The sequence below is a fragment of the Ceratosolen solmsi genome, unplaced genomic scaffold, assembly GCF_000503995.2.
Source record: "Ceratosolen solmsi marchali unplaced genomic scaffold, CerSol_1.0 scaffold6, whole genome shotgun sequence".
In the NCBI taxonomy this organism is placed as follows: domain Eukaryota; kingdom Metazoa; phylum Arthropoda; class Insecta; order Hymenoptera; family Agaonidae; genus Ceratosolen; species Ceratosolen solmsi.
The window spans coordinates 11,008,131-11,080,219 of NW_011948414.1; the positions used below are offsets into that span (position 1 = coordinate 11,008,131).

The window sequence follows — 72,089 nt, forward strand, 5'->3', positions numbered from 1 at the left end:
TTTTTGTTTTTAAATTTCATTTCAATTTGAATTTCATTCTAAAAATATTTACTAAATGCTTACTATTTTTTGTCTAAAGACATGTGTATAATATAACATATAGCAATCTAAAATGAATATTCACTTTTTTTTTAAATAATAATATGGAGAAACTACAATTTTATAAATTTCGTAATAGTTTATAATATATATATATATATATACAATATCATTAATAATCATGACAATTTATACAATTTATACAATTTCAATAATTTTAAAGATCATTTGTTATATAAGCTTAGAATAGCTCATTTCTTACGTCACTCACAATCAAACAATATAGTGAATATATGTTTATTATATAATATATATATTATAGATGATAAACTTCAGAATTGGAAAATTATATCGCACATAAAACTATTACACTTCATTTTCATCGAGAGCTAAAGTAAATTACTATATTTTTGTTTGCAACCCCAAAAATATTTATTTGCATAAAACTTATAAATTTCAATGTAATTGGCTTGAGCATGAAAGAAAAGGCCGCTTAGGGCTGCCTTAAAAGTCCTTGATTTTTTTTTTCTTTCTTTTAAATAAAGGTCGTCCAAAGGGATACTTAATTAACGAAATAACACTCTCCATGAATTTTTCATATAATGGTGACACTCCTCTTTATAATATATTATGAAACAGACCTAAGGTAAATGTGATTAATATAGATCCAATTTCATAAATGAAGACAGCCGATTATAGAGATAAGCTTGAAATATTACTAAATTATACATGATTTTCATGTATGCTAATAATAATAAAATGTTGTAGGCTTGTAAATTTTTTGTAGTAAATAACATCGCCGAAAACTTTTGGCATGTGGACTGCATGAAATAAAATTTTCTAGTTTATATCTTTATATTGAGCACGTAAAAATGATAAAAGTAGTTTTAGTCATTTATATTAGTTTTGATCGATCTAGCATAATTAAAAAGTATTCTTTATTCAGTGTAAATATAAAAGAAATTACGATAATTACCAAAATGAATCACAGCAATAATATATTTACAATTAATAATTAACATTTCAACTAATACGTATACCACGTTTTTATCAATTTAATCTTCAATTTTAAAGCTCGAAATAATTTTTTTATGCATATAATAGAAATATATATTTCCGATATACAGATTTAAATTTGAATTTTTTTCATGTATGTTAAAAATTAATTTTGTTAATTGAGAATTTGAATTAGAATTATATAATGTACGATCTTGAATTGTACATCCTTTGAGGAAATCATTATATTTATAATTTGCTAACATTTATTAATATGTAATTGAAAATTGTATTCTAAAAATGAATTATAAATTATGTAAACAATAAAAACTATAACAACAAAACTAGCACTAATAACAATAAACTGTGATTATGAGCAAAATTAATATAGTGAAAAGTCGAGATTAAAGTAGGTTTACAGAAGGCTTAAATTGTATTCAACATTTAACACAATTCGGTAGTCTCAAACTGCAGATATTTTTATCTATACGTTTTATGATCTATAAACAAATCCTATAAATTAGATGGCCAAATACGTAATATACTCTGCGTTTAGGTTATGTCCACGCTTTAGCGGTTAATTCTCAAGTTAATGCGGTTAATGCGAATTGCGTCACATGACAGCTCGAGCAAAGGCCGGAGTGCAGGGGAGAGATAAGAGGTCGCGAAGCGCATATCGTGGGATCGGTGATCGACTTTAAGACGTGGCGTTCGTGAGTCATGTCGTGCATAGGCGTGAACATCTTTTATTGAGGAATTTAGATCTCGGGACCCTTGAATAGGTTGTTAAGGTTAAGTTTTTTGGATTATTATTGGTATTTGTAAGATCGATCTATGAAAAGTTCAAGTAAATTGTGAAATACAATGAGTGGGTGAGAGGTGGGATTGTTGGTCTGTATTTATAAATGCACCGATATAAGTTTTTTTTTTTTTTTTTTTTTTTTTTTTTTTTTTTTAATAGAAATTTAACCGCTTAATTACACATGTTATTAAATTGATTGAATTGGGTACTTTTATTATTACTTTTTCGTTGTTAAAAATACTATAAATTTGAATTGTAATGTTATTATTAGTTCAGTTGAAATTTATGGTATTTTGAGAAAATCGTTTATTCGTAAAGTAATACATTTTACGGAAATATCGATTTAAATCGAATTAATTTTGTTATGTACTTAAAAAGAATGAAAAAACTATAACTATAAAATATAAATTGCCATATGTTTATTTACTTCAATACTTCGATAAATAGCATATTAAATAATTAATATTATCTGTCATTTAATAAATAATTCTTTTGTATGAAATCCAACGTAGTCTTACATTATAGAAAAAAATGTTGATCGTAGAATATTTAATTTTTTTTTTTAATAATACACGTAGTATTATTAAATAGTAATTTTAACATTTGGGTGATTTAATACATTATTTTTTAAGAAAATAATACAAATAATACACATTGATTAGTGTTTGTAAATCGAGAAAATTTTTTATTTACTTCGATTCGTTAAATATGTATTAACTATAATATGGTTAATGAAGAATAAACAAAATACAAGAATAATAATTTTGCACCGAGTAACAATTAATTTTTGTAAGTGAAAAACCAAAAGTATTACAAGGAATGATAATATATAATAAAAAGAAATTGCATTGATAAATTTTCGAAAAGTTCTGTTTAAGAAACTATTTAAGAAATTCATATTTATTTTGTAAGGATGAATTACACAATCAATAAATAAATACATAAGGCAAATGAAAAATCTTACTAATGTGAAACTTTTCACTTACTCATAACAATATTTTTCAAATATTAACTTATTACTATGTGAATGTAACTATTACTAATGTGAAACTTTTCACTTACTCATAAAAATATTTTTCAAATATTAACGAATGTTTTAATAATACAATAAACAGTGGATTAGCACATTATGTAATACTTTCATGACATTTAATCATCTCTTGGTAACTGTTTTAGTAACAATTGCATTTACATTTCTTTTGATGATCGTAGTCTATAGGTACATACATAACGTTTCTTTTTTCTACGTAACGGTTACATTAATTTTATATGGTCAGTCAGTATGAATTAATTAGTAATAGTTGGTTAGGATAATAACAATAGTAAATAAAAATAATAAAATATTACTAAGCATATTAAAATGTGTATAGACTAGAAAATATTCGCATAAATATTTTCTAATGCCATCCACAAGTCAAATAAAATATGTTTCCTTAGTATTTAATATTTATAAATCAAAAATTGATTCGAAAACACATAGGTTTACGTAATTCACTACGCACAATTCAAACGTGCCCGATCGTGTTATGTTATTAAAAAATTCTCAAGGCATTTCATAAACTAGCAATGGATAAAATTAAAATGTTAATGGAAATACCATTCGAGTGAATTTTGCGCCGATGGAATTTCGTTCAAAAAATTACCGATCGATATTTCTCCCGTTCGTTTTGCCTGAGAAGAAATTTTAGTGCAACCGGAACGATGGCAAACGACTATGACAATGACTATTAGGACAATTAGCTCAAGAGGATGCCAAGAATGCTGTTGAATAGTTATGCTGCTTAATAAGAGTCTATTAATTGTCTTGTTAAAGTAGCCGACGTCGGTCAATCCAAATAAATAAAATAGATATGCCTGAAACTTGGGATTTTAAATGCCATTGTAAGCGTCATTACAGAATTCCTTCGGTACACACTCGTTCCACCGCATAAATGCCGAGTCTATGCTATAATAGACTGCTATAATAATAATAATAATAATAATAATAATAATAATAATAATAATAATAATAATAATAATAATAATAATAATAATAATAATAATAATACTTGGCTTTACAGGATAATGCATTTTTTGTCTATTGAAAGGAACAATATGAGAACAGCGTGAATAGTAAAGAAATTAAAAATTATACAAGCAATTATAATATAAGCTCTCGTGTGTAGTAGGAATTTTTATCTTGATCGTTAAGCATTTCGTTGAACAATTATCAAGTTACGAGTGGCAGAGTGATAGAGAGAGAGAGAGAGAGAGAGAGAGAGATAGAGAGAGTGAGAGAGAGTTCACATGTAGGCGGGGAAACAACCCGTTATACTTAGACGATCGATTTCCGGCGAGTGTATATTTAATTGAAAACGCGTTCCGAACGTGCGTCGAGGGGTCGAAAGTGCGAATAGTGACGGGGACAAGGATGTACTATGGAATAGGAGAACGTGCTTTTCGAAGATGATTTAGAAATTTGGGTATGCGTGCTTTCTTGGAGGCACGTTAATGTTCCTTCTTTGATTTTCCTTCGAATTTCTCTTCCCTAATGTGATTTTACATAGTTCGAATTGTTTAGATAAATAATCGTACGTAAGTAATAAATATTTTTGAAGCTTGTTATCAAATGGAAAGTTTTGGAATGAATCGGAGCGCCAATTGCTAGTTATTTGATCGGAAAGCATTCTCTCTTCTCTTTCGACTTTCGCAAAATCGTGACCAACAATTTAATTAACGAGTAATATTATTTTGTTGCAAGTATAATAAACTTATATGGGACTTTTTAATATCGAGCAAGTGATAATTTTTTTTACTCTTATACCACGAACGATAACACAATTTTTTAATACTGCATTTTTATAGACAAATTTTCGGATAATCACCACATGGGTAACTTATCAGTTTTCTTTCGCTTTCAAATAATATTCAACGTATTTCACTTACCCTTCTTGCTATAGAATTTCATTACTTACTACAGCTTATCGTCTTTTTCGTGTATATCAGTCAGTTTGATGCTGCGTGATCCATGCATGGACATTGATAACGTAAATTTTTATTTTTAGTTATGCACAAACTTTATAAAATGTATAGGGGATCGATGAAAGTATGAAATTTGTATCCTACGTATATGAAGCAATTCGTTAGAAAACTTTTATAAATTTTTATTTTTTTATTATTATTATTATTATTTTTTTTTTTTTTATACAAAATTTGTCGTAATAATGTACTCGGATAACGTATTTATATATAATAATTTAATTTTACATATATCGAGGCTCCTTAAAATACTCCTTAAAATGTTACAAGATATCGTTAAATTATCATCAAAATATCTTCATTGGATACAAAGATATGCGAGCTTCTTCGAATTTTGAGCATATTATTGATACATAACTAGGTATAAATGTTGTTTTAAGTATAGTAAAAAATCTACTTTAAGAAAGTTAGTATTTAATAATACCATAAATATGCCTTTGAAGTAGTAGAAACTGCAGTCATTTTTAGTGGACTGTTTCTCTTTGTGTATATTTAAGACTATTGAACTATCGAGTCATTCGAGGCCCAAACTTCGAGAGTAAAGCACTTTGTACTCTATATTGGTATATTTGGAAATATGTAATTTTATTAGATTGTTTCAATTTAAATTAAATAGACCAATTTTATATTTATTAAAAACAAAAAGTTTTCTTCATTAATAATTAAAAAGCAATCATTGTGAAGTAAACGTCTAAAGTATGTCAATCTTAAATACAATTCTAAGGAACTTAAAAAAATAAATACTAATTATAGTTTATTAAAAATTAAAGGTACAGAATTATTAAAAAAATATGTTTTTTTATGTATTGATAAAATATAAATATCTTTTACCCAGACACTCAGTGGTAACGTATAATGTGACACTAGAAAAATATCGTATTTTGCATGCAATAGGAAAAAAAAAATAAAAGATACGGATGATAATTCGTGTTTTCGATCGATTATATACTTACGCCGATACATCTATTTTACGTAAAGACAATATCAACGGTTGATAATATTAAATAAACAAAAACTGCCTTTATTTATTATTTTTAAATCGTCGATGATTATATGACAGCTTTTTCAGAGAATACATAAGCCATTGCAAAGTTTCACTTTTATATTTTAATAAATATTTTAAAATCTCAATTTACCGAAATAAATATTGAATTAATTTTATATATTTTCAATCAAAATTTAAGAAATTAAATCATAAGCAGTACTTATTTTATTTAATTAAAAAAATAATTAATATTAGATATTTAATGTCACATACATTGAAACAACATCATTGAACTGAAATACGTTATTGTATTTGTGTTGTTGTTGTTGTTTTTTTTTTTTTATTTTTTATTTTTTTTTATTATTATTATTTTGTAATATTTAAAATCTAAAAGTTGTAAATTTCATATTTTATAAATTTATGGTAAAAAACGTTAATTAAATCTACTTTACCAATTCAGAAGAATGTAATTATAATCAATCAAGACTTTTATACATGTGAGTTTAACGTTTAATATATAATAAATGCGAATTGAAATGGTCATTCAAAATAACTAAGGAAAAGTATTGTAAATAAAAATGTATTAAAATATTATACGAGTAGACCAATTATTTGCACTTTATAATTTCTGTTAGACATTTATTATTAATACAAACTAATTATATACGAATAATTATTTTAACACTAGGAAATAAAATAATTTTCGATAATAAATGTCGTTTTGAAGAAATCAATCGATGGAAGCTCAATCGAATAGCTTTATAATAAAACATAAGAGAGACTTAATAATAAAATTAATTATATACTTATAGACTGTGTATAATTAAATATATAATTTAAAAATCGCAATAATATTAAGCAGAGTTAATGAAAAATAATAAAATTGGAGTGTAGAAGATATAAGGATTATTTATAAATGATAAATAAATTAATACAGTATTTGGCTTCAGTATGTTTTTACTTAATGAAAAATTTCTCAAATCAAATAAATAAATAATTTATATATATATATATATATATATATATATATATATATATTTATATATTTATATTCGCTGTAAAGTACATTAAAATAAAAATAATAATCGAATTCCTGTGGCTTCGTTTCGAATTTATCATTGAAAAATGTTTCGGTTAAAATAGTTTAAAGAATCGATGACAGATGCAGTACAAATGTCAAGATTTAATGACAATAAATTTGGTAAAATTTCTTATCAACAAAACGTCGTATACGACAACGCATACATATTAATTATTATTAATTAACAAATCATCACCACATTATTATAAATATCTTTTTCATAAACTTTGACAAATTAATTTCGCAAATGTAATACTAATGAGAAAAAGCAAAGTCAATTTTTTTGTATTACTTATAAAAGCTTTATGTACTTTTTTTGTATTGTGAAAAATAACTAAATACGATCTAATATACCAGTGATTCCCCATAACTTGACAAATATTTCATATTATTTAATAATATTAAGAGTAATAATTTAATTGAAAATTTGCATCTTTCTATCCAATGAATAAAGCCATCTTCATACAACGTAATAAAGTAAAATAGTTTCTAGCTAAAATATAATTATGAAAATAATTTAATACACAAATTTTATTTATAATATATGAATGTGTATGTACGTTATATGACATTTAAAAACATTTAAATAGTTTAAAAAATCGAAATTAACTTTATCAAAGATCACTTAAAAAAAAAACCAATATAACTTCGTAATTTATTACTACAAGCGAATTAAAATTAATTTTTAATTCCATACTGGTCCTTATCGTCGAAGAAATACATAACATTATAAATCCTATTAACAAATTTCTAATGTTCAAAATAATACTGATAATTATTAGAAAATAAAATTATTTATTACTTAATAATATCAAGATTACAAATGTGACATTAAAAAATAGAATTATTCAAGTAATAACATAAGTAAAAAAATGTATAAGATGAGTAGAATTCGTAGTATCTTTGAGACGAGATACAACGTAATTAACTACATTGATGTTGCTAAGTAAACAAACACTAGTAATATTTTTTATCAGTAACATAGACTGAGTTTGTGTATTATTAGTGATTATATTATTGATAATCGATTCTTATAACAAGGACATGACAATTTACGGTTGCGATATTAGAACAGAATTTAAATTTCACCGTGTTCCGCCTATGCAAAATATTGTAACTGTTAAAATATTTTCGTTACATGATCATTTTATTAAGATCTGGCCTATATATATGTTACAGGCGAATCTTCCTACGGATTATGAAAAACGTCTATTTAACAAAGAATTGTGCAATTTTGATTTTCAACGAATTAATTTTTTTCATTAATAACAGTGACATAAGAAGTTATGGTAAATCATCGGAAGATGTATTGCATTAAAAGTGGAAAACTAAAGCCGCATCGAATTTATGACTCTAATTTTAAAATATTCTAATATTTAAAAGAAATTAATAATTAAAGATAAGTTTATTTTTATAATAATGAAACCTCATGAAAAATATAGTAAAACATATGGAGCACATTGTGTCGATATCGTATTTCCATGCATTCGAGATTTTCATATGATCACGAATTTATTGCACTCGACAGATATTAAAATAGTAAAGCCAATACATAACTTTTCATGTTTTGCTTATCACTGATCAGTTCGGTGAAAGCAAAAGGCAAGACAGTCAGTTTGGCATAAAATTATTGCGGTTTCTAACAACATTCATCTCATTCACATGTCATTATGAAATATCTGAACGAAATCATATTGTTTTTCTTCTTCTTCAACGCATTCATTAACTTCTTCCGAATATTTTCTCTATTACAATACGATAATTTTAATAATATGGAGAAATAACGATAGTCATGATTTAACAGCAAAATGTATCTCCTTCGATTAAAGATTAAATCTTAAAGATTAAATACAACGTTGTGAAATACGAATTGAAAGGGTCGATGATAACATTAGTTTGTTTAAAACCTTATATTCTGTAATCAATTAAATACTCTTCAAGTAATACTTAATATTCTGTTTTTATTAATAATACTGTATGTATAAGAAATAACAATTCATTTAAAAAATTGTTGTCAACAATTGTGAAAAAATGAATTTCTGTTTGACAAAATATCATTTTTATTTCTTCCGCTTCAATGAAAATGCGAGTTTTTTGACAAAATTTTTTTACAACAAATAAAACGGGAAAATAAATGAAACTTTATAATGTTCTTATTGTGCGATTTATGACAAAATGATCCGAACGGTTTTTTAGTCGTATGATACATTTTTTCGTATGTTGAAATAAAAAAAAAAAAAATTGTCCTTGCTTTTCTCCTATATTTTCGGTGATAAAAGTTATTAGATAACGACAAAGTAATAATTATAAACAATTATCGAACTTAATTAATTAAAAAAAGAAAGAAAAAATTTAAGTGTTGCGTGTGATATGTTCAACCACCGATAGAAAAACTACAAACACTCTGATTGCGCGATATTAAAGGAATAAGTAAGACACGACTAATATCGGACAATTATACATATTTAATAATTTTATGAATGTGTTTATAAATTTAAGAATACAGAACTAATTTTCCTTTATCTGCGCTTGCATTTCGATTAAACATGTTTTACATTAATTGTTCGAAAAATGTATCATTTTCCTTCATTATTTTCTTAACTCTTAACAGCCGCTAAACTACAGATTTTCTTCTAATAAATAAATTTTTTGTATAAACTATTTTGTATCGTTAATTTTGTTTTAGTATCGATAAAATAAATTTTTTGATACGTTTTTTTTATAAAAAAACATATACTTTAATTTATGTTTTTTTTTTTTTTTTAAACATATACAGTCGTAAAGGTTGAATTATATTTATATCGCTTGAATAAAAAAAAAAATTGTCACAGCGATTGTCGTATGTATATTATACTGTATTATTTATAAATATTAAAAAAGCTTGAGGTAATGAAAAAGCTTCAAATGCTTTTCATTTGTATATGTATAACAAATATATATATGTGTACATATCTATATATATATAAACACATATATATATATTTATTTTTATCATATGCATACATATATATATATAGAAAGAGAGAGAAAGAGAGAGAAGAGAAAGAGAGAGAAGAGAAAGAGAGAGAGAGAGAGAGAGAGTGAGAGATTATACATAAATATAAAATTATTTTTGCGATATAAACTATATAAGCATAATTGGCCATTTTAAATAAATTAATCATATAGTTAATTAAGTTTAAAATGAATATCATTTTATAAGAGTAAATATTCTTTTATTTATTAATTTCGTTTGTTTATTATAGTGTGCGTAGTTTTTAAGTCACTTATCACAATATTTGAAGACTTTTTGCATTCTGCTTAGAGGCAGTAATTTCATCATTTTAAAAGATTTGGAAAAATGGTATTCGTTATTATACTGATTACATTTTTTATTGAAAGTATAAAATTTTTCACTAAATTTATTTAAAGGTACATATTGGCTAGTAAACGAAAAACGAAAAATAATTTTTAATCTAATAATCGTCACAAACACTTTCTTCGTACTTTCGTTATACATAACAATACTGATACATTGTAAATCACCTCCTATTTAATAGAATATATCATTTTTTTTTTTTTTTTTTTTTATTTTGTATAATTTACGTTTTTCATTTTTATAAAATATATTAATTAGAAATAAAAATAAACAATGTGACAATTTTTTTTTCATTATATTTAATACAATTGACATTTTTTATTTCATATTGTAATTGCAGTATATATGTGTAATATCAAAATTAGCTTAAAAATTCTGATATTTTAGTGCGATATTTAGTTTACAATCGCCGGTAAGTATATTTTTAAATCATTAGAGTTGACTTAATTGTTAAGATTTCGAACAATTAAAAATTTCTCAATTAGAACGTATTATCGTAAAAATTATTGAAACATAATGGTTGTAAGTTTGTTATTCCCTATTTACAGTCTTTTATTGTGTAAATATTTAGAGTGACGTCTGCAGTCTTGATTAATATAATTGCAATATAGAATTTTAAATGTAAACAAATTTTTAACTATTACGCGTCAAAGCAGAGTACCACGATGAAAGTTCAATAGCTTTGATTTTAATAAGACTGCCTGAATTTTCTGCAGCCCCTTTAATTCACGATGACCTTTACATTGTTTATATTAGTAATTCGTATGATTCGGACCTGGTTTTAGCAAGTACCGCGAATCGTAATAATAATAATAATAATAATAATAATAATAATAATAATAATAATAATAAGCTAATCGACGCCCGTCTAGTTTATCTTTGCCAAGCGGCGGGGAATGGAGCGAAAGGGCGAAAGGGAGGCTGGAGGTAATAAAATACATTGGCTCGAGCACCGCAGCATCAATAATTAATATATTATCGGGGATGAATCGAAGCTTGCTTTTCTCGCACAGCGCGAGCTCTTTCACGCTAAATGCATCCAAGTATCAACGCGCGGCGTAGGACTCAGTGTCATGTCCACTTTATGCATTACCACCAGACTAAAGACACCCGTCCCTCTGCAGAACATCCCGTTGTAATGTTATTGTTTAGAGTATTTCTCGCCGTGGCTGAAGAAATTCTGGCCGATGCGTATATTTAAAATCGGAGCTAGAATAGAAATAATAAAATCTGCATTGGCATGCTTTATTTTAAAACCAAATTTTTAATATTTTGTTTCTCTGATCATAGCGCAGGAGATAAAACTAAATGTTATGATACACAGTAAATTAAAGCCTAAAAATACGGGTCGGATTTTAAGATAAATTTAATTTAATTCAATTCAGATAAATTAATTATAGATCGGATAAGTTTTCTCTGGCTAGGGCTTCGACGAGACGATTGAGCGACCGATGGAAAAGAAATTCCTTCAGATTTTTAGGTGAAAAGCGCTTAAATGGATTAATTTATCAAAATATATGCGAGAGATCGCGACGCTTCTTAAGAGAACATCGTTATTAATTTCTTTTCTTTCTAATCTTAAAACAAAATGCGTGTGCGCGCGCACCCGCGCGCCCGACTTCGATATGCAAAAGCATGGAATGAAGAAGTAAGAGTTATTTCTTGGCATTAAATACCGCGCCAAAGAATATTCCCTCTCTCTGGCAGAGTACGCAATCATTTGATAATACGATAAATTTGGAGCTGCCTATCGTGACGGTAAGCCAGCAACCTTCGTTGTCCCTCGTGATAAATGTAAAATTCAATTAACATAGTAATGCACGCGTGAAAAATTGCTTAGAGCATTTCGGCACATTTGTATCGCATTAATTGAATAGATGATCGCGCGAACAAGCACTTAAAATATTTAATAATAATTTTTATTAAGTATCCGTTAATATGGATTATCTCATTATTGTTATATCTTGATATTGAAAACATAAATTTTTTTTGTCTAACGAATATCGTGGAATCAATCACTGACGAATTTTCCTTTCTCCCATCGTAAAACTTGATTCTTGTGCACCGTTAAAAAAAAAAAAAAAAAAAAAAAAAAAAAAAAAAAAAAAAATTACAAAAAATACAAAAAATACAATAATAATAATAAAAAAAAATACCTTACATATCAACTAAATACAGTTCGCGCATTAATAATAATATATTATAATATAATTTTAAAAAATTAATCAACAAGAGTCTCTAATATTACAGTTTCCTTTATAGTCCTTTTACCGAGCGGCTCTTTCATCAAGATGAGAGAATTCTTTTTCAAATTGCTTCATTTTTAAAATCCGATAGGTGCAATTTTTCACTGAAAAGACTTAGTGGGCGTGTAGCTGCACTATTAAACGCTCATACTGCTTACTCGTATGAATAGATATGAATAGAATAAAAATAATCGTCGTGTGCATAAAGTTCACCGACGAATTTAAGAAAAGAGGAAGCTACTCAATCGTAATAAGCAGCATTATACATTTAGATTAATCGTCGACTTCTTATGGTATGTAGTTCGTTGAAAAATAAAATAACCGTTAAAGCAAATTTCTATTATGTGATCGCCCGCTCATGCAAAAAGAAAACTAAAAATCAATCAAAGATGCATTGCTCGTTTGTAAACAAGGCGGAGTCGCGAGTCGCATAATACTTGATCGACGCGTCCTTACGAGTCGACGAATGTTTGTCCTGCGTCGTGGTCTTGGAGACAGATCTTGAAGTCGTCTCTGTCGTCGAGTTCGCCATCCGTGTCCATACTAGAGCTACGCATAACCGGAGGTGACGTTCCTTTGCTCGTCCAGCGCTCCTTCCAGTTTTCCAGCCTCAACACCTGGTGACAGCAGTTCGGGACTTTAGAGGATTTTTTTCATGCAAGACGTAATGCTCGCATGCACTGCTAACATTAGTGAATCTCTCTTTGCCTTGATTTCGTCTGAGTTTTTCAAGTTTTATCAATAGGCATGTATTTTTTTTTTCTTTTATCGTTTCTTTTTCCCCATATCGTTTCATGTTATGGCGACAAATGACGTATAGTATAACCATGATTTGACAAGCTCTCGTACAAACGCATCGAATTCAATGAAATTAAGATTTATATGCATCAATGTAGCTATCGTTATTGCAATGATAATTTCGTCCAATATAATATTGGCTTAGACTTCGAGAAAATAATTATTACGTATTTTCATAGAATATTCAAAGTTCTTATTAAAAAAAATCGGCAATTATAAATCAAAATTATTTACATGTCTTTTCATGGACCTAATTTATATTATAATTACTTCAGTATTACTTTGTAAGGTATCAATAGAAATACCTTATAATTGAGAATTCATATTATTATTCGCGAATAGAGTATATCAGAATTACATTATTCTATAAGAACATAAATAGAAGTCGAACAATTTAACGTGAAAGCAAATATTTATAATAGCACTTAGTAGCGATTATATAATATTTTTAATAAATTGATAAATACATTTTTATTTTGTATTCATATTTTTATTGTGAAATATTACTTCAATATTTATGGCAGATAATATCATCTAATTCATCATTATCTTTACTTTTAGCCGAGTGAAATTATATCAATTAATAAATTTTATTATGCGATTAATTAAAACGCTGTGTTAGTAAAAAATAACTTATTAATTAAGTAATGTTAGGCTACAGCAAATTATTACATTCTCAAGTATATTGAACATTATTGCAAACATTACTTTATAGTAGCATTAGTATTTTTTTTTTTTTTTTTTTTTTTTAAATTAAATTGTTGATAAATTGTACAATTTGATTTGGTAAAATTATGATTCTAAAGAAAAAATTCACATATATTAAATAACTTCAGAATTAAGAAATAGCGCGCATAGTTTTATAATCTTAAATATTAATGATTAGATGCTTTGTATTTTTTTGTTTTTTTTTTTACGATATTATTAAGATCTCCTAATGACAATAAAATAAATTCTTTTCAGTGAAAGTTACGTTTTTCAAATAGTAACACTTCCAGAAATTAGCTTATTTATTTGTATAAAATATAAAAATGTAATTATTAGATACAAATATTCATTCAATTTTTAAGGATCGTTATTAACGTACGCTGACTTCGGCATAAACGATTGATTTAATTTTATCAATTAATATAAAAATTGAATACTTTCAAAGTAAAATAAATAGATTATATTAGTTTAATAGTTTATCGGGATAATTTAATTTAACGAACAGTGATAAATGTTAATTATATTATAAGTATTATTTTTTTCAAATTATTTACTTTTACTTCTGCTTTTTTGCCCATGAATATTAATGAAAATAGCAATTACTATGATACACAAATCATTCTTTGTAAATGAGTTGAATGAAAGTTCGATATTTATTAAATTTTTGGAATAAATCAAATCCAATTATCTTTACGATTCTTTATATTTACATAAAGTCATTGTTTAATTATATCAATATAAAAAAAAATATATATATATAAATATTTATATACATACATGTATTATTATTCAATAATAACATTCGTATAAAAAATATATTTTATTTAATAAATACAATTTCTTATGTATTTTTCCTATACTTCGAAAATAAATTATAATAATATTTATGACCAAATAAGTTATATATATATATATATATAATAAACATTATTTTTAAAATTATCTATTTATTATAGTCTACTGTATTATTACGTTTAGATATTCTAAATATTTATCGTAACATGCACTTCTAACTAATAAAATTCATAACATTTATTTATTATTAATACAATATATAAAATATTATCAAATGTGACGACTAAATACACTTTCCATGTAAAGATATCATAAATTGATTTTATCATTTTAATTAAATCGGACGAAGAAACTTTTTTTGGCATTTATAAATTTTCATATTAAATGAAAAATTTCCATACAAATGAATAGGTAAGTATAAAGTATTTTATGATTTTTTTTATTTATTTATTATTTTAATTATAGCGAATTAAACAAATCTATTCCAATATATTTTTCTTCTTTTCTTTTTAACTTTAATTTGAACAATTTTAATATTATCACGTAGCAAAGAATTATAATATAAGATCAAAGAATAATAAAATATATGACAATGCTTTTTAATTATAAAGTAATTTACATATAATTTAAAAAATATTTTAATCGACAATTAAATAAGTTATTAATATATTGTAGTAATGAATGATAATTACTTTTATAATATATATTATACACATTAAATGATTAAATATATAGTACTTGCAAACCTTAACGCAAAGCATTAGAAAGTGATAAGTTCAATATGCATGCAAAGGAAGTACATCGTAAAAACTTATATTGATACTTTATTAAAATAAAAACAAATATATTAATGTGCACATTCATCATATCAGTAAGTTAGTTTATTGATGATATAATTCTTATATTTTTATTACTTACTTTCAGCTATACCCAAATGTCTAAAAATAAGTACTTATTTTTCTTTTTACAAGATGTTATTGCTCATGCCTCGATTGAACGAATATTCATATGAAATACATACATACTATAAGAAATTGTAAATTTACAAAAATCTATAAAATTTCTCTATTAATTAAATGTTTAACTAACATAATAAATAATCATAAAAACGTACGTATATTTTATCTAAAAATTCTAACAGTAATTAAATGATTTAGCTAAAGGATAGGATATTTAGGAAAAATAGTACAAGAAAGCAGTGAGAGTAAGATTTTAATATAACTATCAATCGATAAAAGATATATACCGTATGTAAATGCCATAATTGAAATATTGGAAGATTAGAAAGGCTTAAAAATTTGAACTTTTCGAGCTAATGCTATTAAAAATTAAGCAATATTTACTATTATTCGTTGTAAATTGATGCACAATTATGTACTTTGAATACTAAACGTATTTTCATTTATAAGATAAACAATTGTTTATAATTCTCTGTAAACATGAAATCACCTATGTAAGTATTAATATTTACTTAATTGTAGCATTATAAAATTACATAAAACAATTTATAATAAATTGTATATTAATAAAATTAATATCTGTACACGATACTTTTAAAAAGAATTGTAAAAATTTTATATATATATTTTTTTTGAATGGGTGTTCATTATTAAATATATTTTAACTATTACGATTATATTAAAGAATTGCGTGAAGTAGGTATGGTATTAAGTAACTGCATATTTCTTTAAGCAATTCATAACCATATTAGATATATAAGGTCAAAATACTTTTCCAAAATTGTTAAATTACGTTTCAAAAACTAAGCAATACTAAACATTGGAGATTAAGGAAAATAATGCAAACAGGTGATTGAAAACTTACTCGAGCCAGGTCAACATTTCTATCTCCGGACTGGTGATTGGTGTAGGACACTAATGCGATAAAACACAACAGAAAGTGGGTTAGTCGTAGATTAAAGGCGTGTTTTAAGCATTATCTTAATAGAAATTATGACTTCTTTATTTATAAATCTTTCTGAAATATTAATTAATGAATAATTGAGACTTTTATAGAAATTAAATATTATTTCAATATAAAATAAGTGAAAATTATTTTATAATTAGTTATATTTTTATAATTAGTTATATATTTTATAATACGTTATAATTAGTAGATATAAATTCTCATTTGTATATAAAGTTTACGATTGACATTATAATGTCACATATTATATTAATTCTTATGTTGACAAGGATATTTAACAAAGAAAAGAAAAATAGTTTCCTTCTATATATAACTGATAAGTTATTATTTGAATTCCGTATATATGGTTTATACATACATACACACGCGCGCGCCCACGCACACACGCATTCACGCACGCACGCACGCACGCACGCACGCACGCACGCACGCACGCACGCACACACACACACACATATAAACTGTAAATTATTTATTATACGGCTTAATTATTATAAATAATTATGATTCTATTATATTGAATATGTAAAAATTAAAAACCCTTTACATTGTATTCACATATATGTTTTATTATAATATTTTTCTATCAATATTAGTTATTACAGTTAGATGACTTATTCGTTACCAAATGTAATGAAGGTTTGCTTTTCTCTGAATTTTATAATTTATTAATATTTATCTATTCTATTAATGACATATTATTTTTTATATAAATAAAATTATTATGATTTATTTACAAACTATAATTATATTCTTTAGATAATAAATAAATTTTGTCAAATATATTCACTTCGTATAAATAATTACTTTTTTGTTAACAATTTTGAAAAAATTAGAAATCCCAATAATATGAAAATTCAATAAAGGCAAGAGTAAGCCTATAATATACTACAATTGGAATTGCAGTATAAAATTATAGTATTGAATTGAATTATAATTTATCAAGTTAGAATGTAAATTTATAAATAGCAGAGGTATACAATGAATTATAAATGATTTTCCAAAAATTAGTAAGAAATGATTAACCAAAACAGTGTAATATGAATATTTTAATCATGAATTAATATTTCTAACACATCGAAGCAAAGAAGCATACTTGTATTTTCCCTTTATATGACAAAACCAATGTTTTATACATTTTCTTTAAATATTAGTTTGTTTCGTAAAGAGGATCCATACTTGATTATTTCTTTAAATTATTGATACAGATGAAGCTGTGGTAATTTACAGTGCAATGTTAAGCAATTAAAAAAGTAATAAGCATGATTTTCGTATTACATCGAAGTAAGAAGTATTAACAAATCAATATATTTTTTAGTGTTATATTCCCAATTGTTAGTACCATTATAATATATGTCTTATTTTAAAAAAATTTTCTACCTCTTACTGCAATGCAGAATCTGTATCGAATATTTTCACATCATGATTAGAATAAATCCTCTTATAAATACCTTTTCGATACTCACTTCAGCTTTCAGTTCTGCAACTTTATCTTGCAGTTCACGAACTCTTTCACTGTCATCCATATTGTTTCTTAATTCACCTTCCGCGTACATTTCTTCATTCTAAAATTAAATATTAATCAACAATAATATATATATATATATATATATATATATATATATATATATTTTTTTTTTGTTTCTATTCGATATTCTAGGTTGCTATTCGATACTATTGAGAAGTATCAGATGAAGCTTAAGAAAGGAAACAGTAGATTATATTAATTAATTTTAAATTCAGTCGCGAAATCCATATGAAAATTATATGAATATAAAAAGTTCTTTTATTTAAAGAATGAAATTATTAAGCGCTTAAACGTCACTTGTTGTTGTTTTTTTTTTTGCCAATTAGCTCACTGACGCAATGAATAGTTGTGAGAAAAAAATAATATTGAAAAAAAAGTCAGCACCTTTAGTTCGAGAATGGAAATCTTTTGGGTGAGCTCAGCGACTTGCTGGGCGTGTTCAGCATCCCTGATCTTCGCCATCATAGTGTCATCTTTTATTTTAGATTCAAGATCCGTATACCTGTTGTGCTGCTCTCTCAGCTTCATTTCAAGCTCTTTGCCCCATGCAAGTGCGGTCTCTAGCTCATCTTTAAGTACTTTGCCATTATCATCCTGACGGCGCAATTGATTTGTCGAAACCTGCACTTGTGTTTCCAATTCCATAACCTTTAGCCTAAGGCTCTTTACTTCGACTGTTGCATTTATTTCACGTATACGTGTAGTCATAAGATCCTCTTGGAGTTTCTGCACCTCGCAGCCACGGTCCTCCCAAAATAGAAGCTTTTTTGGGGTTGACTCAGCGGATGCAGCGGTGTGTGACGCCCGATGTTCTTGCAAGTGCTTTTGCCAAGAGTTGCTTAATTCTGTGACGCTTTGACGAAGATCCTGTAGTATTCAAATTATATTAATTTTTAGAAAACATTATTATTTCTTCTATTATACGTAGGGCATGCCTATCTTCATTTTATATTGTTAATACAATACTTTTAATTGCAAATTTTTGAGATAGGACATATTTGTCTATGTATTTGAATATTTTATTGTGAGCGAGTAAGCTAAATCTTTTGTATATTTATAAAAATTGAAAATTTCTCGTAAACCGAAGAATGCTTTCATATATTCCGCTTAATAGGTAGATAAATTTTAAATGATTCTAATTTATTAGACGTTCGTGTCACCAAATAATACATTCATTACAATGATTATAATAAAAACGAGTAGATAAAAAATTAGTCAATTTATATTTTATTAAATTATAGTTAAAAGTAGATGTGTAATTATAGTTACTATACTTACAAATAAATGACATTTTAATTTGCAATAATGATAAGTATTATCGATTAATAAGTAATATATATATATTATTATTCATTTTTAATTTTTTTTTTTTTTTTTTTTTTTTTTTTTTTTTGCTATATTCGCATGCTTTATTAACTATATGCATTGATTATATACAATATTATCCTACACAAGTTCTTAATAATCGTTGTTAATATTTAGAAAAATGAAAAATATCTAAAAATTCAACATATTGCAATCAATAAAAATTGCTCAATGAAGCTCTATGCGGTTAACAATGATTTTCATGACTTACAGTCGAGTAAAGTGAATAATAAAAACGAAGGTATTGTTTACCTTCAATGATAAATTAGCCTCGGCTTCCCTTAGCTTAACCGCGATTAGCTCTTCCTGCAAATGGGCCACAGAATTGTCTGGCTTACTCTCCCTCAGAGTCTTTTTGTCTTGCTCGAGTTCTTGAATCCTGGAGCTGAGATCTCTTATCGTTGCGTCGTTCTCCGCTTCATGGAGTCTCACTCTCACAAGCTCTTCCTGTAAACACTGTATCATTTCATCCTTCTGCGTCAAGGCCTCCTGTTTCGAAGTTATCTCGTCAAGAGAAGACTGCTTCGAGTTTAGGTTTTCCTCGAGGAGAGTAGAGAGCGAACGCAGCTCTTCGTGTGCCTGCTCCAGCTGATGAGATGTCTCTAGATGAGTGTGGCGTAGGGCCGTCAATTCACGCTGAATTACGAAAGCCGTTTCCTCTTCCTCAGCACGCGACACCTGACCTCTCACTAGTCTATCGGCTGATACAGTAAGATAAAAAATTGATAATTCGAGCTACACTTTATTAATTTATAAATGCGCGAGCGCTAGCGAACTGTTAATCCATAAATATTATATATTTATTTATACCTTTATTTTTAGTTTGGTATATGTTTGAAGTGATTAGATTTTTCGTTATTTTTTTACCACTAATTTTGACAGGATTTTGAAAAATTTTTGTCTATTTTTATAGACTTTCAAAATGGACAATGAATTTTATTTTGTTTCGACACTATTCTTAAAACATCGTATGATGTTGATGTAGCTAACATTGTACGGGCTTCTGTAATTAACGCGTTATAATACATTTTCTATACTATACAATAAGCACATTAAACTAAAATTAAATATAGCTAGTTGCAATGCAATGCTTAAGTATAAATTCTATAAGCAAATGATGCTCTCTACGGGTAAAAATCTATAATAAAATGATTATAAGCTACAATATTACAATAGATACAAGGACAGTCATTTTTAAACGAAAATTATTATTCATTCTTTTGTGTATTTCAGTAATTCATAAGGGAAAAATCCAAATAAAAATAAGTGTCAGGGACACGAGTAATTGAATTATCAACGTGTAAAACAATTATTCAATTTACTATTATTAGTGCATGCGGATGTTATATGTCGTAATTGTCGTAATTATGAAGACGGCATTAAAAAAAAATTATTTATACAAATTAATTAGATTTTACCATATGTATTAACAATTTCATTTTTATAAGCTTTTAGCCAATTCCTTCTCCCTATTATATAAAATAAAATGAAAATTATTTAAATTCTCTTGATTGATAAAAATGATAAAGAACGTTCAAGAGTGGCAATGCTTGTCCACAAATATCTAAAAAAAAACGTTTTATTTTTTTTCTTTTTTTTTACCTAATTCAGCAGATTCTGCTTCGAGGAGTTCAACTCGTTGTCTTAGGAGCCTATTATCTGCCCTAAGTCTTCGAAGTTCCACCATTTCCTCTTGTTCTTTCATTTTCTGTACGGTATAATCCTTTTCAAGTTTCTTCATTCGTTTAGAATTAATTTTCATATTATAAGCAATATTCATCAAGTGATCTGGATCGGCCTCAGCTCGTCCAGGTAATTCCTTTTGAAAAAACTAAAAATTCGAAAAATACAAACGTTTCTTTTTAAATCATGGATTTATTTATAATTCTATATTATTATTCTAAAGAGAATAATTAAAATTATTTTTTGACTAGGATAGTACAATGTCGTTACTACACTCATATCTTAGGCTAGTCATAAATAAATAGAATATAAAAATTATCATTATTATTGTTTATAATAAAATTAAGCTTTTATAAATAAATATCTTAATACGTATTTAATCATTTTTTAAATTATTATATATTCATTAGCATTTTGTTATTATAAACGGAAATTTCGTCGAAATAAATTGTACTAAAGTGTTTAAAACTCTGTAAAGATTTTATTTTACATATTTAATTATAATTTTCAATCGATTTTCATATGTGTAATAATAAGTTCCATTTTAATTGTATCTATCTATCAAAATTATTATAAATTAAAGTAAATTAACAATCAAGCAGTATGTGATTGTGGTATATTTGAATAATTTATCTAAATACAAATTTTTAATGCAAACTATTCTGTTTTCTTAAACTTTCATAAGTATTATGCATTTGAAAGCTTTAATGTATGCCTTATAGTAAAACTAAGAAGTATTTTAGGGAAAATATAACAATAAAAGATATATAAAAAAAAAAAAAAAAAAAAAAAAAAAAAAAAAAAAGGAAAAAATATAATACGAAATATACTGATTGGCATACAAAATTTTCAATGTAAAAGGCACCTTTAACATTCCTTCCATGTCAGAACTCAACAGATCTTCTTTGCCGAGTTGTAGCATAGCAAGAGCTACCTTGAAGATGATTTCCATGGACTCAGAAAGAAAGACGTCGAAGATGCGGCAGGCGACAGGTAGACTGAGTACGGTAGTAAAGAGAGTGAGAAACCACGAAGAAGCATACATGGATGTATGGAAGCCCTGAGCGGTGAAGTGAGCGAATAACTCCGGATGTATATCAGCCACGAGATGATCTAACTGATACATGCATACTCCAAGCTCCGCCATCGTTGGTTTGAACATATCACGTAGTTTGTAATCTTGCATCAGGGCAACCAAAACTGCAAACGCCTCCTCTTCTGGCATTTGCTGTAAGTATAAATTTGATTATTAATTTTAAAAACGGTTATTAATGCACTTGAAATTGATAATTTTACATAGTAAATTATAAGATAATATTCAATAATTAACAGACAATTGCGCAAAATATAATTTTTTGGTTGGCTACATAATCTTTATGATTCTGTTATTATTAGATAAACGTATATTAAAGCATTAATCAAAAATACTTTTAAATATCAAAGTTTTAATATCATTTCTCTTCAAATATGTAATTATGTAAAAAATATTTTGGTATAAATAATGCCTCATTGATCATCAGAATGTCATACATTAGTGAAGAATTTGTAAATAAAATATATATATATTTCAATTTTGATATTTATATTGAAAATATATATTAAAAAATAAAATTTTACTTCCTTAAAATAGTTTGAATAATTTTGGCTGTAAAATTGCTGTAAGACTTTGTAAAACTGTACTTTTTTTCATTTGTAAATATTATTTGTACTTAATAGAAATTATTTCTTTCAGTATTCAATGTATTTCTGTAAGATATTTCGACGTACATTATACTTTCCTTTAGAGGAATTTTAAATCAATTATGAGATACCAAATATAATTTGTATTTACATATTAATTCTTCGGTTAACTTAAATTTTAAATTAAAAATAAGTCTTATTTATTTCTTATTTATGCTATTTATGCGCACATACATATAAACACACACGCGTATATAATATAAAATATTTAATGAAAATAATTTATATTCTTATTTTTTTTTTTTAAATAAGAAAAACATGACTATTTTTACAAACTATAGACTTTTTTATGTATACGTTTGGTATGCTTTATGATTGACTTTTTACTTTTACAAATAAACAATTGGAATTTTTTATTATTTATTTATTTATATAGGGAATAACAAATTTTACAAGCCATTACAATATTAACGCTTGAAACTAAGAAACAATTGTTATAATTAACGACTTTATAATACATATGCTTGCATTAAGTTTAAAAGTATAGTTAATAATAATAAAATTACATATTTTCAAAACAACGGTTATTTATTTTACATTTATTTTACAAAATCCGAATTTTGACAACCTGCATGAGTAAAAGGCCAACAATAAATCCGGAGCCTTGGCAATAACCGACTTCACGGTCGTACAAACTGTAAGCCTTCATGACATTGAAGAGACTCTCCTGTCCGAGTCCGTCCTTTTTTTTGAAGAATTCATGTTCTGGATAAGTGCGGGCAATATCTCGCCTGATGATCCTCTCACAGGCTGATGTACTTTTTATGTAATGGGCGAATTCCTTTTTCGCCGGCGAGTCGTGGGCACCGCATAGTAGTTGCCATACTATTCCCCTAGAACATGTTTCGAACGTTAGGCTATTTTACAGGACTTTAAACGTTATTCCAATTTAAATAGAAATTTTGTAAGGTGTATCGGGTAAAAATTAGATTATTTTTATGTTTTTGAACAGATGGAAAGTAATTGTTCATACATTGGAAAACAAGCCAAGAACGATCTCTTAAGAAGGACGGACGTTCGAGTTGAAATAAAAATCAATTATCATCGTATGCTTGTTTATTTTCTATTTGATGATAAAATTCAAGATTATTCATTTATAAATTTTAATAATTAACTTCTGCACTATTGACTTTTATATGTGGACTATGGAATTTAATGGATTCTATTAAAGCGAGGGTTACTCTCTCAAATATTTTTACAAGAGCTTTCGATTACCTCTATTTATAACCTTTTCCAGATGTATGTTTCAATTAACTTAAAATAAGTTTCCCGCACTATTAAAGCGTATATTAATTGAATATTATAGATTTTTCTTATATCTAATTTATTAAGGCGTATTTATTCTACCTTATACGTGCAATATGCCCGACTTTCGACATATATAAATAATCAAAAAATTATTACTGTGATATAAAAATTTAAATAGTAAAGTAATATTAATGAAACCAATAAATAATGGATATTAAAATGTGTACTTATTACAATACGAAACGAAGTATCGAACTTTTTTTCATTATAATTATTAAAATATTTTGATAGATATATTAGTTTTAATTATACGAAATTTGATTTTCTATGGTAAGTTTGCTATTATATAACATACGCTTTTTATCTATGTAGATTTATATATTCTGTTATATGATGAATTAATAAATTCTAATTTTTTACTGAAATAAAATAATTGAGATTTCAATAATCTTATGATATATTTCATATATTATAAGCAATGCGCTAACATTCAGAATTGAATATATTATGCTCGTTGTTGCTGTGCAGAATTCTATTTATACAACTGTGCGATTATATGCATTTAAGAATGTACATCTCATGTATTCATAAAATATTAAATAAATATAAAAATATAAAACAAATTCTTATGCGTATGTATATAGTAATAATAACAATAACAATAATAACAATAGTAAAGGTATAAAGACGAATAAAAAGCTGAAATTCAAAAACAAATTGTTTTATTATACTAAATTATCTATTGCGTCGACATTGATATTAATTTATTAATTTTATCGAAACTTAATGAATAATATAGATGTTTGTAAATCATTCATTATTATATTCATATTCACAATGATGGCCATACTGCCGTTCGTTCATATTGCTTTGCCTTTTTACTTTATGTATAAGAATAACGGCGCAACAACTGTACTTAACTTTATAACGGATGCATAAAATACGGGAAGCTAATTTTTTCTCTCTCTATTTTTCATGTAATAAAAACAAAAAATATTTAGCCCTTTATTAGCCTTTACTGCCGAGAAGTCGTTTGTTAACATTTTAATCATTTTAATTTGAGACATTTTATTTATAATCGAGATAAATGCAAATGCTGCAAAGTCTAAATTAAAATATTAAAAAAGAAAGGCCAATTATATAGTAGTTAGTAACGCGTATTAAGATTGTATATTTTTCAAATTTCAAAAGTCGAGAAAGATCAATAATTTGTATAAATATTGTAGATAATAATATAAAAATGAGATAACAATAATACTGAGAATGGAATTTGCATTTGTGGAGTCTGTCTATGTCATGAATCTAACAGTGCTAGGGGTTTTTAAATCGTTTGAGTCCAAAATATTCGAAATTCATATCGTACAGAGGCCATAGCAAACGGGAGCGACAGCTCAGACGTATTGTAATTACAAGTGAACGGCACAGTAATAAATAAAAAACATTATTTTTTTATTTGTAAATTGACGTGGCTAGATAACAGTCATTAAGCGCGCCGAAAATTCTTGTGAAATTTCTATTTAGATCAGATACGCGTGAATTTACAATAATTTAACAGAATGATTACAAAATTATAAATTAGTGTAATAGCGCGATTGTTACATTGCTTATTAATATTCTTATAATACAATCGAATAAGAAAATATATTTCGTAAATCAATTGATACTTATAAAAGAAATTCTAAATGATTTTATGTAATACAAAAACAAAAAAATAAAAAATAAAAAAAAATATTTGGATAGTCTTGTTATAAAAGAAACTCAAAACTGTTACTGAGCTACTAGTATTGAATACAAAATATTTCGAATGTCAATGTTATATCAGCTACGTCTTGCAAATAATACCGTTATAATTAATGGCGGCGAGAAAATAAACACAATTATAATACACCTTTGAAATGTAATACAGTACAGCAACATTTTCTTTTCTTTAGAACAATTAATAACAATATTAAGCGCGCTGAAGCAACATATCAGCCTGTCAAGTATTTTGATTCATTGTTAACAATATTTTAATTCATTTGATATTTTCTTTATTAATCTGTCGCTATTTACATATATTTTAATACTTATTTATTTTAATCAATAGTCAAGATTGAAAATGATTTTATGTATATAATAATATTATGGTTTAAAATAAGAAAGAAAAGAACATAAGAAAATGTACAAGTTAATGTAAATCCAAGTCATTTTTATAACTCTTTGCAGTCTATAATAGCTTTAATAAAACAGGTAAATGTTTTCTTATTGTAATTGTTATCATTTACATTGAATATACAAAACGGTATTTCTAAAAAGGTCTTAAAGCACTTCGAATAAATAAAAATTTCGTTCCAAATTAATATATAATTTGTATGTGACGAATACAGATTCGTTTTTCTTTTTTTTTTAATATGGATATTCGATCATTTTAAATATTCTTCATAAATTATAATAATAAACTATTAGACGTATTTTGTCTGAATATGCGCGCGTGTGTGTTGATGTGTTGATGTGTGTTCATGTACGTAGGAAATATCGCTTAACATAAAACAGCAATCATTTTAAATGAAAATTTATGTATAAAAATTTTAGACCCAACGACAAATACTCGATAAATAATAAATAATTATAAATACTTTATTTATAATAAGCGAATTAGAAACTTAATTATGATATATCGATGTTTCCAGAATGACATTGTGAATTTATAGTATTAGGGTTGAATGAAATATATGACGATAATGTAAGTAAAACGAGGAAAGCGTCTAAATTAGAAGGATCATTGTGTAAAAGTATATAGTTATATCATCTTATGTATACTTATATAAAATTGTTACTGTATTATTAATTTGAAAATCATGTATACAATTATTACAATATACAAATAGTAGAAATAATAATCTTCTCATTGACACAGCAGAGCACAGATAATTGAAGAATATATGATTTCATAAACGTCATTTAACGCGACAGATCTCATTGAAGCGATAATTTATAATTAAACCTATAAGCGAGAACACATTTTAAAACGAAATATAATCGAAAGTATAATTAGCTAATGAGCAGATGGGGATAAAAATAAATAAATACCAGTACCTGAAGTGATGGGGTATACCCTGACGTACGAGATCCTTGATGAAGTCTTTTCTTTTCTTCCATTGATTATCCCAGTCGGCAACGATGTTGCCCCAGAGCGTCCAGGTGTTCTCCTCACCATCGGCCGGGGCGTGTTGTCGGGCTGCAGCGACATCCGTTCCATTGGCGCTGCAGCCCGATGCCAGGGACACCTGCGATGTGTCCGAGCCCTTCCTGCTGTGGTTGCTTTGGAGTGAGCTTAGCGACTTCGCATCCGACTCGATTAGCCTATTGATTAGGAATAAAAGTCAACTGGTGGCATCGTCTGCTGGAGGTGTTGTCGATAAAAACGAACTGCGCATTTAGATTTCACGTTGTGTATGTAGAGTGCGTTTAGTTGTACTATTCGATAAATATAGGATATTATTTATGGAATCGTCGATAATATTTTGTAATGCTAAGGCAGTTTAGCGACTAACATAAATTCTTACGTATACTTCGTATAATAGGTAGAGGGGGTTTATCTTAAAAAATTAAATTTCTTTTGCGATAGGTACGACTTTAGCAATATATGTCGAGCAATGAATGCTGACAGTAAGAACAGTAGCCTACTAACTTTGAACTAATTGCGGCTTATAAATTAATGATAAATCTGCAACTGAGAAAGTGTCGATTATTTCAATGAATTCCAGTCTCTCATCATAAAAGTAAATCAACTTATGTAGACATTGCATGTCTAATTCTAACGTTGAATCATGTAAATAATTCATAGTAATAAAGATGAGAAAGGTTACTTAATACACAATAAAAGTACGTTCATAAATAATTTTGAATCGTTATCGGACTAGATTAAATGTTATAAGAGATGATAACAGTAAGCATCGCATAAATTATATGTTATGCGCATGAAAAAATAGCGTGTGAAGAGAAGGCATTCGAATAATAATAATAATAATAATAATATAAAAAAAAAAAAAGGTAAACGAGAATAGCTTATTAGCATAGATTGGTATTCGTTCAAATTTTCCATAATTAGTAGTAAAATTATTCTGTAAGGATAATGATGAAACTATTATTGATATATAAAAGGCTGCGATAAGGATTTTTTTATTATTTTGTATTACGTATAAATTAGTAAATGCAGTAAGCAAATGGGAAAGAATAACAAATTTCGATACTTCAGTTTGAAGAATTTGTTTAACATTTCTCTATCTAAATATTAATGGTAAAGATAATAAATACCAGCTTGTTTAATAAAGAGAATCGTTAAATGACTCGCTGGACACGTGTCTAAACAAATATATATATATATATATATATATATATATACACTTTTCCAAAGTATTTAAGGATTCTCATAATTGTAAATAATTTTATGATTGATCAATAAAACGTTCATAAATTATAATTGCAATTTAAAATTGCGATATACGCCATGACGAGTTTGTTTGAACTTGTTTATTTTACAAAAGAAATATGCAACAACACGCACATTCACAAGATACGAATGATACGATTGTATTACAGGCAACAAAAATAAAACTTATAAATACAACAAATTATGATATTGAATATTATCTATTTCTTGTCTTATTTATTCTATCTAAATATATATATATATATATATATATATATATATATATATATGAGATTTACCTTGTTTTATTGCAATTAGTATTTCAATATGAAATTTACCTTGATTTATTGCAATTAGTATTTCAATAGCTTTCAATTTACTACTTCGCACGATTTATATTATTACTTATATCATTTTGAAGTTTCTTTAGTATATAGCCTTCAGCTATTGCAATTGACCAAAAATAATTTGCCTCCCTCTTTTATCTTTTACTTTCAACGATTCGATTAAGCCACGCTCTAGTTTGAACATTACGTGATAAGCTCAACGTCTTCATAATCATTCGTGAATTTCGAAGTCTTTCGTTAAAAAAAGAAAAAGAAAAGAAAAAGAAAAAAAAGAAGAAGAAAAAAAAGAAGAAAAAAAAAGAAGAAAAAAGAAAGAAAGATAATTACCTATTGGCCTCTTCCAGTTTAGCTAGTAGAGCCAGTTCGTCGGTTGAGATGACTTTGGACGAAGTCTCCTTTTGGTGAGACTCCAACTCCGATATTGTAAGAGTAATTTCCTTATGCTCGCCGTTATGAATGTTTTCTTCCACTGAGGTATTTAAGCAGACCACGCTCATTACCTATAGTCCATGTCTCACAGACTAGCATGAAAATGTTTCCATTCGCGACGGTGAGGATATTAAAATTTGAAGCACGAGGTCAGGCTCTGTAATACATATTAAAATGAGTAGTCAAAAAACTATCCGCTGTAGCTAAGAGATGTTTATTCTAATTATAAGAATCACGGTATTTTAGGGTGAAAGTAAGGTCAGCGGATGATATACGAATAATCCTTATTGTTAATCAATTGAATTAATTAAAAGCTAGAGAGAAGTTTTGGCGAGCTGAGCATTGACAGTGTTCGCTTAGTAAATGCAAGAAAAAAAATCATACAATCATAAATTCAATTGACATTACAATGAAATTAATGAATTTTTAGAAATATTACTTATATGCTACAGCTACATTTATCACAAATCGTTTAATCACAAGTGTTTATATCTGCATACGACCCATTACCTGAAAAATGATTTTTTTTTTTTTAATTTTAATAGATTTTATACGAATAACACGTTGGTAATAATATTTATTTATTTTTTTCTTTTTTTTTCTTTTTTTATACGTTCTACCTTTTCAAACTTTTGTGACATATATTTTTTTCTTTTATTATCATCAATTATGATGAAACATCTTCGTTAAAACAGTTTTCTACCTATCAATATAAATAAACACAAACTTAAAAAATAATTTCAACAAAGAGTATCATATAATATATGTATAGGTATTAATTTATATCTGTAAAACTTCTTTATCAAAACATTGGTTATTTTTTATGTCTTCATTTATATTGTAGTAAAAAAAAAATGAATTAAATAATGAAAGCGTTAATTTACTAGTAACCAACGAATATACCAATGAACAATAACGATTAATATTCTAAAATATCGTTAATGTTTATTTTATTTTTTTTTTTTTTTTAAGTATGCAAACAAAATAACAAATGAAATACTTGTAATAAATATACTTTAATGCACTAATATACTTCATAATAAATTCTTAGTTATTATTGTGAATATATAAACTATGGATTGATTATTTAAGTAGGCTTGTAAAAATAGAAAAAATCAAATTGAAATCAGTATTAATGAATGCATATAATAAAATTGGAATGTATAGTTGAGAAATTTAACTACACAACACATTTTTAATTATTAATTATAAATATTTTTTATATACTTAAAATAATAATAATATTGAAAAATAATAAAGTAACAAAATAATAATAAATTTTTTTTTATTAAGAAGTTCTTATTAATTTAATCTGTGCTTTTAATTCTAAAAAGATTCTATACCGTATGCCTATTAAAATAATTTCATATTAAAAAAGAATACTATAAGTATATATTATAAATACTGAAGATATACAAATATATTTATTAAGTGATTGTGTTTATTCTTTTATTTTATTTGGTATATACGTATGCACTATATATATATATATATATATATATATACAAATCCATAAGAAAACGAAGAAACATGAAACATATTTTTGTAGTAATTATCTTTGTCAAAAGAGAAAATGAAAAATAAAACTCTGTAATTAATATTTTTCTATATTAAATGTTAACTATATTACATATATTATTTAGATGTTAATAATTGTTTCAAGTATAAAAATATTTATTATTACCAAATTTATCTTTTAATAATTGTATATATTATCCATAGTAACGGTTACAAAAAAAAAAAAACCTATGTAAATGTTAACATTTAATCCAACCTTTTTATAAAATTAATAAATAGATACATAAAACTATATATAAAAAAGAATATTTATCAACTTCAACATATTTATTGTAAATTAAAATTGTTTTGCTTGACTTCATTATGAATATCCAAATGCCACGTACAGTTGCTTATTCATAAAATAAAACGCAAAATACTATAGTGCCTGGCACTTTACAAAATTTGTTCGTTATTCTATAGCCTATACTTTTTTAATAGATTCTAACTTAAATTTTTATTAATGCACATTACGAGATAAGGACACGTATTTGGTTGAAAGCATTATTTTGTGCACTTCGTATCGTACATTAGTTTTTACGTGTCAAGGATGGGAATATAACAGATAAGAGAACGGGCATAATAAACGAGATATTCATTTGTAAATGGATAAATAAATCGATAAATGCTACCCGCGATGACACCCACCGCTCACAAATTAACAACAACCGGAAAAATGATACATATTAAGCAAAATCAGTCGGTATCATAACAACTTTACCGGCACTTATTTAATTCAATAAATTATCAAGTCTCATAAATATTTATCGTACCTGCATCCATAAGAAAGTGTTGCGCATTAGCAGGATATTTATTTATTTTTTATAAGTATTCCGATTGAAGGTATATGGGCAATATAAAATAGGAACGATAATGTGTTTAATTAATTTTTCAGCTTACTTTTATTTGGGTATATGACAACAAAAATTTTAGACTTATTTCAATGAAGTAATATAGTAATGTTTAAATGGTCTTCTGTTTCCATTATATTATATATCAATCATTATTGTTTTTCGCTTTTAATATGTTAATGCATCTCATTATAAAGATGTTAATGATTTGAAAATCAAATTTCTTAAATGTAGGTAATTTACAAGAAACATAAAGTTTTGTATTTTATATTAAATAACCAATAAATGTCTCGTTTTTGTGTCAAAATTTTTAAATTCATTTTTCAATATTATTCGCTTTTTTAACGATAATATTGTATGCGTTACAAATTCATTCATTGTTAATTTCCAAATATTGATATACAATAATAATATAGATTATAAATGTGGTATTATTGAAATTTAGTTCAATAGATTTCTTTAAGATATTAATTTATATATCACTACAGGTGATTTTTTTTTTTTTTTTTTATAATGTATTACAATTACAGAAAATAGTAATATTATTTCATTTCATTGGAATTGAACTTTTTAGATTTAAGTTATTTAAAAAGTCCAAAGACTCTTGTAGTCATTAGTTTTTTAAAATTACAAAATTATAGTATAATAGTATAATAACTGTACATAACTGTAATAAAGAATAAACATTTAATCGATATTTTTATTATCGGTCTATTTTGTTTGTCTGTTTGATTCAATTAAAATGAGTTTAAATAACAAATGAAAACTAACGCTAAATATCGGTTTATATTTTACGTGTACATCTGTTTCATTACTTTTATTATTATTAATAGAATTTCTTAATTTTTAATTGTACTCTTATTATTGCTGCGATATATTTTTATTGTAAATTTTTCTGCCCATATATTAGATATCATTATTTCTCAAATTAATAATAATATTTCAATTCTTGCGAAAATATAGTAAGATTAATTTTTTCATTTATTAAAGGCAATTGTAATTTATTTCGTAATCAGACATATTTTTTTTTTTGTCTTTTTAATAAAATCAATAAATGTCTTTAAGTCTAAAAAGGAAGTCGGCATACATCGAATCAACTGTTTATATCCTTAGTATCATCAAGAGAATATCCTTTCACTTTTACGAGTGTCATAATTAAAAATATTCTATATTTCATTAATGAATAATCTAAAGTATTTAATGGATTTTTTTGTTAATAAAGTTATTTTTTACATGAAAATATTATAGTGACATATTACAATATTACAATACCTGAGATAAAAATCGTTTATGCAATGAAAATTATTTTATAATCGTCAATGTTTTTTTATTTCTTAAGAAATTTAAACATGAATGTATTTAAATACGAATGTATAATATATTGCTATACATATATTTTCATAAATAAATAATATATTTTTTTCTTTTTAATAAAATATTATTTGATCATAAGTTTTTTTTATCGATAAACTATTGCTAAAAAAAAAAAAAAAAAACAAATAATGAGAGGTTCGAACTAAACCGTTACACAAAAAGTCCATGTGTCGTCACCTTTCTTTGAATTTATTATCATTGATGAATCATCTATATAACTGGTCGATACCATCTTGGTATAGTTCGATACTACATGAGTCTAGAAACCTGTTTTAAATAAATATGTACGTGTACTCTCATCCATGCTTTCACACATCAATTTCACTTATCTAAAGTGCACATGTCATTAATTACCGAGTATTAAATAACAAACTTTCATTACATTACACTTTCAATTATTTACAATGTAATGTACGTATTTTATGAAAAATAGCGGTAAATTAGCAGTAATAGAAATCAGCAGTAATGGGTAATACAGAATTGTGAAACAAGTATTGTTATTCACTTGTTTATGACCTAATTTTTCATCAATATTTTAGAACGAATAAGTTTCAGTTGTATGTTAAAAAAAAAAAAGTATTCTATAGCTGTTGATAAAGGCAATCATTTAATAGATAAAAATAAATAATCATTACAATTAATAATTGAGTTAAAGCAGATGTTTAGGCGATGATAAATATAATCAATGCTTGTGCGTGTTTTTAATTCATCATTGAATATAAAATTCAATATAAGAAAGAAGCGTAACTAATTGAATAGTATAATTAATATTCCATAATTAATTGAATTTGTAACTAAGGAATTTGTTTCTGCGCAAACTACGGTATATTCATACTTCATATATATTAACAGAAAATTGGAAAAATTGATTGGATACATAATAATGAAGATTTATTGAAAAATTAATTCTTTTAATACTGAACTTGACTTGTCTAACTGTCTCTAAACTCTATGTATTCAATAAACTTTGATCCTTATATTTAATGAAATAGCTTGCGATAAATAATTACATAATTCTATGACATAATAATAATAATAATAATAATAATAATAATAAAAAAATTTTAAATAAAAAAATTAATGAAATATTTTCATTGGTGGATATGTAAATTTTGAAATGAAACTTCGAGCACAAAGATAAAATATTTCAAACAAACTTGGAAAATAGAAGAGCATTGTACTTTTTATTTCTAGCTCATATATTTTAGAATATAAAATAGATTAATATTTGAATATCAACGTCTCGGTTTTTAGACTAGATTTGTATATATGACACCTCATTTTTATTTTATCGTCATGACTTGGCGACTATTTCGACATACAATATCATATTACTATCTTTTTTAATCGCATACTTATTATTCCATATTCAATTCAATGTCTACTTACTTTTAAATTTTAAATGAATTTAAAAATTTAGGCTAATTGTTAAAAGACGTTTGTTTTAAACTATTTTATTCAATAGCTATTAGTAAATTAGTACAAAATTAGTTTTATATTAATTTTATTAGTTTTATATTTATTAATATATTAATTATATTAGTTTTATATTAATACAAAATAATAACTATTACAAAATTAGTAAATCGCTTTAAAAATATTTAGATTTTTATGTAAATCTTTCATTTGCACCTCCTATTGCTGTAAATCTTAATAATTATAAGATTATTATTTGCATTCTATTTAGCATTATTTATATTATCAATTTTTATTAAAAAATCAATTCTAACAAATTGAAATTATAAACGTCATTATTGAATATCACTTTATGTAAGGAATATTATTAGAAAATTTGCTAAAAGATTCAAAGTAAGAGGTAATCGATATTTAAAAAATGTTCTTCATTTTACATTTATATTTTTATATAGACTATTGATTTTATTAAGGTGTTTCTATTAATTTTAAATATAAAAATATAACAAAATATTAAAAATTTCTATTTATAAATAAGTGTATTAAAAAAAAAAAAAAATTTCATTTAAATGTACAAAAAATTTAAAAACATGTATTTTGGTTAAATATTATTTTATAAACAATTACATTATAATAGTCTGATTGAAATAGCGAATTGAATTGCATTAACACGCAAATTCTTTATTATTTTTGTTTATCATATAAAAATTAATAATTCCTGGAACGAAAAATTATTAATCATAAATAGAATAAGTAAGCGCTGATAAAGTAAACGAATAAAGTATTTTGTATTATTAGCACATTAGGATGTTGTATCGGAATATGACGAGGGGCATGCTGTTTGTATACCAAACAGGAATTAAATAAAGAAAACCAACCATATGTCACTGAGCTTTCAATCGAATAATCATCACTGCAGTTTTCCTACGTAGGTCTTTCATAGATAAGTTTTATCTAAATTATCAATAAATAGCATAAATATTTATTTTCTCGTTTGCAATACTAATTATAAAATAGATTTAGTCGTAAAATAGTTAATATATACTACTATGGACGTATATCAATACTGATTGATAATAAATATTTTATTATTTAAATATTCGTAAAATTATTGATTTTATACAAAATAACTATCGGTAAATTAAAAAGTATGTAATGTTAAACGATATATATATTTTTCTTACATGAATATATAATATTGTGATACATAATAGTCATAATAATGATATCAAATAATTTGATAATAAAAATAGATACCTGGAAAATATATCTGTTCTACATTTTAATTGGAAATAATATTTTAATAATTTTAATAACACTTCTTAACAAGACACTAAATATTCGATAATGTTAATATTTCACAAACAATGAGCAATTATAAACAACATAATATCGATGTCGATAACAAATTGCATGTATATTATGCATTTAATAATCGCAAGTATTTTACTTTGTTTTTTATACTAACTTTTATAAAATTTGAAAGTAATGTTAATTGTAGGATAATTTACAAATAATTTCATTAATTTGTAAAAATTTTCCCATGGTATATAAGAATGTATTTTAAATTATTGAGAATATCTTTTGAATAGATTTAATTACAATGATTTTTCAGCATAAGACAATTGAGTTGTAATCGTCTTATGTGTAAAAATGAAGTAACATGTTAATTATATCATTACATTAGTATTTCTGAATTTAGAAAATATGAAACTTGTAACACACTATCGTAATAAGAATTATGTATTCAGAATAAGTAAATGGAGATACAATAATAGAAGTAGGTGGATTTGGATAATTCGTGTTTTTTCTTTAATAAAAAAAAATTGTGACAGCAAGTTTTTCTTGAGAGCAAATAAATAAAATGCACGATACGCATTTTGTTTCTGTTAATGGACTATTGTTATTATATCAGTATAATTATATTTCTAATGTAATAGACGTAGCGTCTAAATTAAAAATAATAATAAAACATTTTTTTTTTCAATCTACTTTTGTTATACACAAACACACACACACACACACACACACACACACACACATATATATATATATATATATACATTTTTTTCTTCTTTTTAATTGTAATAAAGATAAATTTTGTTAAGCCTATGCTCTATATATATATAATCGAGATTTTAAATAAATTAAATGTAAGTTATAAGATATTATGAAAAATCATCCTGTATTTTAAATCTAATTCACGTTAAGTTATTAGTCACGTTTTTTAAATAAGAAAATTGATACCGTCAGTTTGATAAATGCAACTTTTATGCTATAAATGTCAAATGAATAGCACACATAAGTATTGTTACCTCGTTAATGTTTTACTCAAACAAATCCTTTCATTAAAATCACAACGTTATTACGTATAATCGATGATAAGAGCTGTTAAAAATTATCATTCAAAAGCCCCGGGAAAGGTATTATTTGCTTGTTTATTATTTTTGTCTTGCATCCGCGTATTTATTAACCTTAATCTTAACAAGATTATCCAGATTCGCTATAAATTCAAAGGCAAAAAAACAATATAAGTCCTGTGCGAGTGAGTCGACGTAGTCGTTCTCGAGATTTAACAAATAATAGCTTTCGTACACGCATGCATCAAAATGTTTTCTGAACATGCTGCTGCCTCTTCTTGATGTTCTACGATTAATTTATAGAGTAATTTAATCTTAATTTATAGAAATCTGTGTGTGTGTGTGTGTGTGTGTGTGTGTGTGTGCGTGTGTGTGTGTGTGTGAGAAAATGTTTATAAACGATAATCGTAAAATTCGTCGTTTTGTTAATATCAATGTATAAGGAATATAAAATTCTTAATATGCAGAGGCGTTATAAGGTAAGCCAGTTGCGTTATACATTACATACACAGTAATAGGCTTAGGTAGTATTTCAAAAGTATTTTTAAGAAAATTGTTAAAGAGGATTGATTAAAAATTCTGCTGATCAACGAAATCGAGCAATTGGACAAGGCGTAAACTCGCAGGCGTTTGTGGTATTATTATAGCACAAAAGAATGTGTCCGTAGTTTTGCAATCGCGGCATTCATTGTGTAGCAACGCAATCACAGGATAATAAGAAGAGAGGCATTTCCCGTTTATTCATATGTTTTCAACCGTAAACAACGTTCGTTGATTACTCGTTTCCCCTCCCCTTTCCCCATTCCCCCTCCCCCATCCCCCTCGCGAGCGTAATACTTCGCGTATGCATTTATATGCTAACTTCTAGGTTGTTCAATTGTGGAGTTTATTATAGAAATTCGCAAAGTAGAGTGTAATATTTGTAATAAATGGAAAGGTGTGTCGTTTATGGCGTAAATTTACTCGTGGGCGAAAAGACGTATAATCGCTGATGATTAGGAGCAACAACAAGTTGTTATGCAAATAGCAAATTCCTTTGAAATGCATAGCTGAAAAATTAAATTCAAAATACAATTTTTATATTTATAATTAAATCATTATATTTATGTGTAAACAAAAAACAGTCTTGAGTGTTGTATTCAACAAAGATATCATTTTCCTGCATTGTTTCATAAATAAACACGTGATTAAGAACTATTTGCAAAGAACTAATGTACCAATGTATAATCTAAATGTTTGCAGTTTAATTGTCATAATATGGAAATATATTTCAATTGCAAATTTTTTGTTTATTTTAAATCAATAATCGACTATAATTTATGCATAAATGTGTATGGTTCTTTACGTAATGGTCATAAACTTTCGTAGGTTGCAGATTAATTTTAGAATTTTCTTTTTTTGTTTTGTTTTTTTCTTTTTGTAATTAAGCTTATTATGAATTATTAAAGAAAAATAATAACGATTGATACATAGCATTTATATCTAATTGTATTTTATCTACAAAAACATAAACCTATATTTTATTCGTAATTATAGAATGAAAGATTTCTGAAGATTATTTTTAACAAATAGCAAGGAGTATATCAGTTTTTCATCAAACTAGTACTTAATATTATAACGATGTATTTACAGCTTCTAAATTTTAATTGATTTTAATAGATAGTTTAAAAATTCATAGTGAACTTATATTATGAAACGATGTATTAAATACCCAATATTCTTTTATTCATAATTATGTAATTAATTTAATTAATATAAATACCCAATCTGTTAATTGATGAAATTTATGATTATTGAACATTATCGATATTGAATTCTTTCTCCTATACGTCAAACTTCTATCATGCAATAGTGAAAAATTAATTATGTTGAATTGAGCTAAATATTTAATTAGAATTAAAAATTTTTATTATTCACGCAATATTTGAGCTTTAACTTATACTTAAAATATTCACTCTCATTTTCCTTTATATAATTGCAATATAAATGCATAGATTTGCTCGGAAATACTGTTTAAAAATTGCTTTAATAAGTGTTAAAATTTTAGTGACAGAATAAATAAAAATCAATGTTCCATTGTTTTTAAAAGCATTTATTTAAACATGTAATGTTTAACCTCTACGAATATTAGTATTTAAACTGACGCCTTGATTTTGTTTTTATAATGTAAAATTCTATGTAAATAAAACAAAAATAAAAACAAAACAAAATTAAAATTATTATAATATTTTTTTGAAATCGTTTTAAAAACATACTGACATTTCTAAACAATGAATTTTAAAGTTTGTAACTTTAATGCCCATGAGGAATTGGAATTGCTCGTGCTGCATTAAATTTGATTATACATAACTGCAACTACGAGAGGGGTATTATAATATTTAACTACTTGGGAACAATGTGTAATTACAAGTAATTTAGTAATTTTCATAATTAAAAATGAAAATAAAAACACTATAGAATGCACGTATATGCTACCAAAGGGTTTGTCTCTACGAATTTGAATTCGCAAATAATGCGAACCTATCAGTTTCAGTGAAATTCGTATTCTCATATTATTTTATAAAATACAACATATGTTGCCAGCCAGTGGGATTCGAAAAGTTAATCTTGACACAAGTTCGATTCCAAGTTCATATTGCATGCGTGTGCACCATAAAAAAATAACCAGCTGTGATAACGCGAGCTTTCATTTATTTTTTGTCATTTTTTTTATTTTTTATTTTCTTTTTTATCCAAGCGTAACGGCGTGCACACACAACGCTAGCGATTATAATGACCCATCGAGAAAAGGAATAAGAAAAAAGAGTAAAAAGAGTATTGCGCAAGTACAATTCGTTTCTTTTTCAAAGAGTACCAATAGCAGCAGCAGACGTCCACCACTTGAGTAGAGCATTTTCCTTTTTTCGGGTCACTCACCTTCTCTCTCTCTCTCTCTCTCTCTCTCTCTCTCTCTCTCGTCGGGCATTCTTGGACATGTACGCATACACGCACTCACGTACTCACGCACACGCAAACAAGAAAACCAACAAATAAACAAACACGTAGGTGAGAATACTTGCAGATATTTTCGATGCTCGTTTACAACTTTTCCATCTGTGCGCGATTTTCCGTCTGCAACGTTTCTTGGAGCTCAGTGCTTTGAGATCACCAACACCTCCTTCAGCTCTGCTACTTCAAATGAATTTCCCGACACTATGCCACTGCTACCGCCTCAGCCACTCCCCGTATATTTTACCGGCGCGTACTAAAGCTCGAATTCAACGACGAGGATATTAATATCGAAAAAGTAGTGGAGTAGAGTACGTCGAGGAACGAACAATTTCGCGATGCCAAACTCACTGTCACCGACTGCCGTTGCTGTCCTCTCTCTCTCTCTCTCGCGCGCTAACACGAGCACCAGCAACAGCAACAGTAACAGCAACAGCAACAGAACCACCACCACCACCACCACCACCCGTAGCGCACAAGTGACTACAAGTAATACGACTGTTGGTTTCAATTCTCCAGCATACCCGTGGAAAAAGGTATCTGGTGGAAAAGGGGAGAGGTAGAAAATTCGTAATCACTCTACGCGCACACTTGCATAAAATCGGAGTAGGGATTTGCGTTTTGACGGTTAACTTTACTGTAAAGTGACGTCAGGCTAGCTAAGAACCATAGTCAACAATGATGAGAATGTTTGCCGGAAATTGAGACGCGACGTATCGTTGTACTATCATTGATAGACAATTCTTGCACGAGTCTGTTTTCTATTAAAATCGAACGGTGTTTCGTCTTTTTTTTTTATCAATAGTTTGTCTTCGATTTTCAAAATTCGTCATTCAAAATCGTAGCAGCAATTTTGCATCCTTTTCATTACATTTTGATTGCAAGAGGGTATCGGTTATAGAGCAATTAGTACAAAAATATATAATTTATATCATGTAAATGAGATTAAAGCACTATAAAGTAAATAATATACATATTATTTATTTAAATGCCTATGATAGTTCGACATGACATAATTAAAATAAATGTGTGTCCTTTTTTTCATTTTAGTTTGAAAATAATGCTAAAAATTAAGTAACTACAAATAATTAATATCAATAAATAATAATAGTTTATATAATTAGTTAAATAATAGTTTAAACAACATATTTTTTTTTTTTTTTTTTTTTTTTTTTTTTTTTTTGAAACAATTTTATTACATACGAGGTACCATATAATGTGTATTTAACAATTTGAAATCTTTCTTATCATATAAATGGCAAATATTTAATTTTAACTAAATACATAAAACTCTGTAATAAGAAATGTCAATATAATATAAATCAAACTAATAAATACTTTTTTCATTATAAATTTTTACCATACACACTAATGTAAATCTAGAATTTTACAATATAATAAAATAATAATAAATATACATATAAAAAAATATCATATAAAAATTTTAATCATCAAAATTTAAATAACATAAGATTTTTTATTTTTTGTAATATGAAAAATCGTGTTAGAGTCGAATAGTATAAAATATTTCATTATGAAACTTATTCAATGTTTTTTCCAATGGATAAATTTCAGTGTATGTTTTTCTTCGTGATTTTCTTTTCTTTTTTATAAAAAAAATTTACATAAATGCTTGTAAATGCTTGAAAATAGTACATTCAATTTTTAAAGTAAATGTTTAAAAACTAAATAAATTGTTAGTTAGTAATTATTCTTGCTATATCACTTAATAATCTTAAATAAAATTCCTTTAAAATACTTTTTAAAAATATAAAAACATTACAACGTTTTCACTATTAACATTACAGTGGCCTTAAAAACTCTATATATATATATATATATATATATATATATATATATATATATATATATATAAATATTTTCGACCAAAACAATATGAGAGAATATTATCTCTACGCAAATGAAATTCTATAAAGAGAAACGTACATTGCAATACAAACAATGTTACTTTATTACAAATTGATGATTATTGTTAAATGCCGATATACTGGTTTGTAACTGGGCGCAAATATACCACTAAAGATATCAGAAAGTCAAGTTGTATCAAGGCTCATTTATTAAAGATGGAATTTACCAGCATTTTGCGCCTCTCTATATATTACTCGAGAGTTTAGAATGCTCGATCGACCATCGTGTTTCTGAGTATTGTTACGCACTGATTCCTAAAAATAATAAAAAATATGTATATTAATTATAATAATTTGTACATTGCAAAGACCATTGATTCTCTGTTAATATTTCGGGGAATCGTTTTACTAAGTTAACTACTTGTGAATTACTGTTGTAAAAAGTGAAAATATTTCTTTGTTTTTTTTTTTATTTTTTTTTTTTTTAAAGAATATTCTTCTTTATTTAACGCTACTCGAACTTATTGCTCAAATAACGATGGATTAATTTTGCAATTATTGAATTTACGAATCACGTGATTTTTATTCTATGTATATACTCACACATGAACTAACGATTTTAACATGCACTAAAAGAGATGCTAATTCAAGATCTTCGCTATAACTGTTTTTCAGAGGAACGCTCCTATAACCAGTTCTTAAACAATGAATCTGAAATAAATTATATCTTTCATTATGAAATAAATTAAAAATTTATGAGGCATTATTATTGCTTCCGCTAAAGCTTTACGTTAAATATAAGATTTTCATTATCATATAATTTTATTAAAATAACAAATAATATTTACAGGATAAGTTGCTTGACCAATAAAATTGCTATCACCAAACATATCTTCGTCTAGTACAACAAATCGAAGAAAAGCTAAATTTGGATTTGTCACTTGGAATTCACAAGACTCGTTCCATATTGGATTAAAACCATTATCGGCTGAAAATTTTTAAAATAAAATCATCATAGATCGTAGATCATAACACACAATATAAGTATTATATTACAATTATATTTATAAGTGTGAAAATAATAGGGGAATAGGATTGATGTTGCTTTAATTAGGATTAAACTTAAATTACTTAAAGCACTCATTCAATATTAATATTGAATATATGAAGCTTCATAAATTCTCAATAAAATAACTTCTCTAATTTTAAGTAAGATATATTTTTTCACAATGTAAAGTGATCTCGATTATAATGTGAAAACTACTGTTTACTCACCTATCAGTTTTGTCGTCAATTTTAATCCGCTGTCATAATTAGTACCCGCGACTTCTATTTGCACGAATGGACTGACAGTACCTCTGCCCGCTTTACTCAAATGCCTAGCACCTATAACCAGTATTCTAATTTTAAGACTTTCGACCTCGGTGACCGAATTCCTATCATACGGATTGAAATCTTCATGGAATATCAAATCTGGCTTTAAGAGGTAACCGCAATTGCCGTTCTCGCGAAACTTTGCTTGGTTAAATTGCATTGGCTTATCTCCCGTTTGGTAATTCAATGCCACCATCTGACATCCTGAATTCCACATGGGTACTGGATTATAATTTGACGAGTCGATGCGCTGACCTTTGGGATATACTCGGCTAAATTGCACTTGATGATATCGGAGAAAAAACTTATTTTCTTGTTGGCACATAAGTTTTTCCGCTTTAATTTCGGGAAAACTGCTCATTTCATTATAAACGAAACCCTTAAGTCGCAGTCGCTCCAAGTTAAAAGCAACCGATCTGAAATAGACTATTAGATTCGACATTTCCTTCGCTATTCTCCAAGCTCTCTCCATTTCCTTGTGCTGATTTTCCTAAATTTTAGGGAAAATAGACACGCGAATTACTAACATATTATTCAATAAAACTAAGATAATTAATTAATGCCTTGTGGTATAAAAGGACAATTACTGAAAATAAAATGATAATTATTACAAGGATAATATAGTGCTGTAAAGATTTACCCGGGCGCTAGCATTTTGTCCAGTTTCATGAATTATTTGTATCCATTCGAGTGCCGTATCTTTGGATGGTGCCGCTGCTTCAAAAACAGAGCACGTACTTGGATTTTGTATTCGCAGAATCCATTCAAGACCAGGTCTTTCTGACATTGTTAATTCAACTACCGCACCTATTATGTCTAGTGATCCTTTTTGTAAATTTCCAAGAAGCATTGAATCGGATGACTGTAAAATGACATAGAATACAATTATCGCATTGTTCTATAAGAGTTAAAATAGTTTCAACGTTGGTAACTATATAAGTGCATATAATAATTACATTATTTGATTAAATTAAATATTAGAAGTTGTGTAAAAACTTACATCCGTCTGACTATCTTGTTCAATTTCATCAACATAATTGGCAGGGAACCAGTGCTGCTTCTTACCACCATAATCGCCTCTCCACCAACCACCATTTTGTTTATTTACATTCGTAATTATAGCATGTTTGACTAAAGTTAATTCATCGTATCTTCCAGCTTTATAATCATATACCGCTTTAACGGTTACTTTTGAAACAAAACTTGTTGGATCCATATAACCTGGAATTCCATATACTAGGCCATCACTAACATCCTACATAAATATTAAAAATAAAATATTATTTTATTTTATTTTACAAAGCATAATTTATTTAAATAAACTATTTATTGAGATAAATGAATAGTTATTAACGTATCGTGTAACAAATTTCGTAACATTATTTCAAATAATTACAATAATATTGTTAAAGCTGTATCTTGAAAAAATATAATTATTCGTGTGATGCAACTTACCAGACCTCTTTGTCGAACGATCTCTTGATTAACTGGATAACTCAATTTAATTTTTTTATATAGAGGATGGCGCTCATAATAATTAACTAAATCGACTAAGCTTTCAAATTGAAAAGTACCTATCGTGTATAATCTTCCTTCAAGCTTAATTCGACAATGTTTTATTATATTCTCTGCCCTAATCAAACATTAAATTAATTCAAATTAAAAAAATCTATTTCTTCAAGCGCAATTTTTGTATAAATTTCAATGTTCCTGACGTACCTAAATGAGATGGCATAAGAATTATTCTCCTTTTCAATTGGTCTTACTAAGAATGCTCCATCCGTAGGTATTCTTTTCAACATTTCCTCAGCGAGTGTCCTGGAATAGTCTGGATGCCACCATTCTTTTTCCTCGTGTTTGCTTGGTTGCGGCACTGGTTCTTTCAATGTAATTAAAAATTCCTAGCAAAACAAGTTTGCGCATTATTTATTTACTACAAAATAACGAGTAATTTATATTCGACAAAAAAAAAAGGAAAAATATTTCTAATTTAGTATACAATTGTACGATTTACAATAAATTAAAAAGAATTGATTTCATAATAAAAATTTAATTTCATTGAAGAAATCACTTTTTTTTTTTTCTTTTTGAAAAAACATGCCTTCGTAATGATAAAACTAAATATAAATAAAAGGAAAAATATTAAAAGCCAAATATTATAGTAAACGAAATAATTAACTAAAGTTTTTGTAATTGATTTATTATTACAATAATTTCAAAGAATATAAAAAAGCTAAATGGGTCAAACAAGAACTTTAAAATTAAGTGAAATAATTTAAAGCAAAAATAAATAATATTAATACTATTTAAGCATTATAACAAAAATATACTTGTTTACCTTTTACTCATAGATTGTTGCAATGCTTCTGAGTGTAATTTTGAAACAAATTAATATTGTATAATTATCTATAGTATTTTATTTAATTAAAAGTAAGAATTTGTTAAATAAAATCTTTTGTGTATATACACTTTTTTAAAAAATGTACAATAAAAGTTGCAACGTTTTAGTTTTATTGTTAATCGATAAATATAATTTTTTCTATGCAATATTCAAAGCTCAATTTTGTTTAAACATATATCAAAATTAATTATTATGGATGATATTTTGTTTTACCTGACTCTTTAAAGGATTATTACGGTAGTATGTAATAAGACTGTATAAACTATCGAAGTAATGTGTGTCTATTAAATAAAATTGCGTTTGATTCATTTCTTGCTTCAATTTTATTCGACAATGATTGACTTTTCCTTTTCTCCAAAACGATAAGCAATAATCTCCAACAAATGTTACGCACTGTCTAACGAGAAATGTTCCATCACCTAAATGAGAATATCTTCGTAAAAGCTCCTCCGCTTCTTCTCTGCCATTGGCTAATTTACCATGAAACCACATTTCTCCAAAATGTAATTCATCGTTTGGAACTCCCTAATAATAAACAATTCTTTTAATAAATAATAATTAAAAAATTTGTATTTCTATCGCATTGAACTTTCTTTTTTCGGATTAAAAACAAGCAATTTTATAATTAAATGCAAATTCTATTGTCAACGATCGATGCTCATATTAATAATTCAAATAATTCAAATAATAGAAAAGTATATTGTTTAATTATATAATTATTGATAAAGTTACAGATTAAAAAGATATTATTGATAATTAGGAAAGAAATATCGACAAATTTTACACTACCATTGAATGTTTATGAAAATTAAAGGCAATTATTTTTTAAAAAAATTATCTGACTAATGTATCAGTAAATGTGTAACTTTTGTGACATTCTCTTATTATATCTTCTTCTTAATTATATCTGATGATTAATATTTCGTTTTGATAAAATGCTCGTTCATTTTTAATTAATTAAAATAATATGAATAGTACACACATCTCCTGGCGGTCTTATTGTAGTTTCATCGTCATCTTCGAGTTCTGTCTCTTGCGTCCTCGAAAATGTATCTGTATAAATAAGCTTTTGCTGCGTAAGAACGAAGAAGTGTGGATTCCATTCCCTGTCGATAGGGTCCTCGAGATACAGTATCCCGTTTTTTATTGTATTTCTTAGATCCATCTCTTGCCTGCTTTCGTCGTTACGCACAACGAACGAGCTCTCATCCACGCCATCCGGCAGTTTCTTATGCTTCAATAAAATTTTCCTACGCAAGGAATAAGGAGAAGGCAGGGTAGTCTCGTTTTTATCGATTGGCTGGATCAATAGCATATCACCAAAGACTTCTTGCATAGCTACAGCCATTTTTCGCTGCTGGGGCAGCGTGCAGTTGTCTTCTATAGAGAGGATCACAGGATATCTGTAATTTTCGAGTAGGTTTTAATTTTATTTTTTTTTCGTGATTGATTTTAGAAGGAATTTTGTTTCATTTTTATAAAAATGAATGGCGATGTTTTAAAATAAATGGTCGTTAATACTTCTATTGGCTTCTATTGCTCTTATGGATTAATTAATCGAAAACTTACATTGAAGTGACAAAAGCGTGTTCCTTAATTGTTTTAATTACATCTAAAAATTTTATTTTCGTCGTTAAAGTATGTCCATGAAATATGAAAGGCATTCCGTCTGGTCCATCCCAACAATCTAATTCTATACATCTACATCCATTTCTTAAAGCCCGAACGTACGCTTGGCAACTACTTTCGCTACTTATTTGGTCGCCCATTAGATAACTAGAATGAAATAGTATATGCGCATTATTTAAACAAATTAACTAATAGAAACACAATTACATTGCATGTTTTAATTGAATGAAATAAAAAGTATTAAGAGCTAGGTAGGTCAATATCTCAAATTCATTATGAATAATTTATATAAATGAATAATTTATATAAATGAATAATTTATATACATTAGCTTATGTAAATCGTAAAAATTTATAATGATAAGCAATATTAACATATTAAGATAACTATTTGAGATATTGATGATATTAACAAACATTACGTATTATGCGATGAAGCGATCCAGTAATGGGACATTGGTCTTGTCATGTCATGGAAGACTTGATCATATTTATTATCCCATATTTCATTTTGCTTTGAAAATAAGAAATCAATAAATTCTGAAAAGTGAAAATATGGATTTTGAACGTCTCTTTGAGGATCTTGAAGATATTCACGAATAAACTGAGAAACTTCTAATCCATTATGTCCAGAAAAGTCTTGTTGCTCTGTTAATAAAAAATTTTGAAATTCCTGTAATGTAACTGTCATTCCACACTTTGAATACCTTAATAATTTTGTCCAATCCGCTAAGTTCTGAAATAGCAAATAATTTTTTTGTTTTGTTTTAATTATACAAATAATAATTATATTTATTATATAATACAATATCATGTAAATTGCACTTCCTTACATTTGAATCAAACATTAGCTTATGATAAAGTATTACAAAGTCATCAAATCCTATTTCAGTTCTATTTTTTGTATCTACCTCTTGGAATACTTCTCTAAGCTTGTTTGTTACTATTTTACAATTTATTCTTGGTAAAAATGCCTTAACATCTTTCAAAGTAATCCTACAAATGAGAATATGAGATGAGAAAATTTTCTTTTAATGAAAGTAAACATTAAATATGTACATTTCTCGAGAATTTTCCATTGCATAAAATTCCTTTCTCAACCATCGCTCGACTTGTAAAGGATATGGAGCATATATTGTGTCTTGAACTAAATGCCGAAGACCTTTAACCCATAATTCACATTCTTTTTCGCTTAGAGCTAAGGCAGAATAGCATTCATTTTATTAAATACAAATGTAGACGTGTAGTTTGATTTAAATAATTACCTGAAATTGAAAGACTTTTAAGTCTAAATTCCGAGCCATAATATACTACAAAACATCGTAGATTGTCTATTTTCTTAGCATCCTCGGGCCATTTTTCAAATTCTTTTGAATTCTTACCTATTCTTATTTCTTTAACTTCTCGTATATCTACTGTAAGAAAAAAAAAATTATAAAATTACATGTTTTAAGTTCAATATCTTATGAATATTATTTCATAAATTCAAACATTAATAATAATTTTTCATCTATTATTTGGAAATTTAAATAAATTTAATTACATTATAAAACAGTAACTCTTTAGTATGTCGTATATATGAATATTTCAATTTATATACTTATTATAGTATATAATACAAATTTTTATAAGTAATATACTATATTATAATGATATTGCATTATCATATAAGACACGGTAAATCTTGTATTATAATCCTTTAGTATGAGCAATAAATAAATTACCTAATCCATCGAAAGGTCTGGATGTGTTGCTTTTTGCTGAAACAATTTGCCTAGTTTCTCGGCGTATCATTAAAGTTTTTTTCTCCGGTCTCTTTCTTGGATAGAATCTAGTGACTACGGTTCCTCTTTCAAGCTGACTAATAATCTGCTCCATTTCAAGAATTATTCCACTCATTTTGATGATTACTTTTATAATTTATTGAATTGAATACTAGAACGTAAAGATAAATATAATTCATTACAAAATTTGTTGATACTTGGAATAAAATTTTATGTTAAGAAATTTTAATTTAACAATGAGCATTAAAATTATGAAACTAAAATTATCGATTGATTGTAAAATTGTCATTGTACATTGAAAAGTCATAATAAATGAATTTCTGATAGTGTAGTTGAAATTCAAATTAAGTTAACCACATGGTACATGTAAATTCTATACTTTTTATTTGCACTTAATATGAACTATATAACGATGATAATAGATGTACATATAAAAATATATGCATATTTAATTTTACATTAAATGGTTAATGTATTTTCAATTTAAAAGCATTAGTACATTCATAATAGCGTTAATTGTAATATAATGAAAAGTAATAACATTGAATTAGAAAGATCATGCTATCAAAAATATATTATGATTATTTTTAAATAAAATTAAATGAAGTATGTTGTTAGAAGATATAAATAATCAATAGAATTAATTTGCAGAAAAATACATAATTACTTTAAAAAATGTTTGCTTTTCTCCAACTATTGATATTAATTTGTAATAAATTTAATTATCAAAAAGAATTGTTTATCATTAAGTACATTTTTTATAAGATGTAAATTTAACATGGAAATTTTTTAATTGCACGGCTTAAGACATAACAGACATAGGACAATGACTGATTAATTGAAATGCAATTGGAAAAAATGTTATAAAGAATACGAAGAATTTATTTCCGAATATAAGTATTAAATATCAGTAATTACTCTAACCTATTTAAAAATATACAACAAAATATCATTCGAGAACAGAAAAAGGCTAAACAATTAGAATAAAAAATTTATAAAAACAGTGATTTGAATCGAAGCTGATGGAACACATAAATTGCATCGATAGTACGATAATTATCGGTATCTTAAGTTACATCGTAATGCCAATTTCATTCATAAAAGCAACTTTTACATTTAATTCTATCACTACACATAACAACTTTCTCTTCACGATGACAATACTAAGAGGCTCGCGCTCGCTTACGTTATGGATTTTACCGTTAATGAAATAATGCCGACAGTGCGTGTAATAATAATAGCATTTGTATTTCTTTAAGTGAACAAATTTTTAATATCATCCCATTATTTAAATTGAATTACTTAGAAAGCGTATGGACTCTCTTCAAATCGATGCTCTAGCGTCGGTGCAATGCGGGCGGGGCAAATTCTCTTTACCCTCCCTAGTGTCATGGCTTTTCATTATATATATATATATATATATATATATATATATATACTTACACTAATGCTGAACAAAAGCACCACACTTCCTTTTTAATTTAGTGGAGCGAGCGGTATTTATGGTTTCGCGATATCACAAACGCTTTTATAGCTTGCGATATTCTCAGTGTCTTTTATTTAAATGTTATTATATCGATGCTAGTATCATTTACAAAAACATTCATTATGCATATTACATTGGAATATCAAAGTAAATGCAATTTGTATTTATATACGTATGCAGTTAAAATCTAAAGTAAAGTTTATTAAATATTCAATATAAAATTTGCGGACATATAAAATGGACATTCGATTATACATTAATCAATCCCTTTAAGTAGATATTGCATATATTGTTCATGGATATCGTCAATATTGATCAATTGATTATAATATTGTCAATAATAGCAATTTAGTAGAAAATTTATAATTGGAAATTTTTGTTACATTTGTTGAAGAATAATTTTGGAGAATAAGAAGTATTTTATTGATAACATTTGGAGGTGCGTTCGTATAAATATAAATTAACCTTACGTTTACATTTAAATCGGTAGAATTTTTATTTTTTATTTTCTTTAAAACACTATTGAATATTATTTTGTTTAAATATTGCATAATTGCGAAATTATAAGCGACGATATTTTAATGATGATCGATGAGGCGCATTGTAATTAAAATTTTTTTTTTTAAATAGTTTAACGCATCTTGTTTAAACGATCAATTTCTCAAGCAATACAATGAATGAATTTATTTTTAGATATAAGGTAAACGTGAAATTAGTGATTCATTCACGCATCGTCTAAAATGTAAATTAATTCTTGTATTATTAAAAATATATTATCCCGTAAATTCAATTATAATTTAACTATTTACACATTTACTATAACGAAGTAGGTTGTTATTTTGATAATATTGTAATTAATAAAAATGTATTATACTTATCCCGTTGAATAAAATTGATTGTTAATTCGACGTAGTGTGCAATAGACAATATTGGATTTTGCCAATTGATCGCTGTTCCATGATCAACTATTTAATAGATTTTTATTATTATTTTACATTTTTGTAAAAAATTTTCTTTTTACATTTTGTGAAATTGCATTATGAATTGATATTTTCGGTTAGGCGCCTATATAAATAATTTAATGTTAGTAGGAACAACACTCGCACCCATCGATTCTACATATGAAATTACGGTATGTAATATTTGCTGTAATTTAATAAAATGCGTCATACAATTGCAGTAACTATACCTATAGATCATAAAAAATATACAAATGGAATGAAATTCAATGTTTCTAACAAAAACTCTCCTATTTCGGTTCTTTTGCTTCCGCTTCTATTTTTTTTTTTTTTTTTTTTTTTTTTTTTTTTATCATATATTCGTTTATGACGTTTTTTATTTTCTTTTTACAGATTTTGTAAATTCTATCGATTTTGCTATCAATAATCAGCTAACACCTTACCGATTTTTTTTTTTTTTTTTTTTTTTTTTTTTTTTTTATTTTTTTTCTTTTTTAATATTTTTGTCCAAATACTATCTTTATAAGTCCAAAAATTTTTTTCATACTTTGTTCTCGATATTTTCTTCTTCACTTTTCAAAGATTCTACTAACAAATTAATAGTGTCGATGTCTTGTTTATGCGTTTCAGTATTGTATTTGTAATGGCGATTCTATCGTTTCAATCTCTTTCAAATTTACTATTTAATTGATAATTATTTACGTACTATCATATTATCTATGCCAATATGATTTTAAAGAAACTATACTTTTTCTGCATTTTAAAAGTATTATAAGTTATTAAATATATATATATATATAATATTTTATAATTATCATTATAATATTCTTTTTTGAAACTTATGAAATTTATTTATAAGGCAAAATTTGTTAAAAACTGATGCAGTTGTTAAAATATATATAATAGATTTAATAATTATTAAAAAATTAATAGTCGATGTAGTAGGTATATAAGCGAAATCAACAAAAGTTATTTTAGTATTTATTAGATATGGTACGATAGATGCAAGTAGTGTTATTTTTACTCACGGTACTATAAATTAAAAAAATTATTTTTCTTAAATTATTTATTTTTGGAAAATATTATAAAATTCATATTTCGTATTAAAATTGCTATCATTTTGAAAATTTTTAATATTGTTAATTTATGTGTAAGTAGATTAACAACCATAATATATGTTTTAAGAATTTTTTGGATTTTTTTTACATTGTGTTTTTAAGAATTGAAAAAATTAACGTCACATCAACCAATCAGTATTATTTTTTTTAAGCTTTACGTTCCCGAGATAATAAAATCAAAAAGTCAACACGAAGATGAAAATAAAATATAATAGTAACAGTAGCAACAACAACAATCACAACAACAATAACAGCAGCAATATCATTAAAAAAATATATCGTTACGTACTGTAATTAATTGTTATATCATAAATCCTATTAAATAATTTCAGATATCCATCATTTTTATTTTATTAATTATGTATTTACACTGTACATCCGGAGGAATTACTTTCTTACTTATTTTTTCTTTATTTAATTATTAATTAGTTTATAATATATTACTTGTATTATAATTTCATGTTATTGATTATTTATTTATTTATTATACAAAAGACTATTTTTTACAGTATTTAAATACTATTATATGCCAATCATCTAATAAGTAATTATAATACTTATAATATTTTAAACTAATGTTATCTTTTTAAAAATTTTAATTTATATTAATTTATATTATTAGTAGAAGTTTACATTAATGTTTTTTTTTTTTTTTTTTATTAAAATAATCCTATTTCTTGAGATATACAATTGAAATTATTATTGTAATATTCTTTTCAAATAAATTTTCATACGATAATTTATTTATTATACTTTGCTTTTATTTTATTTATTAGAATTACTCATTTCATTCGAGTTACGTAGATTTTTGTAATGGCGCCAGTTATTTTATTTTATATATGAGTTTCCAATCTTTTTTACCGTTTTAATCATGGGATGTTGATTATTTATTGTTTCGCATTTTTCTGTTAATAAATGTCGAATAATTTTCGTAAATTATCGCGCGATATATTACTTTAAATGAAGTTAATTAGATGACAAAATGATAACTTTCGTCTTTAATTATTGAATCCTCGAAGGTGTTTGATGATTTTGAATCGAACGATTCTCTTAATCCAACAAATAATTAAAAGGTAAAATATTTAATAACTATTTTTTAGACTTCTTATTTGATTTGATTATTTATAAATTATATATTATTTACAGCTGCATGTTTGTAATCTAAATATATTTTTTACAAATCACATGCTATAGATATTGATTGTTAATTTATAAAATTTTATATATTAGTAAAGTGGTTAAGAAACAGTTTTAAAAAATATTACTTAATGGCATCTAGAATAGAGGTATTATGGAAATTAGCATTAAAAACTTTCTCTGGATCTAAGACTTCTAATTATAAAATATGTTTAAAAAATTTTGAAAAACTTAAATGTCTTATCAATGAGATAAATGCCGAAGATGTTTATGTTGATAAAAAAGTACTTGATTATGTTAATAATCAATCTGCACCGATGTGTGCAATTGATGTTTTTGAAAATCAAGATATAACCATAGCTATATTTATTTTGAAAACTGGTGTTACACTGCCGTTACACGATCATCCCGAAATGCATGGCCTTTTGAAGGTAAAAAATATTTTTTTTATACAAGATTTATTATTATTAATAATAAACAGCTAATTTTAATAAATAAAAATTCAATAATAATTAAAAGAAATAAAGGTAAAATTTACAGTGTCATTATTCATTAAAATAATAATTTTTAATTTTTGATACAGGTTATTAGTGGTGTTGTCAAAATAGACAGTTATTCCATTGAATCTTATAGAGATAAAGTTTCTGATAAAAATAAGGGAATAGCGGCTGTTAAGCACTCATCGACTATTATTAAACATACTGATCCTGCATGTGTATTAACACCATTTTTGAAGAATCTTCATGAAATAACCTGTTTAGAAGGACCAGCTGCATTCTTAGATGTTTTAAGTCCGCCATATGATACAGGTGATTATGGTAAAGGGAAAAGACCATGTACATTTTTTAAAGTAGTTACAATTAATGAAATATCTGATAATGTTCAATTGGTAGCTACAGACATTCCCTCAACTTTTTATTCTAAGAGTTTAAACTATATGGGTCAGCCTTTAAGATGATTGTTAAATATAAATATTTAATGCTATACATAATATACGAATGAAGGTTTTTAATGATTTATAAAAATACATAAAGCTAATCTTATTTATTATGGGCTGCATGCATAATATTTTTTCCTTATTCAAATGCCAAAAATTAAAATAAATATATATTCATGAAATCAATCTTTTATAAACGACACATTATTTTTTATATATTTTACTTTCAATTTATATATATATATATATATATTTTTTTTTTTAATTTTAATTTTTCATTCATTAAGAAAATACAATCTTGTATTTAAAAATTAATAATTAATTAAATATAATTACAATATTAAAATTCGTATGTATTTATAAAAAAAGTTATGCCATATTTTGAAATTAAATTTACATATTTTTTTAATATAATTTGACTTAAAAAATATTAATCTTATAATACTATTAATTAGTAATGAATTTAAAAGTTAATAAAAATTAATATTAATAATTATATATTTTTTTTTTTTAATATGTTGTGACAATTTAACAAATATATATTTTACTATATATTTCAAAAATATTAAAAATCATTTATAGTAGCTCAATAAAAATCTATGCTAAATTAATAAAAGAGATTAGCAAATATGAATTTGACCAAAAATACTTTTTCTGCTTCTTCATTATTAATAATGAGTTTAATTTAAATACTTTAACATAAGTATTGAAATTAAAATTTATGAGTTCAAGCTTTATAGTTCAAGTTAATTAATTTATATAAAAAGAAAATTACCTATTTAGATGTAATATTTAATAAGCTAGAATTAATTTTTCTAATTAAAATATCAGAATGTGCAATGACTAATTATCTAAAATATATTACCCGCATAGTTTATAAGCTAGAAAGAAACTAAAAATATCCAGTAATATGATATTCTATTAATGTTTAAAAATGAGAAATTAAATAATTTATTCATTAGATATTAATTTATATTATTGATGTTTAATTATTTAAAAGCGTAACTTAACAATTTAATTGAAGATTTTTATTAATTATAAGTAGATGAAATAAATTAAATGTTTAATTAATAGTTGATAACTGATTAATGATTAAATTAACTATTAATTACGAATTATTGTTATATTTTCAATAAATAGAACTTATTCTGTGACATTATGTTCTAGAACAATTTTATAAATTAAATTAATTATATTTCTATCTGATATGTGGCATAGATTGTTGATCTTGCTCTTCCACTATATTTATAATAAAAAGAGTAATTAAACATATTTAATAAGAGATGGTTTGTATTTGAGGATAGTAAACAAAATTGTATTATATGAATGAAAAATCATCCTTTATTACATTGAAAAAAAAAAAAAAAAAATTAACGTAGTTATAATGAAAATATTAAAATATTTTCTGTATTGAATAAAAATAAAAATTTGTGTATCGAATATTTGTTGTCGTCACGTTTTTATTAATTACATGTGTCTTTATTATGTATTGAATGAAAATAAATGTAAATTCGATATAAACTGTAAAAATTGATTAGTGGAATGTAAGAGAATGAAAAATATAATTCAATTTGATCGAACATTTTGACGAAGTTTTAATACAAATCACTTGTGATAGAATATTAGAGTACAAAAAAGATGTGATGCTTATTTATATTAAATGAAACAATCCTGTCAAAGTGAATTAGATTGTAATCAATTGTAAAATAACAGTTTTAAAATAGATAAAAATATATTATAACATCATGTGTAATCATAATTAGTATTAAATGTAATATTTTATTAAATTGCATTAAAAATTAAGTGTTTTTTTTATAAATTATTAATTATAACATTTTTTTTTTAAATCAATTACTGTAAACAAAATTGAAATGTTTTTATCTCATTATAAATTTTAAGTCAATAAAAAACTATAGTTTATAATTAATAATAAAAATAAAAATGGAACATTCATTTGAGTTGAATAAATTTGTAATGTTTGCTTGTGTTCGTTATTGAATTTAACTGATAAAATTAAAAATAGTTGTTTCTAATTTAACCATATTTTTTTCTTAATACTAAGTGTATTTTTGCCGTATTTTTATAAATATTAAAAAAAAATTCTATCTCAGAAATTTTCATTTGAAATTTGATTAATGATTATATATTTATAAAAATATTGTATAATGTAAAATTAAATAGACGTAATGTGTACAACTTTATTCTATTTTAATTTAGAATTGTAGATTATGGATTAATAAAATTACTAAATTTAACGTCTTTTGTACGAATAATATAACCCATTAGTTTTTAAAATTTCTTTTCAAATTTGTATAGGTTTCTAAAGGAAGAAAAACATATATTGATTCATAATAAACGAGTTTTAATTTTTTTAATTAACAAACGAAGTGTATTATTTCATATTTACATTTTATAATTTGAAAATTAGTAGAAAAATCGTTTTTAAATTCATTACAGTTACGAAATATAATGAAATTTAATCAAATATAATTTATTCCGTAATATCTAACATTTTTATAAGTCAACGATGATAGACAATTATATCAGTGTACATAATATGATCTTAATATTTTATAAGATAAATTCTTTTAATTCCTATGGTAAACTTTATGGTTAATATATTTAACTTTAAATCTTGAAAACATTGAGTTGAATTAATTATTCTACATAGATTAAAAGCTTTTTATCTTATTTTGACCTACTAAAAAAATGTAAAATATAGATCAAGATTTAACATATAAATACGTAGACTTCAAAATATTTATCACAATTAGTGTTTTAAAAACGTATATTAATAATATATATTATATATATATATATATACTCTAGTGGAAACATAATAAATTCATAAATATTATGAAAATATAAATAAATATTAAAATCTACTAAAAAGGAATAAAGCATGTAAAACATTGTAAATTAGTAAAAAAATTTATTATACGTATTTAATGTATAATGAAATCGTTTTTTTATTTATAATTTATTTTTTAACAGTTTTCAATATTTATTAACATTTTTTTTTAATTTTTATATAAATTTTCAAAACATGCACAAATTTTAAAAATACAATTGTTTTTTATCAAATTATATACAAGTGCATAAAGTGTCTATTAATTTATTTCCACAAGAGTGTAACATTAATATTATTTAATGTTAGTAATTATGCTATACATGCATTTCTACTTAAACTAATAATTTGAGACTAATTCAAAATAAAAATCAATTGAAACTAATTTGAATATATACTTTACAAAATTAAAATTATAGCGCATAAAATGTATTTCTTAATTTTGAGAATATTACAACAAACTATTAAAATTATCTAATATATATACATATATATATATATATATATATATATATATATATATATACATATATATATATATATAATATTATAGATAATTTAGAAGTTTGAACATCAGAAATAATAGCATTATATTTATAAGAATCTGACTATATAAAAAATTACAAAATACAAAGAAAACGAATTTGAAACATTTGAAAAGAAAGAATGTGGATTAAAATATTACAAAATATGGAAAAGGTATATAATGATTAAGTTAAGAATAATGAAATTCTACAGAAAAAGTAGACACGTCATATAGTTAGAATAAATAATAAAAGAGAATTATATTATAATTAAGTTTGTGGTGAGAAATTAAGTAAACGACTTCTAGAATATCATCAATATAGATCAAGTTCAAGATAAAATTTTTTTTCGTGAATTTAACGATGTAATTATTTTCAATATACTTTAATGTAGAGTAAAATAATAAGTCGTATTTCTGGTTCTAGCAAAATAATAGCCGGATAAAAAAAAAATATTTAAATGAATAGTATATTAGAGAAAGCTAATAATTTTTAGATAATTTTCGCTGTGGAGATTCATTTTTTACATGACCAAATTCAAATCTTATTCTCAGCTCTCCAATTTTTGATATCGGTAAAATGTCTGGTATCCATTCAATTAAAAATGGAGTCGGTTGAACTTGATTAGGCGATGTATTTCCTAAAAAATAAAAATATATTTATACAATAATTTTCTTCATTAATAATATAATACACATTGAAGTTCTTGTTAAAATGACGGCTTAATATAAGATTATGAGCATAAATAAAATTCACATAAATATACAAATTAATTTTAAAATTTAATTTTGTAAAAAGCTATAGTTCTGTTGTTATAATAAATTGTAATATATAGTGGTAAATTAATCTAATAAATACTATTAACAAAAATATATAGTTAATTTCATTGATTTTTTTTTAAATTATCAACAAATTAAAATGGCAAATAAAATCTTTTATTAAAAAGCGTTTTTAATAAATTGTTTCACTTTTATTTATAGTTATATTAATAGTTAATACATAAATTAAATTTAAAATACATTGTCTATTAGAAATACTTTTACCGTTAGAACTACTACAAAATATATATGTCACTGAGAAAGTCAATTTGAACCAACATATTCATATTTCTTTAATTTATTATTTGAATTTATATAATTTAATACGAAGCTAATAAATTACTCAATACTCATATTCATATATATTGACTATTTTTATCATTGGAATTGAATAATAACGTTAATTCAAGAATGTAACAGTATGTTATTAAGCATAACATTATCGCTGTGAAGTACTTTGAAGACATATTAGATCAGCATCTATAAGTTGCATAAACTTTTATAACTTACCGACTTTCAAATATGTTTTTAACTCCAATGGCTTTATGAGTGGATTATTACTTGTTTTTTTGTATCTGTCAATTTCGGTCTCTTCTCTTTTGTACAATTCGTAATTGCCGTCGGCATTTTGCACGAAACTTCTGGTAATTTCCAATGGTACTAGTGGTGTCTCGAATATACTTTTTACATGGAGAATGTTGGTAATCAGCCAGGTGTACTTTGTAAAAGTACCAAGTGGCACGTCATCACGTCTGACAAATGCTATTGTCGAGTTTGGTAACCGTTTCTTCTTTGTTCCGCATGATATTCGCTCACGTAGGCACTCGAAAAATGCTTGAGGAACATGAAACACTAATGGTTCTGGTTTACCATCGAACTGAAAATGCATCGTTTGGTTGATCCGTTCCGTAATCGATGACAACCTAAAATTTAATGAACAATTCATAAGAATAAGTAATTTGTTACCTTTTTTTGTTGCAAGAGTAAGATACTTCACTCATCTACGTAAAGCAAGTTTAACGATACATTATATATGTATTTTATAATTATGATAAAATAAATTTCTATTTTATTTCATGGCAGTAATTTACGACCAGATAAAAACGCTAATTGTAAAAAAGTTAATAATAAAGATAATCATTGAAGAATTAATTTAATAATAAAAGTGTGTATAGATAGCGCTACAAAAAAAATTTTATGCTTACAAAATAAGAGAAATATAGGGAGAATATTTTATTTTTTCACGATACATTAATTTTAAAATATTCATTATTCATCATTATAAAACGTTTATAAATTTATAATTATAAATATTAAATTAATATTAAAACTAATTTAGGTTTGTAACTAACCATCTTATGAAGGAGAGACTTGTATTAGATTCATCAACGTTCTCACATGTGTTAGGATACTTCTTCATACTATTGGTTTTTGTTTTAGATTTTCTACTTTCAATAGAGTTTAAATTTATAATAGGAGAAAGATTTTTATTTTCTTCGCGTTTCCTCTTGACTGAATTTATTTTACGTCCCACGGGTATTTTGAGAGTTGAATTATTTTTATCCATAGATACTGAATTTGAGTCAATTAGCTTAATACTATTCGCGTCAAATATTAAATTGTGATCGAGAATTTTTATTGCAGTACCGTTTATGGTTTTTATACTTTCATCTAGAAAGATGTGATTATCAATGCTATTACTGTATTTAGTATCTATCACAATAGGATCAGGAATTATTTTTACCGTACTTCCATCAAACACAGCATTTTGATCAATCACTTCTAAATTCTGTATCTATAAACATTATTTTATAAATTTATATTATTAAAATTATTTCATTATTAAAATAGTAGATATTATGATGTTAAATGTCTTTTCGCATGTTTCTCTCTACATAAATTGTTAAAATTTTCATGATGAATAATTAATTATAAGTTTATTTGAATGCCAACAATTTATTTGTCACAATTTAAAGCTACAATTTAAAAATATAAATGAATAGTTAAAATAATAATATATAAATTACCTCTGATATTCTATTGGTGCCATCTAGCAAATTATGACTTTCAGTTTTCATATTGTCTATAATATTTCCTTCTAATAACAATGGATCCAAATCTACATTATCAATATCTAATTTATCGTTTTGTAGATTTTCAACTGCTAATGGGTCATCTCGAAATATTAAAAGATGTGTATCGTCAGATAAACTATCAAGATCTGAAATATTATATCTTTTAATCTGTTCTCTTAAAATTAACCACAATATAATAAAACTAGCGACTATATAAGCAAATGAAATAAAATAATATTTACCCATTTCAACAAATTTATCGGTTTCATTAGTATTAAATTGAAAATCAAGCAATTCCTGTATAACAGTATCTGTTTTATCTAAATTTATATAATATTGAAATTCTTCCGATAGTTTAGGTTCACTAGCAAATGCACATATGCATGCATAAAAGTGGACACATCTTCTGGTTGTAGCAGAATCAGTTTTATTTTCATTTGCTTTACAAGATATCTAAATTTATAAATATTAATATTTAAATTTGAATGAGATGAGAATTGTTTATTAATTTTTTAAAACTTTACCTTAAACGAATTACAGCTACAGAAAAATTTATGCTCAATTTTATCTTTGAATTTTGTTGAAAAAAAAGAAAAATGTAAATAACCAAGTGGATGTTTCGAAGAAGCCTTACACTTTACAGCCATTATATTCTTCGACACTCTTTGTACTAACGGTCCTGAAGTTTCAGTGGCAAGTAGCCAAATTTCTTGTTTGGTTTCATTATTTACATTTAACGAAGATAAAATAGAATTTCGTAGTGTTAATGGTTGAGCTTCTGCATAACAACGTAATGCTGCTTGAATGTGTTGACAATTTGATGTCAAGATTTCAGATGCTTCTTTTTCCTAGTTATTGAAAGTATATTTAAGCTTATATATTAAAAATACATTATAATTTCATTTTCTTATTAAAGAAACCAATATAAATTTAACATTTTAATAACTTACGTGACATTGTAGTACAGTGTTATTAAAACTTTTTTCACAATTATCAACAAAACAAAGAGCAGAATTTTGGGCTATCGAAGCTATCACGTCGGACGATGAAATCAAATTTACTATCGGTAGCTGAACAAATCCTCGATAATCAGGACCTTTATCACGAATTCTTACGGAAAATACTTGAGTAGATGATCCAGTAATGAGCTTACAAGCCTCTGCGGATAATTTACGTCTTTCACTAGGCTCTTTAAAAATAGCATCGCAATATTTATTTTTACAACAAGCTCCTCGAGAACCATTATAAGTACCACATTTGGGACATTTTCGAACCCCTCTTAACGTAGCTTTTCCTAAATCGGCAAGGAGAGACTGAAAGCGGTCTTCGGTCATTATGAATATTACTGTATCTGAAAAAAAATATTTTATAAAAATAAACCCTTAGAATATATACTTCGTTTAGAAGAAAGAATTCTATTGAACTAATAACATTCAATTAGTAATAAGTTAGTAATTATATTTTACAGTTATCATTCTTGTAAACCTAGAGCACAATTATTTAATAATTGAAACACTTGCATTTATGTATTTACAGTAAAATATTTGTATACATATTTATGTGCATACAATAAAATCTGATAGAATTGAAAATTGTAAACAATAAACATAACCATTAGAAATATTTTTTATACCAATAAAAAATATATATTTTTCGACGAGTTTCTAACCTACTTGATAAAAAAGATTGATATCATAATTTAAAATATACTATATTTAACATTCTTTGGCAATAAACAGCCTTTAATAATAAACTTTATATACTATTTATTATCATTCTTCTCTGTTTTCTGGATCACATTTTCGCCTTAACGGTTATTTCATTGGAAATGAAAATTTTTACTGCCGATGAGGGCGCTGCGCGTAATTTTCATTGCGACAATAAAACTGATAAGCCAAAAGTAACATTTTAAAAATTTATACGCAAGAGGAGAACGAAATTGACATTTTGCTTATATTTATATAAATTTCAATATACAATTTTCATGCATAATTCGTTATATAAGTATAAAGCAAAATCAGATGTTGGAGTTTGAGATTCTAAGATTACTGCGGTTTTTTAAAAGTAATTTGTTTTTATTGTAAAAATATTAGTATTAATTTTATGACATATCCATTAGTGTAATATTAAATATTCCATAATATAAGTTATATAATTATTGGAAATTGAATTATTATATATTATATGGTGGTTTGTTTATAGATACATATACTTTGAAATGGGGTTTTTTTTTTTTTTTTTTTTTTAATCTCTTATTTTGAATAATACGTATATATTTTAATTTATAAAAATTATTAAAATAATGGTCTCCACATTTTATTCTTCTAAAATCTAAAATTTGTTTATAATTTATTATATGAATGTTTTGAACTTCAAGTGGATTACCTCGTAAAAATAAAGTAAATTTTTATTACATCGTACTTAATATTTGTATTCATTCGTTTTTTGATGTCGTTAATTATTAATAATTTTAAGTACAATATTAAAATAATATAGTGATTATTTAAATTTTTTATTGTTCTTTTTTAGATAAATTGAAAATTTTTTAATGAAAGTATATATAGTATATTACTTTAATTAAACACATATTGTTAACATTTTTTTTTATTCAGCTTATGAAATGAAAAAGTAAAAGTATTATTTTCGGGTTTAAAAGTAATTCCCTAATATTCCAAGTAATATATGAGATTAATTGCAGTTACTTTTTTCTTATTATCTTATCAATATCGATTAAATTTTATGAATTATATAGCTTATATTTTATTAATTTCATTTTCTAAATATTGAGTGGTTGTATTTATATGCATACTCGAGCGCATTAAACTAAAATTACCTTTTGATGTTTGTAATACTCAGTGATTATGCGTTATTTAAGATATATGGATTAAGTATCAATTTGAAAAAATTTAAATTGGGGGCTTAAACCGATTACAGTGATTTTATACTTTTTATTAGACAAACGAGTTATATAATAATGAGTAATCTGAAAGCTATTAGGTTTAAACATATCTTTACAATTATATAATCAATCATTAATTTATAATTTATACGAATTTCTATTTTTTAAAAAAAATTTTCTATGAATAATTATCTATATATGTTATACAAATGAATTATATAGTAAAGTTGTATACATATAAGTTTAATATTTTATTATACAAAATAAATAAATTAACATATATTTTATAATTTGTCAACAACAATGAGTTTCGATACGTATTTTTTGAACTCGAAATAATTGGATATATTTATATATATATATATATATATATATATATATATATAATTATTTAGTCTAAGACATTTAAGATAAAAATAAATACAGATGTAATGAAATTCGATTTTATATTTGTATAGTTTTAAATTTTATTAACTATTTAAATTCATTTTAAAAATTACATTAGTGAAATAGAAATAAAATTACTTACATTAAGAGATCAATATTAACAATCGCTTTATTAACCATATATTCCTAAAAATTATTAATTTGGCATTTTAATTAAGAAAATACAATGCTCTATTATGCATTTTTAAAAAATCTTAAATGAAATTATTTCATAGTAATTAATGAAAATATAAACTTAAGTCACAGTAAAATTGGTAAACTTCACAGTTTAACAATTAACCCCAACGTTTATATTTTCATTGATTGTATTATTATAGTATGTTCATAATGTAAATTATAACAACTTTTAATAAATTTACTCTTCTTTATACGTGAATACGTATTACCAATATTATAAATTGTTTGCAAAAGCATATATTTCTTATTAATTTCTCATCTAGCGATTAATAAGTTATGATCATTTTATTAATTGAAAGATATAAATTTATATTTTAACAAATGTTTATGAAAAATATATATTTGTTTATAATAAAGTTTGATAGTGAAAGAAGCAAAATAATTAATGGTTATGCTTTTTTCTAAATTTTTTAAATTTAAATAATTTAAAAATTCTGTTAAAATGACTAATTTAGCAAATAATTATGTTAACAAAGGCTAAAGTATTTATAAGATTTTTATGTTCAGTCAACAAATTAGTAAAATTGATTGATTAATCAATAACTATTAATTTATCGAAGAAATACTTAATTATAATATTAACTATAGGTCTTATTAAATATAACTTTACAAAAATCGGTATGTAAATATTTACTATAAAAATCAAAATAAGATAAAAATTGAAAATTTGAAAACACTTATTTAAAGTATAAAATTCAATAGAACAAAATATATTGAAGCAATGTAAGATAACCAGAAAATCTTTGAATTTTATATTACTATTCATCGATACAAATTCGTATTATTATGAATCTTATTTGACCTTACTTTAAGATATTTTAATGAGAAAATAATACGCTAGATTGTATGTTAGCTTTTTGTATCGACTGTTTTATATAAATTAAAATAAAAATTTACGCAAAAGAAACAAGTATATGATAATTTATATAATTAAAAAATTATTAAGGAATAAAGATAGAAAAAAGCTATTTAAGTTATGTATAACTTCAAAAATATAAATCAAAACTATAATTAAAGGTTTAATATCATATAATAATTATTTTATAAGTCTATGATAAATATTTTCCGGAATTAAATTTTATAGTATTTTTCATAGAACTTAAATGTGCAACTTAAGTTGCATAAATGTCTACATGTATATGTACAACTTTAAATTTTATTGTACTTCTATATATGGAAAAATCCACAAATACTTTTAAAGGATTTGTGCGATATTTTCAATAACCAGGATAGTTCTATAATAATTTTATATTTTTATACATGAGAAAGAATAAATATTATGCATTTAGAGAAAATTTTAATTTTCAATAAAACTGATCTTTCTGTTAATAAGATAGTTTTTAATTTACAAGACCATGTAAGTCACCACAATTCCATTTTGTACATGAATATGTATCCTTTATAAAAAAAAAAAAAAAAAAAAAAAAAAAAAAAAAAAATAAACTATTCATCTGACCGTAAATAAATAAATTACATATTTAAAATAAAATGTAAGATTATAAAGATCTTCACTTATTTATACGCAAATTATAATTTTTCTATTTGTAAATATGTCTGCAATTTTTCACTTGAAATGTTTCTTATATAATTGAACTAATTCATTTGTATGTTAGTTAAGATAATACTTTAAACTGCTATTGCAGACCTATTTATGAAAAACATTGTAATTTTCAAAAAATCTGTATAAGCTTCAAAGCAGTTCAAAAAATTCCTTTTAAGTTTACAATATCGTTATCTAAAAAAATATTTTAAGAATATTCAATTTCATCTGTCTCTAAATAAAATGAATCAAAGTATTTTTTTTTTTTTTTTCATGCAAAGAAGTTTGTACAGTTGGTATACTTTTCATTAACTGTTTTACTGATATATGACGTTTAATATATTTAATTAGTCTGGTTATCTTCTGAGCTCCTTTGTCTCCTGTACAATGCTATGTTACTTTCAGTGTAATCCATAACGCGCCTCTGACGTTGTCTTATATATTGTTGTTGTTTATAATAAATTTTGAAGGCTCCTTTAATTGTTATGAATGCAACTCCACCCTAAGTTAATTAAATATTTTATAAAAAATGCCCATTAATTGTAGTATCATACCGAAACAAATTATACTGTATTTATAATTTTACTACACCTACCAATAAAGTTCTTTGAAGATTTGAGTTTATCCCGTAAAAAAATAATTTTCCACAAATAGTTGCAATAGTGGGCAGTAAAAGAGCTCCGCATAAAACTCTTGTAGCTGGTACTGGATCGGTCATTGGGGGAACGTCCTGGGGTCGTGCTAGATCATCTTCTGAATAACTGCAGTTAAAATAATATATTCATACATGTAGTGTAAATGAAGTTTTATCAAAATTATAGTGGAAAATTATTTTTATATACCGATATTTAAGAAAACGCTGTAACAGTGGAACTTTGTATGCATGTCTTCTAAATAAACTTAGGACTTGATCCTCCCAATCTAGCATTTTACCTAATACGAGCATAATAGGAATTGTCGGTAGGCCAATGAGTAGCACAAGTGGATCGGCTTGTTCCATCATCAACATGCCATCTTTATGACCAATCACTTGCATCACTGTCACTGCACCATATGTCACAGCTGTCCAATATATGCTATTAGTGGACATACTCGAAATATTAAACCGTCGATTGTATCGAGTATCAGCACCAAAGTACCTGTAATTTTTGTATGTCCTCAATAGAATGAATAAATTCAATATTTATGACGTAGACTACGCGAAAATATTTACTTTTAATGGTCGCTTAATTTAACATCCTTTTAAACATTTTTTATTTAATAATGTACATTAATTATATTTTAAATACACAAAATGAAAATAAACACGATGTACTTTCTATTCTACTATTAAAGGATTTAATATTTCCGATACATATGATTCAATTTTAAATGAATTTTACAAATTACAAATAATTTGCTAATATTTATGTAGTTAAACTATGTAGTGTACAAGCTTTAATTAACAATGGTGTTAACATAGAAATATGTAATAAGAACTAATATTTAATTCAAATTGTTAAAATTAATATTAGACTGTGTATAAATTAAAATAGAGTAGTCTCACAATATTCCAAAGAATCATAAGTTATTTACCCATATCAGGATACACTATGATGTATTCTGTGTTACATTGTGGACAGGCAACATGAACACCTGCACGTCCTTTTTGTTTTTCATCTACCCAACGTTGAATACAGCGTTGATGTACCCATTTAGCTGTACCGCGACAATGACATGGTTTCACCCATGGAGCTGTTACATCATCTTCATCTGTTGCAAAGCATACCCAACAATACCTTTTACTATAAAAATAATAAAAAATATTAAAATATATTTATAAGAAAAAATGATTCTAAATTAATAAATAATGATAATACATACTCATCCTCAGAATTTAACTGTCTAATACTTGTTGTTTGGTTAGGAGATGACGCTCCATCTGTTAGGTCTAGCGAAAGCTCAAAATCTGTCATATTAGATATGAAATTTTTGTAATGATATTTATAAGCAATAAATATTACAATTATAAGAAAATTATAAGAAAATTTTATATATTAATGTTAAGTTTAACTTCAGGAAAAATTGTTAATATCAAATAGCTCATTTATATACTAATTTATTTTAAGATTATTTTTTAATTACACTAAATCATCTATATAATTTTTATATAACATTTATGTAATATATTTTCTATAAGCAACCGAATAACCTTACATAATATAAAAGGTAAAATAATATAATAAATTTTTTAAATACAATTGTAATTATATTCGAATTAATTTATTCATTGCAATATAAATAATAATATACTATTTTGTTCAGTATGGTATGTTAAAAAAATAAGTAATATTTCTATAGATATGCACAATTTAGTTATAATACTTTAAAATCAAACTAATAATCATTCGCTAATTAATAAAAAAAAAACTATTATTATAATTAAACATTTATATTTAATTCTAATCAATTTAATATTACATATTGGAATTATTTATCTTAATGTACAATTTAAAGTATTTCTTATGAAAAGTAATTTGACAATTAATTTTCTTACCATTATTAGAATTTACTTGATCTTCATCTATCCTAAAGGTAGAGCTTAACCTCCTTAATGTTTCATGAAGATTAGATAAACCATTAATGTTAGCACGTTCTATGCGAACCATTCTTTCTTGATCCCAGTTAACCGTAGCATGAGGATTAGTATTATTTGACATTGTTCTCAGCTTCTGATCGTTAGATCATTGTACACTAAAATTATAAAACAATGAATATTAATTTTATTTTACACTTCTGTAATACATATTGATAAAAATGATCAATTAATATACTTGAGGAACGTTATATAACCACAACTACTTGTTTAGATAATAAATGAATAAAAATAATTATATTTTTAATTATAAATTGATTAAATTTACTTTCATCCGATTAAAGCTGTTTATCTATTTATCTTGGCAATTATTCTCTATAAAATTGAATTTTGAAAAAATTTGTAAAATAAAAGCAAAAATGAAGATACATAAATGTTAAAATAAAAAAAAATTAATAAAAAATATTAATAAAAATACCAAAATTATTAGTATACATTTATTTGCGTGTTATATGCAATAAATAAGAAATGAAAAGCATGATAGTGCAGTTGACACACTTATTAAGTAAGCTAAAGTTCATCAGCAAGACTACAAACATAAAGCAATTTTCTGTAAAAGATAAATATTCGTATTTAACAAATTGTTACAAATTCTCATGCACTGACTTAGACAGATAGTAAAATTAACCTTAATTTGCATGAACTTAAACGGACGGACGTAATTCACACAAGCGCGCACGCACGCACACACACATGCATATATATATATACGTGTGTGTGTGTGTGTGTGTGTGTGTATATTTAAAATAATAATGAATAATTATAACGTTATGTCTTAACACAGTTTTCGTTGTCAAAGGGTCGTTCTTGATATCGCTATATCGCTTTAAATAAAAAAATCGTGTCTAATCGACAAAAAAATCAGGTGGTCAGAGAAGGTTCCAGCGTTAAAATAATCTGTTTCACGTATGAAAAGAAATATTTAAAAGAAAGAGCCAGACTGTAAGAAGTATTGTATAAAAGGCAATTGTTGCAAGCTATGTTGCCATGAAGCGACAACAATCGTAAAGATTACTATTATTTTATCAAGGTCTTAAAATCATATGAAGCAAGGAATATAATACTTGCGATATTTAAATTAGAGGTTAGAGAGAATATTTTACTGCTGGCTCCTCGTTACTTTTTATTCGCCTCGTACACACTATCCGCAACGTTGTTGATATTTACAATTTACGGCAACAGCGGCAACAGCGGTTGCGATTAAACGATGAAACGTATATTCTCAAAGGTTTGCTGTCTCTTAATATCGCAAGGGCGCTCTGCACTCTCATGCTACACCAATCTGCATAATCTGCATTTACACGTGCAGTTGTGCATGCATTCAATTGCATAGACGTGTAAATTCGCGCAAGACTTGTCAGCGTATAAGCATTCATAGAAATATAGCGAATTTTTCTCGCTGGCATAGTATGCACGTGGACGCGCGCGCGGGAAAATGTAACTTTTTCTAATTTTTTCTAACTTATTCGTCGTTGCATGGAATATTTCGATTCAAAATTAAATACATAATAAATTTAAATAATTAAATACTTTTAATATCACACGATCATTTTTAATGTCCTTCCTATTACATTATTATTCCTTTGGGGTGATAAATCTATTGAGCTTTAATTTAATTTTTTGTTGTTTATAGTTTTATTGTGTTGGTGGTGTGTAAGCAGAAAATTTCATTAGAATTTCTTGTTGATTCGACGAACTGAAGTTATTAGTTTAGCATTATATACTATAAATTATCTTAAGTTTTTAAATGATAGGTTTGTAGTTTATTCAAGTTTGCTAAAAGATTTTTATCCGAAATTTTTCGAATTATATTACGTGTCCAACTACTTTAATGAAAAATTACATTTAATTTGAAAAATTTGTACCGATTCAATTATTCGAACGTGCTCTGTAATAAATAAATGACATGCGATTCAATTTCAGAATTACAAATAACTGAAATTTTTAAATTCTTTCTCGTATTTTTACTCGAATTTCAAATAAAACGAATTTATCTTCATATAGTTAATTGAATTTCATTTGGCAGTACATTAGCAAAATTAGATAATATTCTTAGAAAAAGAAGAAATATTTTTATAATTATTATTATTGAAATACATATTAGCAATCTTATTTAATTTATTATTTTATTTAACTTATAAGATATTTCGAACATAATTTCTATACAATTTACAATATACTATTTTCATAGATCATTTTATATACTATGCATATTTACGTTAATGTTTTATATCGCATTAATAATTATTAACTAAATAATATATCAACTTTCCTTATGCCTTCCATTTATTTCACATTATGTACGTAGACATTTTTAAAAGTTGACAGTGAAAATATTTCGTAGTACAGATTAAAATGGTAGATATTAGTTTGTGGATATTAAAGTGAGTTGTATTTTTATTTATTTTTTTTTTTTAAATTATTATTATTCGCTTTGATTTAATAATATTGTGTACCGATTATAAGATTATTTGTTTCACAGAGAATTCAATTTAAATTCAGAAAGTATTCTTTCTTTTTTTTAATATGAAAATGTTAATGAATTTTACAAATAACGAAAGAATTTAGAAGTGTTTAGAATCTCAATTAAACTTGTTTTCAATATATATAATTGCTTAAACTCAAAGGCAGACTTAAAAACAAGAAAATTATATGCACATGGCAGTTAAAACGATTATTTTATATTAAATCTTCTGATTTGAAATGAAAAATTAAACTATGGATCATAATTTTACGTTCACAATTGTAAATAAAAGTATTTTAAAACATTATTTTTTTTTTTTCATCATAATATTATTATTGTATTAGTCAAATAATTTATAAGTATATTTTGAAAGGTAATATATTGGAATCAAACATTTTAATAAAAAATTATTGAAAATATTAAGGATGTCTAAAATAAAATATAAATAATTCAAAATATGATGAAACAATTATCTTTATAAGGATAATGATACAAAACATTTAATTGACACAGACATTATCAAGTCATATGAAATATCTGATTATCAATTTTTTACAATTGAATTTTTATATTAAATCCTTTGATTTGGTTTATGAAAGGAAAGTGTTTACTTGTAATTATTAATTAAATATAAGTAAAATAATGAGCATAAGCATTATTTCAAAGAATATTTTTATAATTTATGTTAATTAAGAAAATATCAATCTAGTTATTAAATAAAAGAAGTATAGAGAAAATCTTTATTTATATTTCTATCAAGAAATACATATAGATTTTTTAAGTCACAAATTTCTTTAAAAATTTTTTTGTACACAAAAATACTAAAAAAACTTCATTGTTTTAGATTACTTTGTAATTTGTAAGACTATTTTATTTATAATTTTTATACAATTCGATATATTTACAGTAATATATTACTTTCTT

The 72,089-nt window shown here is 25.1% G+C and overlaps 6 protein-coding genes across 10 annotated transcripts in view; 1 reads left to right on the forward strand and 5 right to left on the reverse strand.

Annotated features, from left to right (window-relative positions):
• Nucleotides 1-11,168: 11,168 nt before the first annotated feature.
• Evi5 (ecotropic viral integration site 5) lies at nucleotides 11,169-40,437 on the reverse strand. 4 transcript variants are annotated; one of them, XM_011506946.1, is made up of 11 exons: nucleotides 40,118-40,437; nucleotides 29,402-29,660; nucleotides 27,392-27,658; nucleotides 23,637-23,901; nucleotides 22,194-22,556; nucleotides 21,248-21,476; nucleotides 19,898-20,346; nucleotides 18,665-19,147; nucleotides 18,219-18,317; nucleotides 12,982-13,142; nucleotides 11,169-11,488 (listed from the first exon to the last, which is right to left on the reverse strand). In XM_011506946.1, the coding sequence occupies exons 2-11, from the start codon at nucleotides 29,569-29,571 to the stop codon at nucleotides 11,428-11,430; spliced, it is 2,547 nt and encodes an 848-aa protein (XP_011505248.1). In that variant the 5' UTR covers nucleotides 29,572-29,660; nucleotides 40,118-40,437; the 3' UTR covers nucleotides 11,169-11,427. The 4 variants fall into 4 exon arrangements, with proteins under 4 accessions (XP_011505248.1, XP_011505247.1, XP_011505250.1 ...); XM_011506945.1 differs by having other exon boundaries at nucleotides 18,204-18,317; XM_011506948.1 differs by lacking the exon at nucleotides 11,169-11,488 and adding an exon at nucleotides 16,651-16,700 and having other exon boundaries at nucleotides 13,067-13,142.
• Nucleotides 40,438-41,938: 1,501 nt separating this feature from the next.
• Nucleotides 41,939-50,505, reverse strand: sl (small wing phospholipase C gamma 1). The gene is made up of 17 exons (XM_011506949.1): nucleotides 50,404-50,505; nucleotides 49,042-49,252; nucleotides 48,583-48,732; nucleotides 48,377-48,515; nucleotides 48,151-48,313; nucleotides 47,740-48,053; nucleotides 47,259-47,465; nucleotides 46,672-47,092; nucleotides 45,903-46,214; nucleotides 45,008-45,189; nucleotides 44,744-44,921; nucleotides 44,289-44,543; nucleotides 43,929-44,150; nucleotides 43,190-43,778; nucleotides 42,763-42,902; nucleotides 42,518-42,625; nucleotides 41,939-42,229 (listed from the first exon to the last, which is right to left on the reverse strand). The coding sequence occupies exons 2-17, from the start codon at nucleotides 49,214-49,216 to the stop codon at nucleotides 42,125-42,127; spliced, it is 3,660 nt and encodes a 1,219-aa protein (XP_011505251.1). The 5' UTR covers nucleotides 49,217-49,252; nucleotides 50,404-50,505; the 3' UTR covers nucleotides 41,939-42,124.
• Nucleotides 50,506-53,907: 3,402 nt separating this feature from the next.
• Nucleotides 53,908-54,853, forward strand: LOC105368049 (2-aminoethanethiol dioxygenase). The gene is made up of 2 exons (XM_011506950.1): nucleotides 53,908-54,232; nucleotides 54,385-54,853. Exons 1-2 carry the CDS (start codon nucleotides 53,933-53,935, stop codon nucleotides 54,757-54,759), a joined length of 675 nt encoding a protein of 224 aa, XP_011505252.1. The 5' UTR covers nucleotides 53,908-53,932; the 3' UTR covers nucleotides 54,760-54,853.
• A 3,424-nt stretch (nucleotides 54,854-58,277) lies between these two features.
• Nucleotides 58,278-62,721, reverse strand: LOC105368050 (uncharacterized protein C2orf42 homolog). 2 transcript variants are annotated; one of them, XM_011506952.1, is made up of 9 exons: nucleotides 62,677-62,721; nucleotides 61,954-62,354; nucleotides 61,528-61,851; nucleotides 61,246-61,456; nucleotides 60,956-61,149; nucleotides 60,678-60,723; nucleotides 60,281-60,599; nucleotides 59,439-59,851; nucleotides 58,278-58,750 (listed from the first exon to the last, which is right to left on the reverse strand). In XM_011506952.1, exons 2-9 carry the CDS (start codon nucleotides 62,335-62,337, stop codon nucleotides 58,593-58,595), a joined length of 2,049 nt encoding a protein of 682 aa, XP_011505254.1. In that variant the 5' UTR covers nucleotides 62,338-62,354; nucleotides 62,677-62,721; the 3' UTR covers nucleotides 58,278-58,592. The 2 variants fall into 2 exon arrangements, with proteins under 2 accessions (XP_011505254.1, XP_011505253.1); XM_011506951.1 differs by having other exon boundaries at nucleotides 60,281-60,723.
• Nucleotides 62,722-66,358: 3,637 nt separating this feature from the next.
• On the reverse strand, nucleotides 66,359-69,880 carry LOC105368051 (E3 ubiquitin-protein ligase MARCH5). Its single transcript, XM_011506953.1, is given in 8 exon segments — nucleotides 66,359-66,568; nucleotides 66,662-66,827; nucleotides 66,909-67,140; nucleotides 67,143-67,205; nucleotides 67,642-67,850; nucleotides 67,930-68,014; nucleotides 68,603-68,799; nucleotides 69,770-69,880. Coding segments are annotated over 7 exon segments (1,077 nt in total). The 5' UTR covers nucleotides 68,766-68,799; nucleotides 69,770-69,880; the 3' UTR covers nucleotides 66,359-66,409.
• Nucleotides 69,881-72,063: 2,183 nt separating this feature from the next.
• The window catches only part of l(3)07882 (Nucleolar protein 14 homolog l(3)07882), a 3,339-nt gene continuing 3,313 nt past the window's right edge, over nucleotides 72,064-72,089 (reverse strand). Inside the window, exon 5 of the mRNA XM_011506954.1 lies at nucleotides 72,064-72,089. This exon is cut by the window's right edge and continues 234 nt beyond it. Within this exon, the coding sequence (XP_011505256.1) occupies nucleotides 72,080-72,089 (10 nt within the window). The 3' untranslated portion in view covers nucleotides 72,064-72,079.

Coding starts and splice junctions, on each gene's coding strand:
- Evi5 (XM_011506945.1), bottom strand. CDS start 29,571: ATGAGCGTGGTCTGCTTAAATACCTCAGTGGAAGAAAACATTCATAAC. Junction 18,318..18,664: donor TTTCCATTCTCGAACTAAAG/GTGCTGACTTTT, acceptor ATTTAATTTTAG/AATGAAGAAATGTACGCGGA. Junction 11,489..12,981: donor GGACAAACATTCGTCGACTC/GTAAGGACGCGT, acceptor TTTCTATTCTAG/CTCCGATTTTAAATATACGC.
- sl (XM_011506949.1), bottom strand. CDS start 49,216: ATGAGTGGAATAATTCTTGAAATGGAGCAGATTATTAGTCAGCTTGAA. Junction 48,733..49,041: donor CAGACCTTTCGATGGATTAG/GTAATTTATTTA, acceptor TTTTTCTTACAG/TAGATATACGAGAAGTTAAA. Junction 45,190..45,902: donor ATAATCCTTTAAAGAGTCAG/GTAAAACAAAAT, acceptor TTGTTTTGCTAG/GAATTTTTAATTACATTGAA.
- LOC105368049 (XM_011506950.1), top strand. CDS start 53,933: ATGGCATCTAGAATAGAGGTATTATGGAAATTAGCATTAAAAACTTTC. Junction 54,233..54,384: donor AAATGCATGGCCTTTTGAAG/GTAAAAAATATT, acceptor TTTTTGATACAG/GTTATTAGTGGTGTTGTCAA.
- LOC105368050 (XM_011506951.1), bottom strand. CDS start 62,337: ATGACCGAAGACCGCTTTCAGTCTCTCCTTGCCGATTTAGGAAAAGCT. Junction 59,852..60,280: donor AGTCTCTCCTTCATAAGATG/GTTAGTTACAAA, acceptor ATTAAATTTTAG/GTTGTCATCGATTACGGAAC. Junction 58,751..59,438: donor AAAAACATATTTGAAAGTCG/GTAAGTTATAAA, acceptor TTTATTTTTTAG/GAAATACATCGCCTAATCAA.